Below are 72,089 nucleotides of genomic sequence, written 5' to 3' on the forward strand. Positions count from 1 at the left end.
CAGCAATACACAGAAAGATTCTTTCAAAAGATACAAAGGATTACACTTGCTACAGAACTAATTTGAAATCAGTACAAGATGAAAATCCTATCTCACACTCTTTGATCAATCAAATCTCTTTGAAATCAGTGGCGCCTGATTCAATCAAAGATATATTCATTTCCGTTTCAGAGAAAAGAATGAAAAATTTAAGCTCTTCTAAATTTGACAGACAATTTCTAGTGTTATCAAAGAGCCAGTTCAGACACTTCTTCCTCCCTTTTTCATCCCAGGCATGGTCCTAATTAAGAAATAACGTGTTCATGACAATACCAAAGAAAATTTCTAAAATTGTATTGACAGCATATCTGCCATATTATGTAATAGCAATACTAAGTTATCATAAGAAATATTTTTCTGATTAAGAGGCAAGTTTGAGTTCCACATTACCTCCTCCAAAGAAAAATGACCTACACAATCGTATCAAACTACTAATCACTTAGATTTTTTTTCATAATCAATTTCATAAACTACAGTGTTTCTTCCACAATTATAACCCTTAAAAACACTCAAATTACCGATACAATGAGAACAAGTAAAAGAAAAGGTGGAAGGAAAGGGATTGGGCAGTGTGAAAAATTCAGTAGTTATCCAATGGCATAAAAGGAATGACACACTTCAACTTTTATTTATGAAATGGACAAATGCCTTAACAGAGAAAAGGTTTATATTTTGAAGGAAAATAGAATTTACACCAAGAATTGAAATAAGAAACAGAATTTAGTCCACACCCATGAGGCGTATTCTCAACGCCATTAGACCCAATACTCTCTGGTAAGAAATATATTATAAAGGAACAATAAGCACAACCGCTGCCGTTTGAATCTTAGAATTCTTTCTTCATTTAGAAAACTAGTTTATGGTGAAAAAAAAAAAGGAAATTTGAAATGGCATGGCATTGTTTATACATCGGGTTTGTGTCCCACTTTCCATTTTCTTCCTTCCAAAAAAAATTTGTTTTAAAATATTATTTTTAGTTATAAGTGTTAAGAATGTGATTTAATTTAACCTATATTTTAAATAGATTGTAATTTTTTTATAGTCAACAAGTCAACTGATATAGAGTTAAAATAATTTTTTTAAATAAAATTAATTTTATTTTAAAATTTTTTTAATATAAATTATAATATTTTAAAAACATAAATTCATAACAATGTTTAAGTTGAGTTTTTAAAAAATATATAACTTATGATAAAACCATATTTTAAAACATAACTTAATAAAATCATATTTTAAAACATAAAAAAAAAATTTGATCAGCAATGAATAATTAAAATAAAAGGGATACTTCAGGGGTATCCCAACCCATATACAAAAACCAGAGGTGGACTTCCTATATCATCCACAAATCACAAAAGAAACCCTCCTTTATGGTTGGAGCATAGCAACCTTAAAGTAACAACATTCAACTATACCAATACACCGAGAACCGAGGCCACCTACATTCACCTCCATACACCTTGTCACGCGACGAGCTACCCATGCATGTTGCAAAACGTAGGCGACCACCGACTACGCACATAAGGAGAACGCCGCTACCTGGACCGCCGATCATGTTGACCCCTTGCTTAGCTTCACCGACCACCGACTATGCACGCATGGAGATCGTCGTTTCATCAACCGGCGATCATGATGACCTTTGCCTACGGCGACCACCGACTACACACATATAGAACGCCACTACCAATCATGTTAGCCCAAGGAGAATGCCGCTTCATCAACCGGCGCTCATGTTGACCCCTTGCCTAGCTTCACCGACAACCGACTATGCATGCTTGGAGATCGCCATTTCATCAACCGGCGATCATATAGACCTTTGCAAACTTCGACGACCACCGACTACGCACGCATGGAGATCGCCGTTTCATCGACCGGCGATCATGCTAACCTTGTATAACTTCGGCGACCACCGACTACACACATATGGAGAACGTCGCTTCGTCGACCGGCGATCATGTTGACCTTTGCATAACTTCGACGACCACCGACTACGCACGCATGGAGATCGTCGTTTCTTCGACCGGCGATCATGTTGACCTTTGCACGCACGCATGGAGATCGCCTTTTCATCGATCGGCGATCTTGTTGACCTTGTGTAACTTCGGCAACCACCGACTACTCATATGGAGAACGCCGCTTCATCAACCGGCGATCATGACATCCTTCCCCATTTATTTGTAACTTCTAATGCAAATAAGAGGGTTCAGCATCCAATACCATGTCCTTCTTCCTCCAATGGCAGAAACTAGTGTGCTAAGGACCCCTGCATGTGCTGCAAAACTGTGCCTACTTATAACCTCTAATGCATAACATTGGGTTAAGAACCCAGTCGACATATGAGTAGCTAAAGGACTGCACGTTATATTTTATCCAGAGCCAAGATTTAAGTTGTGCCTTCTGAAACACCTCTTCCGCATCAACTACCCCTTGCTTGAAGACAATGAGATTCCTTTGATCCCAAATACATCTAATGATAGTTGCCCATACGCCTTTCCATATCAGATTTTGTTTATTACTGATATGGCTCAGACAAAAGCTAGTGAAATGCAGATTTAAGACATTTTGTTGAACAAAAGATATACCTATCCACTTGAAGCACATCAACCACACCCTTTGAGCATGTTTACACTCCAGAAAAAGATGTTGGCATGACTCCTCCTTGGACTGGCACATTGCACAAAGCGTGGTATTCACCGTGACACCTCTCCTACTCAAATTCATCCTTGTTGGGATTCTCCCCAGCAGCACCCTCCAAGCAGTGGTCACCACATTTGGGAAAGCCTTAGCCTTCCAAAGGAGCTTAAAGACTTCTAAGCAAGGGCCTCTAGATTGCTTGTCTAAGCAATCATATGCAGAATTCACAGAAAATAGCCATTTTACTTCCTTCCCCCACACATGTACATCTTTAACATTCTCTTTCATATTAGCCCCATTTAGCAGCATAAGAAGATCCCATTCAAATCTGTTACGTCTCCATTCCAGGTTCCACCTCCATGTTGAATTAACCCAAACACCTACCTCGCCCACTGTTTGGCCTTTATTTAGGGATAGGGAGTACAATCTGGGAAACAATGATTTGAGATCATTACTTCCAACCCACACCTCTTCCCAAAAATTTACCTTGTCCCCACATCCTAATTCCCAACTTAATTCTTCCTGAAACCATCCCTTTCTTCCTCCCTCCTTACATAGTTTATTGAGGTCTCTCCACCACCACGATTGAAGTTTAATGGGAGTTTGAGTGCTTTCGGTCTCCAGCCCATATTTTGATATCAAAATGTCCTTCCACTTTCCTTCCTCCTGAGAGATAAAACGCCATTTCCACTTTGCTAGAAGAGCATAATTAAACTTTCGGATATCTCTTAAACCCAGGCCTCCCTCCTCCTTATTCCTACAAACATCTTTCCAACTTACCCAAAAAATTGGTTTATTTGCTTTACCCCACCCCCACAAGAATCTCCTTTGAATGCTAGTAATCTTTTTGCAAACTGTGTCCGGTGCTCTGAATAGGGAGAGATAATATAGGGGTATGGCAGTAATGACAGATTTGATAAGACATATTCTCCCTGCTAGAGACAAAAATCTACCTTTCCATACACTGAGTCTAGCTTTTATCTTGTTAATGACAGGTTCCCAGAACTGTTCCTTCCTTGGATTTCCTCCCACTTCAATTCCCAGATACTTAAACGGTATCCTCATTTGTGTACAGTTCAGAGTCTTTGTGTAGCAATCTAGAGAACAACTTTGAACATTGATGCCTACTAGTTTTGACTTGTGAAAGTTGATCTTCAATCCTGAGGCTAATTCAAAACCCCTTAGAATGGCCTTCAAGGTTCTCACATTATTAAGGGAGTCTTCACACAGAAAAAGAGTATCATCTGCAAACTGAAGGATGCATACTTCCATCTCTTTCCGCCCAATCTTGAGACCCGATAGCAGTTTGGTTTTCATGGCTTGTCTTACCAATCCGGCAAGGCCTTCAGCTACAATAAGAAAGAGAAAAGGCGCTAGTGGATCTCCCTGTCTCAACCCTCTTGTTGGCTTGAATTCCTCCGTAGGACTCCCATTGACTAGCACAGACACAGTTGCGAATTCCAGGCATCCTCTGACCCATGCTCTCCACAGGGGGTGAAACCCCATCTTGAGTAGCATATCATATAAGAACTCCCATCTTACCGAATCATATGCCTTTTCAAAGTCTACATTCAGACACAGACCTCTTCTCCCCTGCCTTCTAATTTCTTCTACCATTTCATTAGCCATAAGCACATTGTCTAGGATCCCTCTTCCTTTTACAAAAGCAGACTGACTTTCATCTATCAAAACTAGCAACACCTTCTTCATTCTACCTGCCAACACCTTAGATATGATTTTGTACAAGGCTCCGACAAGAGAGATAGGTCTATACTGCTCTAGCAATGTAGGGTCCCTAACTTTAGGTATTAGAGCTATGAAGGAAGCATTACAGCCCTTCGGGATACTCCCAGTCTCATGAAACAATGTTAGTGCTGCCAAGATCTCATCTTTTAAAAACTCCCAGTGTTTCCGAATAAAATTGAAATTGAATCCATCTGGTCCGGGGCTTTTGGATCCGTCGCATTGCCAAACTACGTCCCTAACTTCCTTCTCCAAGAACACAGCTGTAAGACCCTCATTATGATACGAGGATAAAGACTTGAATTCGACTTCGTCTAGTCTTACCCCTAGATCTTTCGTTGCTTTGAATCTGGATTTGAATAAACTCTTCGCCTCTAACCGAACCGTACCAGGTTCCTCACACCATTGCTCCCCCACCTGGACACCCTTCACTTCATTCCTCAACCTTCTCCACCTCAGAGATGAATGGAAGAATCTAGTACATGAGTCTCCACTCTTGAACCAGTTTGCTCTTGCCTTCTGACAACTAAGGGATTCAATTTTCTTTTCATTCTCTTTTAGGCTGCTTACCAGCTCCAGTCTTCTCAACCTCTCACTTTCTGTTAAACCACCTGAGCAATCATGACTATCAAGGGCCTCCATCTCCTGTAAGATCCTCCTCTTGGAAGTCTCCAAGTTTCCAAAAACGTCCATATTCCAAGACTTCAGATCGAGCTTGAGGAGTTTTAGTTTTTCTTTACATATTATAAACCCATTCCCCTGAATAGAATAAGACTGCCATTTGTCCTTCACCATCCTGCTGAACCCTCTCTCCAACAGCCATGCATCTATGGTTCTAAACGGTTTTGGACCCCAGTCCTTCTCTACTGACTTCACCACTAGTGCACAATGGTCTGACACTTCCCTTCGAAGGACATATTGTTTACTCTTGGGCCATAGAAGTAACCAGTCTTCAGTAACAAGTACTCTATCGATTCTACTCTTAGCCGTTCCATCAGATTTAAACCACGTAAACTTCTTGCCTACCAGAGGTAAATCTAATAAGAAGTTGGAATCAATAAAGCTATTAAACCCATTCACCTCGCTTTTTTGTTCACCCCTGTCTGTTATACCTTTCCTCTCATTGCTACTTCTCACTGCATTAAAGTCTCCACAGATGCACCATGCCAAAACATGTGATGACTGTCTTACTTTGGAGATGTCCTCCCAAAGAGTCTTCTTACCTCTCAAGGAGCAAGAAGAATAAACATTGACCACGACACACCTATAAGAAGTTTTAAGGTGTTGGCCGTATACAGCTATGTAACCAGTTCCCATCACATGACTTTCATACTCAAAAACGTCCTTATGCCACATTGACAACAAACTTCCACTGCCTTCATCTCCTTTATTATGAATCCAGCCCACATTGTTATCCCCCAAATCACAAAACACCTAGCATCCGAGAGCTCTTTGGATTTTGTTTCTTGTATACAAACAAAGTCAGCTTCCTCCCTTCCTATAACATGTCTCATATATCTAGCTTTGGTACCTCCCCCAGCCCTCTGATATTTAAATTAACTATGATCATAAAAACCGATTCTTCCTTCCCTCCTCCGCACTCTTCAGAATCTCCAAATCTCTTGCTTCCATGTTTACATATTCCTTGATTACCTCCTTTTCTTCCCCACGACACATGGTTCCTACACGTCTACTAATCTCCCACAGCTTGGCCGGTTCGTCCTCCGATTCAGTGACATTCAATCGTAGATTACAGTTGCCTATATCCCCATCCAAAAGCGAAACTGAGAATTAATAAAATGAATAGGGTTTAGGGTTTAGGGTTTAGTTTTCAGTGACATTCATAACTTAATAAAATGAACTCATATTTTAAAGAAAAGATCTAAAACCATAATTATTTTATTTAAATCTTTTAAGAATATAGTCATACATAATTTTTTAATTATTTAATTATTTAAAAAGGTTATATATGTTTATGGTTTTTTTTAACCTTATCTATAAAATGTAAAATAACAAACATAATTGTTAAAAATAAAATATAATAATAAAAATAATTAAGCAAACAAATTTTATTTTAACTTTTTTAAAATATGACAATATTTTCCATATTTATATTAACTAAAAAAATACACTTTACATTGTTATATATATTTAAATTATGTAAAAAAAAAAATATTCTTATGGAAAGAAGGTAGTGGCATGAAAAGTTTGAGAGGTGATCGGGCAGAAGCGACGCAAACTGTGTGAGTGGTTGTGTAGAAAGAGAGTGCCATGGTAGTGTGTTGGAATTGAATAGGGTTAGAAAATGGAAAGAGAAGCCATGGATATATAAATGCATTGAAAGGAATATGTATCTTCATGCGAATTGAAAAGTAGATTTCTCACCCTCTGTCTCTTTGTTTTCGCATGAACAGTATTTGAATATGTATGTTTGTACTTGATGATTGGAGAGAAATAGAGAATGAAGTTTAGTAAAGAAGTGAAAAAAAATTCTTAATTAATTTTACCAAATACATTAAGTTTGTTAAATAATATTTGAATTGAATTATATTAATATTAAATTCGATGATTAAAAGAATATTAATATTAAATTCAATTCAATTATACCAAAATTTGAAATAGTTAAAAAGTTGAACTGAGTTTTTATATTAATTTATATTTTAAAAACTGAACTATCAATAAATAAAAATGTTTGGATTAAACTCTATTATAATTCTTATGATTGAAAAAATATATACTCTAAATAATATTTGATTGATAACAATTTAAACGATTCAGATCATGTGTATAGGAAAATCTAATCCATCTAACTTGGTTTATATCCATAAATTTAGGATAAAAGAGTAATCAAATGTTTAAAAAGTATACAAAACGTGTTTATGCTTTTTAATTGATTTTCTTTTATATAGTATTTATGTCATAGAATATAAATACAACATACTGATTTTTTTTTAAAGTGTAAATATATTATATTTTATTTTAGTTATCATGTCATATAAAATAAAATAAAAAGTTGTTAATGTGTGTAAATTGTAATAACCTTTATTTTTAATATATTAATATATTTATATTTTAAGAGGTAATTATTTTTTACTTAAAAAATTCATTCTTTCATTAAAAAATAGGAGGTATAACCAATAAAGAGTACTTTTCAAGTTTAATAATTTATTTAAGAAATACTTTTTATCCAACCCAGGACATAGAACTAAAAATATGAAGAAATCAATATGTCCATATATTTTTTTTTATATATCTCTTTTTCTAGGAATAAAAGTTTTAATTGATAAAGAAAAAATATCGTAAGGATTAATTAACACGGTTTTGAATCGCTGATGATAAGAATATAAGATAAAAGTTTGTACAGACATATATTTTGTATTTTATTGCTCTATTTTACATATTTATTTGCTTATTTTTTAAAGAGAAATAACGAGCTATTTATTCACAAATGCTTTCTCTTATAGTATTATTATTTTACATGGTTGGAGGAATATATTAATCATAAGGTTAATCTCAAGAGTGAGAAGTATGTATAAAGTGACATTGATGGATCCATCTATAATAGATGGGGGCTCCATATCCAAAAACAAATGTAAGTTTTGTTTTCTCGGTAAGTAATTAAATTATCAACAATATTTGTATTTCAACTTGTTCTCGGAAAGACTAAAGATAATGAATTTGGATAATTTAATGCCTCAATCTATTTATGTGATATTAACAAAAGAAATCATGCACATGGAATAGAATAATGGGAAAGTAAGAACAAATATCAAGTAAATTAATGTTGCATAAAAATAATATATAAATTATCTTTTACAATTTCATTAATATAATTTAATTTGTTTCAAATTAGAAAAATTTGAATTAATTTTGTAGTGACAAGTAGGAATATGAGTTTTAACATTATTGATAAAATAACACAAAATGGTATCGTCTTAAATAATATTTACTCATTTAGATCTCTAAAGTTAAACATTCATTTACAATATCTTCAAATCATTATTTATTAATAACCTTATTATACTAGCGTAATTTTTCAAAAAATATTTCTATCGTATTTTATTTTAAAAATTGATTTTATAAAGTTGAAATATAACTTAAAATTCACTTCTTAATCTTATCTTACTTTCTTAAGATAAATGAGTAACAAAATCGTACATCACTACACAAATTAGCTCCTAGTATATTAAAACAACATTACATTCAAATCAAAAAATTCAAACACAAATTAGCACGAGTATATTGATTTGAAAAGTAAAACACAAATTAGCACTGAATATATTAAAATAAGAGTACATTCAAATCAAAAGATTCCAAAATAACAAGTTTCTTCACACTAACAAATGCTCATACTTGCTATATTTTCTCGGTATAATAAAGCTGGATCATCTTTGTTAATGACTGAAACATGTAAACATAATAATTCATTATCACACAAAGTGACATTGTGAGTATGTTAAAACAACAATACATCCAAATCAAAATAGCTCAAAGTAGCAAGTTTCACGCTAACATTCTTATTTAAGCAACATAAGTAACTATGAAGCAAATATATGATCAACATCAGGAATAAAATTGATATTTGAGGCTTCCTAAATTTATTAAAGCAATGACATAAAGTGTTCCCTTTTTTGTTTTACCGTTGTTGAGTTCAATGGATACTTGTTAACTCCAATGGATCTTAAAGCTATAAGATAGTTTACTCACATTGATCAATTCATTCCCTATAAACAAAAGTGTGTTTGAAAATTTTTTTATCACATTGAACAACACACTTTGAGAGAAGGATTGATGTTGAATGACAAATTAAAATTAGACTTGTTTTAGTGGAATACAATACCAATAAGAGACATGAAGTAACATGTTATACAATACCAATAAGAGACACGAAGTTGTTGGATGCGTATGGTTCAAGTTTGAATTTGTAGGTACAAACCTACGATCATGATCATATCATACTATAAAATAAACATGGATGACTAGAATTGAAAGGTAAAGTATTTCTTTCACAAAATTCATAATATCATGAGTAAACTTTAAATCTAACTCCATATTACAAAACTCTCTCATAAAATAAAATTTGCACTCAACTATATATTTTTTAAATATATTTTCTCTAGTGGAGGTGAGATTTCCAACACCATCAAAGAAATACAACTTAAATAAACATAATTTTGGATTAGCATTATAATGAAAGAAACAGATAAAAGAATAATTCACGAGAAAGTGAATGAATATCTATGTATCTATTAAATTTTAACCAATACTAAGAGGTGTGTTAAAAAGAGAAGGTTGTTGTTACTCTTCAAACATACAACATACTAAAGACTTGTCTCCATTGTTGTGTCCAGTTATGTACAAGTTTTTTAATTTTGAAAATTTGTAAAATTGACAAAACTAAAGTTAATCCCATCCTTGAGATTTGTTGTAGTGGAATTAAGTTGTGGATTAAAATCAATAAAATTATATAGAAGAATTAGATTGTCAAAAAAATTAAAAACATTTGGTACAGTAATAGAACAATTCAGTATCATATTACCTCATCTTTAGAACTAAACACATTCAGATTGGTGGAGATGAATTTTGTTGTAGTAATACTTGAATCTGCTAATGGTAACTTCACAACCACTTCCTTTGGCAGTGAAGTAGTGGACTTAGATTGGCTTTGCAATACATATCTTTCAATCAAATTATCATCATACAAATATACATTCCCTAATTTCCCAAGCAAAATGAAATAATTTTGTCTATGCTTGCTTGTTGTTGATGTGATATGTCTCTTAGATATGTTTTAAAGGAATATGATAGTTTAATAATTATTAGAGCTGTATATAATTCTTTCACGTGATGGATTTAAAAATAAAATATATATAAGAAAAAATAAATTTGTAATTTAATAATATAAAAAATAAAAAATATAATAATATTGAGAATTGTAATTTGTATGAAAAATTAGAGTAGTGATGAATGATCATTACTCATGTTTAAAAGTTTTTGAAAATTGTGTTTAGATTAAAGAAATTTGGTTTACTTTACCAAATTCAAAATGAAATTATTTAGGAAAGAAAGGACCAAGCATTAAGCTAAAGAGAAAAACTATGAATAAACAAAATTTTGAGCAGCACTGTTAAAACCAGCGGTGGCTGCAACACGGTGTTCGCGGTCGTGCCTTCTGCCTCCGCCGGTTTCCGTTTCGGGATTGTCACCTGACCGGACCGGCCGGTTATCTTCCCTGAGGCGCCGGTTTCACCAACCGCGTAGCTGCAGATGCCGTAGAGAGATAGAGAAAGGGGTTTTGGAGAATTGAAGAATTAAAAGAGTGTGGAAGGAAAGGAAAGAAAGTGTAGGAGTGGGATTTGAGGTGAGGGAGCTGATAAGTCTGTTAATGATAGGGGAATTGGAATGATCCGGCACACAGCGTTTGAGCCAGAAGTTGCAAACAAAGTATGTGGTGTGCTTGAACCATTTTTGCTGTCACTGGCAAAGTCTTCAAAACCCATAACGCTGAGACAATGCAGCCAAATCCACGCAAAGCTCATTCTCTCTCAATGCATTTCACAAACCCACTTAACCAATACTCTCTTGAATCTGTATTCCAAATTTGGTCACTTTGGACATGCCCACATCCTGTTCGACCATATGCCTCACAGGAATGTTGTCACCTGGACAACCTTAATTTCCTCGCATCTACGAACTGGGTCACTTCCAAAAGCCTTTGAGATGTTCAATCACATGCGTGAAACGAATGAGAGGCCCAATGAGTACACATTCTCTGTTCTGCTTCGAGCTTGTGCCACTCCTTCATTGTGGGAAGTGGGTTTGCAGATTCATGGTCTGCTAGTTCGGTCTGGGCTTGAGAGAGACAAGTTTGCTGGAAGCTCTATTGTGCATATGTACTTTAACAGTGGCAATAATCTCGGTGATGCATGTCGTGCTTTTCATGACTTGTTGATGAAAGACCTTGTTGCATGGAATGTTATGATTTCTGGGTTTGCTCATGTTGGTGATTTTATCATGGTTCATAGGTTGTTTTCTGAGATGTGGGAGGTCCAAGGATTGAAACCCGATGATAGTACTTTTGTTAGCTTACTCAAGTGCTGCTCTTATTTAGAACAGGTAAAGCAAATCCATGGGCTTGCATCTAAGTTTGGTGCTGAAGCTGATATTGTGGTGGGCAGTGCTCTGGTTAACTTGTATGCCAAATGTGGGGATGTAAGTTCTTGCAGGAAAGTCTTTTACTCCATGGAGGAGAAGGATAATTTTGTTTGGAGTTCTATCATTTCAGGCTATACCATGAATGATAGAGGGGAGGAAGCTGTGCATTTTTTCAAGGACATGTGTAGACAAAGGAATAGACCAGATCAGCATGTGTTATCGAGTACTTTGAAAGCTTGTGTTGAACTAGAGGACTTTAACGCTGGAGTTCAAGTGCATGGCCAAATGATAAAAACTGGGTATCAAAACGATTGTTTTGTAGCAAGTGTGTTGTTGACTCTCTATGCCAGTTTCGGTGAACTTGTGGATGTGGACAAGCTGTTTAGAAGAATTGTTGATAAAGATATTGTAGCATGGAACTCCATGATCATGGCTCATGCACAGCCAGGGCGAGGATCTGGTCCCTCTACGAAACTATTACAAGAACTTCGCAGAACGACCTCGTTGCAAATTCAAGCTGCCACCCTAGTTGTTGTTTTAAAGTCTTGTGAGAATAAATTAGATTTGCCGGTAGGTAGACAAATTCATTCACTTATAGTAAAATCAAGTGTGAGTCTTCATACTTTGGTTGGCAATGCATTAGTTCACATGTACTCTGAGTGTGAACAAATTGGTGACGCATTTAAAGCTTTTATTAACATTGTCAGAAAAGATGATGGTTCTTGGAGTTCTATTATTGGAACTTACAAACAAAATGGGATGGAATCAGAAGCTTTAGAGCTATGCAAAGATATGTTGGCTGATGGAATCACTTTTACCATTTATAGCCTTCCATTGTGTATTTCAGCCTGCTCACAACTTTCAATTATACAAGTGGGTAAACAACTCCATGTTTTCTCTATCAAGTCTGGTTACAACCGTGATGTGTACGTTGGAAGTTCCATTATAGATATGTACGCTAAATGTGGAACCATGGAGGAGTCGGAGAAAGTTTTTGGTGAACAAGTAGAGCCAAATGAAGTAATTTATAATGCTGTGATATGTGGATATGCTCATCATGGGAAAGCACAAGAAGCCATACAGATATTCAATAAGTTAGAGAAGAATGGTTTGACCCCCAATCACGTAACTTTCTTAGCTCTGCTATCAGCTTGTAGCCATTCAGGTTATGTAGAAGATACTTTGTATTTCTTTACATTGATGGTTAACAAATACAAGATTAAGCCTGAATCTGAGCATTATGCATGCTTAGTTGATGCCTTTGGCCGGGCAGGAAGACTAGAGGAAGCTTACCAAATAGTGCAGAAGGATGGAGGTGAATCAGCTTGGAGAACATTACTAAGTGCTTGTAGGAATCATAATAACACAGAAATTGGAGAAAAATCTGCAATGAGGATGATAGAATTGAATCCCAGTGATCATGCTTCGTACATTCTTCTTTCAAACATTTACACTGGAGAGGGAAAATGGGAAGAAGCTCTTAAATGTAGGGAGAAAATGGCTAAAATTAGTCTGAAGAAAGACCCAGGAAGTAGTTGGTTGATTTGAGGATCGCTTAGATGTGTTTTATACTAATGACAGTGCATTCTTAAAGAAAGTTAAAGAATAATCTCAATAACTATTTACTCATAAATTAATAAATTTTGTATATTGTTGTCGATAATTTCTGTTTTCATGCCAACCAAAATAGGTTTGAATTGTGTATTGTTTTCTATATTTTACTTTCGATTTCTAATAGTATTTTACATTTTATTTTTTTGGTCTTCAATAAAAAAAAGTTCTTGTATTAGTTTCTGATAAAAGATGAATTTATTAAATGAGCGTGACTAATTATGGTGTCATTTGTATTCTATTTAAATTATTTTGTTTAAAAAAAGTTAATTGAACCGATGAAATTTTTTCTTCGGTTAGGGTTTACGTCTTTTTTTTAATCTTCTTTGCTTGACGATAAAACTTACAATGGATGAAGATGGGTAAAAATTGATAGGTGGTGGAAGATGTTTTTTTTTGTCTAAATTCTCCATTTTCTATTGATCTCACCGTTAAATATAAAATATTTAAAATATTGAAATAAAGAAGATATCTAAACATTAACAAAAGCAAAATAATATGGTTTGTATTTTAACTTTTTCTCCGAACAAATATTTTACAATCATTCAAGTACTGATATGATTACTTAATAAATAATTCACCACTTAAAATTATTAAAAAACATCAAAGATCAAAACAAAAATAAAAATAAAATATTTAAGAGACCAAACTATAATTTGTTTTATTAAAGACCAAAAACAAAAACATGTGTTAATCTTACTCACTAAGATATCATGTCATCACTAAACTGATGTCTAATCAACTTAAGCCTAAAATAAAATAGAAGTTTCTGTATTGGAATGACAAACCCACCTACTGATGTCTAATTTATTTGTGTAACCTGAACACATGAATTTTTTTCGTGGGAAGTAATAGCATTACACTATTTGGTGGTCATCTTTTTCTGACAGTAGAACTGTTTGTGCCCAATATCTTGAGGCGACTGAATTTTATTGAGGAAGGACATTTGATTTGTTCTGTTCGTATGAAATCAATTGTTTTTGATAAATTAAGTGCAGTCTTACAAGCTACAATATGCATGTCGGTCACAGTTGCAACAAATTCAAAATACATCCTATTCTCATACAAATATTGTACATTCAAATTGTTTTAAAACACAAATTGCAGATGAAGATATAGGAACGACAGCGATGTAATTCAGTCAGCCCCGTGGAACTTCCCCTTTTCCGATTCAAAAACAAGTGGCAACTTGGTCCAACAAATGCTCATAAGTGGATATTTGGCAACAAATGAGTATGTGTATGCTTTACAAAAAAATTCAGAATCACTGACCACTACTTTTCCTAGACTTGGGGACTTGTTTTGATTTTGTTCATCTAAAAATTAAGATATGTAACCTTTTACCTCTATAATTACAAATTTTAATCCCCATCCTCGATTTTTTGGGCGTGTGTATCTTTCACGGCTTCCTTTCTCCTACCGTTCTGCATTAAATGATCAGCTGGTTTTGACCTTATTTAGCTATCCAGAGTCACCCCATTATCATCCTCATCTGTTGGATCTTCGGGTGATGTCGCCTTTGGAAAGAATTCTTCATTGGGGTACATCTGACCAAATAGCTGCGAGAATACCACCACCAAACTACTATACTCAGTTACAGGGCTAATAATAATTAATCAAGGTTTGTAAATTTTTTGTCTTTGCGCAATCACCTGCCAAAACAAATGCACGCGTGCACAAATATTTTCCAATTCGTTCCCTTAATTTTCATTGAAAAACAAAAATGACAGGCAACTCGTCCAAAAATAAGGTTTGTTAGCTAGCTACTTGAGTGACAACAACAAGAAGTCAGACAGAAATAATGAGAAGAAACATGTTTTCAAATAAAGGATAATCAGACAAACCTTCTCAGCCGCATCTAAAAGGTCATTGTAGTTCAGATTTCCATCCGGTGTAGAGGTGGAGCTGATCAATTCAAATTTACTCTGAAAAGGAGATCACAGTATATCCATAGTCAGAAAATGATGTCCATGTCAATGTTACTCAGGTTACAATTTTGAAACACATTAATATTAAAAAGCACTGCCTAGTTAGTTACCAGTGGTTGTGTTCTTTGAAAAATGAGATATCTAGTCCTTAGGGCCCTAATACTTTCTAGAGATAAAAAATAAAAATATTTTGAAAAAGTAGACAGGGTAATAAGGGTAGAGTCTCCATAATGATAAAAAGAAATTCAAATGAGTAATGAGCTTTGGAGTAAAGGAAACAAGTGCACATGGAATAATATGCAGGTAAAGTAAACACTGTTGAAGAAATAAATCTGTGAATAAGGATTAGAAGCAAACCATAATTAGTTTCTGAATATACAATGCACTCCAGAGCACAATCGGTTTAGTATCTTCACTGTCACTTTGGACACTAGAAATAGTGTTTCCGGATACAGGCAGTGTGAGAAGAGCATTCATGGCTGCTTTTAGTAGATTCTTTCCTTCATCGGCATTATTGCACAATGCGGAAAAATATAAAATAAAGCTGAGAAAGAAAAGGAAAACACGGATATGAATATGGTAACACGGAGCGGAACTTTAAACGTAAATTATGGGAGTAACAGTCACTATCCTGAAGCCAGAAAACAATGTAAAAGATACAATGACTATAAAAAAAAGCTTATCAGTAAATCCCAAACAAAAATGTTTCTAAATGTGAGCAATTAAATTATAAAAATATTTTTATATGCAATATCAACTTCTCACACCCAACCAAAAAAAATGGTTCACTTTTTCTTTATTTTTTAATGCTCTGCAGCTTCATCCATATGAAGAATAGGCTCAATTTGAAAAACCCCAACTAATAGAAATGTGCAGCAGGGTCCTTCATTTTTTTTAAGCAAAACGCATTTTCCTGTTTTAAGTGTTGGATGCATCCTTTTGATAAAATAAAATGCAAACTGCTTAAAAAGGAATTTTTAAAAATTACAATGAAGATTTTTATGTGGGGTTTGACAACAATATTGAGTTTACTCCTTTGTTTGGGCAGAGCTTTGGGGAGGTTAATCATGAATTGAAGTTAATTAAGGCTAAAAGGTTTTCAACGTGTAGAATCTGATTTGTTGGAAGTTAAGATAAGAAGAAATAAAAGAATAAATTTAAAATGAACATTTCAATTTCTATTTTGTGAAAAACTTACGTTCCCTCAGGACAGACAGCAAGATTTGATCCTATCTGAAGAGATTTGATTGACGTCATCTGTTCGGGATACAAAGCTATAGGCAATAGAGGAAAAGTTAATTTTTTTCTCATGTTTTAATATGTCTCTAGTTATAAATGCTTCGTTTAGATTTCTCTTACATCTAGGAGGATACACCACTGAGCAATTAGATACACCTGGCTTTATTGAACTTCTTGTGATGCATATTCCCCTAGCCACTATTCCTTTAATATCTCTCTGACTCAACAGTTGGAGCCTTTCAGAAGGAAAATCTCTTGGAGACAAAGACAACGGTGATGGAATCGTGAAGGATGGATCCAGAATTAGTTGGTGGCTATATAAATCTTGACCTGAAGCTAATCTAACACCTTTATAAAGCCCAGTAACCTGCAATGTTGGTTTAAAAATTACAGATGAAAATCCTTTTGCAATTGACTTCAACCTCATCTTTTCTCACAAAAAAAAGTACTAGAAAAAAGAGATCAAATAAATATATATATATATATATATATGAGCACCTTATCCATAAGCAGCGAAACAACTGGCATTCTTAGAACCTGAGTCACAGAAGTATAAAATGTGAATAAGCAGATATGGTCAACAAAACAATAAACAAAAATAATTTTGAAAACATGCAAGCAGAAACATAGTTAACAAGGTATTTAGTTTGCCAACAAAAATCATAAAATATCCAAATATCAACATCAAGAGAACAAAGATAAAGGAGTTTCATCCTAACCCTAAACAAGTAAATCGTTATGACAATAACACACAGAGATAGTACTTTCACTAAATTGAATAATATAATCAAGTATCCTTTTGTAGCAAAATTTGAATCCATCCCTTTTACCGCAACCACAATCCTGGCATTCAGAAAGAAAGATCCAGGAAAAGCCAAACATGCCAAATTCCTTGACAACATGATAGCTGAACCATGCTTCCTTCTACCATACATAATGTATGATGGCACTTATGTAACAGGACAAAAAACGGGAGAAAGAGAAACAGGCAATATGCACTTAGCATCTAGAATCAATGTATAAAACAATGTTTTTGTTTTCTGTTTACTAAATAAGTTTTCAAACAAAATGCAAGCTCTATAGAAGTTACAGCAACTAGAAAATTTCCGTAATAGTAATCCAATGTAAATCCATTGTAACTTACATAAATGCAACCTTTGACAGCAGCACGGCGACAAAAGGCTTGTGGTAGTTCTCCTTCACCATAAATAGGATAAAGCAAAGCCCCAGGAGCATTAGGAAACCTGAGTTAAATAAGATAAGTATCTCAAAAAGAAAATTAAACAGTATGGCAAATGTAATGCATGAAAGTATAAGAATATGAAAATACCTTCCAACAGATGAGCTGTATTGAGCTAAACAATTTATTCCATCTTTTGTTTTAAGCAAATCTTTACAAACCTCGTTACTGTCTTGATCATAATCTAGCATGGCTATAGCATACAGAAGAATCCTGTGGAAGACAGAAAGACTTTACCTTAGCGTACTTGAAGCAGGTCAACAGGTTATGCGTGCATTATTTGAGTTGACATACTTTACTAGAAAGTATCAATGAAATATGAAATAAATAGTTCTCTTCATCACAGAAGAAGATGATCAACTTCAGTTTTCCAAAAAGAAAATAACATGGCTAATGGCCACATCAGACGGTTTAATGCTTCAAGCAGCAACCAAACAAACTGAGCACCTAAGATTTCATCTGTTATTATTCAAAGGCCAGATTTCACTTACATGGAACATAAAAAGCAACAGCTTCATGGAGAGAGACAATAAATATAATCCAGACACTAAAAAAGCATCACTGCTCCAATTCCTAGGGAAAATATATCAAAAGTGTACAAAAGAATCTATCACACCACTCTTTAGTGTAAGCCACTTCGATTGTGATTCAATGTTGATTTTCATATAGCAAAACACCTAAAATTCCCAGTCCTATTTCCGCCTAAGCATGCCCATGAAACTTAAAGTACACGACAAAATAACAAACTAGAAACTAAAAATTTCACTAACAAGCAAGATACTCCAGGCGGAGCAATAGTTTCTCCTACTTTCTTCCTGAGTATGGTTAAAATGGTAAAGGACTGGTGTTGAGGGTAATCTAGAAGTGCAGAAACTTTCATATGCAGTACGGTGGTAATTACAGGCTAATGAAACACCTTTATCTACTAATCTGAAGACGTACATTTTATCAATAGCCTACAATGCAACTTGAAAGTGATCTGAAACAGACAGGGCACACACAATGAAAGGCTTAATAAACAAATCCCCTGAGCTGAAGAAAGATGATAATGATGTGCAGAAATGAATGAAAATCAAATCTCACTAGCAAACAGAAATGGTGAATACGATTTTATCTTAGGCGGCAACTTCATTTTCTCCAAGAAACTAACAAACGGAATCTCCATATCTTCCTTCGAAATTTTCTCCTCCTGAGTATCATCCAAGTGCTGCTGAACCAGCTTGAAGAACCTCATCAACTGGTTCTTCTCCTTCAGCGAAAGCTTCTTGTCTCTGAAAATTGCTCCGCGAGAATCTGGCACGTTCGCCAAACCCTCATTTGCTTCGTATACGAAGCATTCATCGATTCCTTTGAACTCCAAATACTGCGCCGCGCCCGATTTCAGCAGCAGATCGATCGTCTTGTCCGCGCTGAACAGCGCCCTCGGACCTCCCAAATCGATGTTGAATTTTCTCGAATTTTCGCAGAGGAATGAGTATTCATCGTAGGATGTGATTTCTGCATCGGAGCAGAGGGGTTGGTGGAGGAGATCGACAACGACGTCTTCGGAATCGGTGGTTGTGACGGCGGCGGGGAGCGGACTGGGGGAGGTGAGGTAGGCAGTAAGGTGGAGGAAGGAGAGAGAGGCGAAGTGGCTACCGTAGAAGGAGTTGGGGTCGAGGTGGAGGATAGTTTTTCCGGCGGCGGATGCGGCGGCGGCGATGACGGATTCAGATAGGCCGGTGCCGACGATGATGAGATCGAAGTTGACAGGGTCTATAGGAGGGTAGGAGAGGTCTTGGGATTCGCTCATAGCGACCACGATGGCGCGTGCAGGTTACTTGCGTCTGTGTCGTGCCAGAAGAAGTGGTTTACTGCGTATGGTTTGGCTTAGTATAACAATGGTCTTGGTTTGACTGTCGTTGAGATCACTTAGGTTTAAAGGAGGAGTTTTTTAAGGTTTAAGATTTATCGTTCTATACTTATTGTCTTTATTTATGTTCTTTAGTATGACGATAAAAACATGTATTAAATAATCAACTTTTCAAAAATTATTTCGGAAACTGTATCGAAAATAGAGAAGTTGAAAGAATAATTGTACTCTTCGTCAACAAATTTTCTCATTTACCTAACCGAGCTTCATCAAAAAATTTACAGTTTCAAGACTTAATAAGGGAGAAGTATAAGATTTTTACATTTCAGGGCTAGAGTAATGTTGGTTCACGTTGATATACAATTATTGTCGTGCCAACAGCTACCTGATTCTTCAAGTTCCTTCTCTTTCACGAGTGTGCTCGTCCGGTCGGCGGGGATACCTGTGATTGCACTCCGACGCTCTAGTCAGTGCTAGTAATTAGTCTAGTCTATCTGGGTATCATAAAAGCGTACATTTTCCTCTTTCAGAAGTTCCTTTTATAGGTTGACTTGGGCTTTGGTTCGTATGGGCCAGGTAATCAGTTGTTAAAGACATGCGTAGTGGTCCTTAGGTCATGTGTAGTGGTTTCCTGATAGTAAGGAAGCGCTTCTCGAAGTGTCTTTGACTCACTCAACGTTAGTTGCAACCGTTTTTCTGCCACATGTTTATTATATTATATTTTTAATGTATTATTTAATGTATGCGTTCGGTCGTCCGAGGCCCGACCGGTACACTTGCCCCCCAGGCTTGAGGGTATGATCGGCCGAAGACTCGTGTAAGATGGTTGAGAGTTTCAAGATAATGCGTGATAGCTGGCATCATTAAATGCACAGCAGAGATGTGACGCTTGGCAGAGCCGCCGTTTCTAGGTGTACTGTTCCATCTGATGGTTTCAACGGTGGGGATTTCTTGTTGTTTCAAATGTCGAGCGGTATTGACCATTGGATTGTGGTAGATCTAACGGTGTTGGATGGTTTACGAGAGTTTCTCTCTCTTACTGTGATGACTATAAATACTCCTTCGCTGGGAAGTTTAGGGGTGTACATTCTCTCTTCTCTCACAGGGATCACGCTGCTTGCTCCGAGTGTCGAGTCTGTTGCAGTTGTTGTTTCCCCGTTTTGTTTATTGTCAAGGTTAGTAATGTCATCTTCTGTAGGGTCTTCCCATAATGTAGATTCGTCTTTGACTCGTACTGCGTCCGGTAGTGCGAGTCAGTCATCAGACGACCCAACCTATGATTGGGTTGATCCGTCCATCCTTAATATTCTGACTAAGATTAGAACTTCAGATGACTTAGATAAGTTTTTCTCTGCCAACAAGGATTTTATAGAATCCGACTGCCTGATCGAAGAACTAGCTGTGGACGTTTGCGGCATAACCGACCGTGTATGTCACGGTCGGGAAAACACGCCACATGATTTCTTTTTTGTATATAGTACACTTTTTGCTAACCTACACGTTACCTTTCCTTTTGATAATTTCACCATGGGAGTCCTCCGGATTCTCAATGTCAGGCCCACGCAGTTGCACCCCAACTCGTGGGCAATTCTTCAAGCCTTTCGAATATTATATCGTATTTTTAAACTTACCCCTACTCCCGAGTCGTTTTTGTATTATTACAACACACATCCGAGTACTCCTGTGAGTTGGCTGTCGCTATCCAGCCGACCGGGGAATGTTCGTTTCGCTGCCTATACCACCTCTTATAAAAATTTCAAGGAAAACTATTTTAAAGTATTTGTGGAACCGGACGATCGAGATCTCTTTTACAACGCAGATGGGACGACTAAATTTCCTTTCCACTGAACGGAGAAACCTACCCAACTTGGTAGTTGGTGGTGGAAATCGTTGTCCCCTTTCGACAAAGAGATACCGTTGAACGTTAATCAATTGCCGTGTAGACTTCTCACCCGAGAATTGATAGCTCTGTATGGGTCGTCCACAAAATGGGCAGATTTAAATGGTATGTGAACTTTCTTGTCTTTGGCCATTCTGATGCTAAGTTGATGTAGTTTCATTTTACATGTATTTTGCATAAATCGTTTTGAAGATGGACCAAGTCTTAGCAAATTTATGAAGAGTTTGAAGAGACAGGCCGAGGGACGAAAAATTTATACCGTTGCTGGAATCGTGCCTCCGCCCACTGTTGTAGAGGTGGCGCTGCTCGAAACTGCCATCGTCGCTCCAGTTGTGAGCAAGAAAAAGGGGCGTCCGTCAAAGACGCAAAATCTAGCGGCGGGTACATCGTCTGGTAGGCCAGTCAGTATGTTGGGGTTATCGCTAAGAGTTGCCCCCACTATGCAGTTCGACCTACGCCCGGAGGATGAGGGTATATTGGCGGTCGTCCCTACTTTGGATCTAATTGAGGAGATGGTGGAACTCCAATGTCGGGCGACGGTAGTGAGCAGAGCCATCGACGACGAACTGAAGAGGGTGGAGTCTGTCGTGATTCCCAAATTGAAGAATAGGCTTGAAGACTCGGCCCTTTCTCTGAAGAACGCCCTAGCGGCCGCTGACAAATGCCAAGAGGAGAAGCAGAAGGAGAAATAGCTGGCCCAGGAAGAACAAGAGGCTCTAAAGGCCACGCTTGCTAAAGTGATGGCCGAACGGGACCATCTTATGCAGGAGAAAGCTAACCTGACGGCCGATAAAGAATCCCTCAACGTTGAAATTGAAAAATTTCAGGGGTTCATGTTGCGCATTAACGAGGAAAGCTTCAATCAAGGCGTACGTCAGGTGGCCTTCTTCCATGGCGTGCCGACTGATGACTCTCGTTATGACTTGGGTAAAGACGTAGTGAATGGTCAACTGGTGCCGCGTGGGAGGTGATGATGTTGAAGATGTTGATCAAGTCATGGAGAACCCAATAGCGGAGACCCCTCAACCGGACGAGACCATTGAAATATTGTGATGTGATGAATTTACCTGGACCCGGGGTGTGGCTTGAAACTCTTTTACCTTTATTTTCATTGCTTTTGAACAATTGCTTTTACATTCCTCTTTTTATATAACTATGCATTTCTACTAAGTATTAAGTATTGAGTATTGACCGAACAAATGGTGTGGATATGTTTACCAAATTATTAACTTCTAACCAAAGTTGGTAAATGACGCAAGTTATTAATTCCGACCGAATGTTTCGATACATAAAAGACTGGATTAATGAATAACCTTTAAGTTATTGTTTCTGATCAAAACGATTTTTTGTGAATAACTCTTGACCGAGCGTTCGGTTAACTAATAACGTAACATTATTAACTTCTTGTCATAGTTGGTGAATAACGCTTAAGTTATAATTTCTGACCAAATGATCGGTTAATTAATAATTAACATTATTAATTTTTGGTCATGATTGGTGAATAACGCTTAAGTTATAATTTCTAACCGAACGATCGGTTAATTAATAATTAACATTATTAATTTCTGTCCATGATTGGTGAATAACGCTTAAGTTATAATTTCTGACTGAACGATCGGTTAATTAATAATTAACATTATTAATTTCTGGCCATGATTGGTGAATAACGCTTAAGTTATAGTTCTGACCGAACGATCGGTTAATTAATAATTAACATTATTAATTTCTGACCATGATTGGTGAATAACGTTTAAGTTATAGTTTTGACCGAACGATCGGTTAATTAATAATTAACATTACTAATTTCTGGCCATGATTGGTGAATAACGCTGAAGTTATAGTTTTGACCGAACGATCGGTTAATTAATAATTAACATTATTAATTTCTTGCCGTAACTGGTGAATACTTTGTCAAGACGAATTTTTTTTAAAGTGCCTCATTAAAACCTTCTCGGCCGAAAACCCTCCTTAGAGATAAAACGACCGAGCGAGGAAAGAGTGCACTAATTTTATTTATCAGCGGTAATAGAATTTGAGATGCATGGCATTCCACGTTCTCGGTACAGATTTTCTTGACAAATATTCTAAGTGATACGCTCCTCCGGCTGTTGTGTCGGCATCACGGAATGGACCTTCCCAGTTACTTGAAAATTTTCCATCGTCCTTCTGAGCGTCACTGCACATGCGCCAGACCAAGTCTCCTTTCTGAAAGCTTTGTGGCTTTACCTTCGAGTTATACCTTCTTGTCGCCCGTATCTTGCATGCTTCTTCGCGTATCTTACACTTATCTCTTAGTTCGTTGATGAGGTCAAGGTCGACCATCAAACTTTCTTTATTTAGATCTAAGTCTAACGTTTGACGGCGTAGTGAAGGTTCACCTATTTCGATCGGAATCATGGCTTCAGTGTCGTACGTCAGGCTGTAGGGTGTTTCTTGAGTTGTCGATTGTGGGGTGCAACGGTAGGCCCATAGAACTTCCAGAAGTTCTTCAGTCCAATTTCCCTTGGTTGGACCGAGTCTCTTTTTAAGCTCGTTGAGGATGACTTTGTTGGCGACCTCCGCTTGACCGTTGGTTTGTGGATTTTCGACTGAGTTTGTAATATGTTTGATGTTGAGTTTTTCATAGAATTCTGCTAACCCTCGGTCAGTGAATTGTCGACCGTTATCGGTGATAATAACCTGAGGTAGACCGAACCTGCAGACGATATTCTTCCATACGAAACTCTGGACGTTTCAAGCAGTAATGGTTGTTAAGGGCTCGACCTCGATCCACTTAGTGAAGTAATCGATGTCGACTAACAGAAACTTGCATTGCCCCTTGCTAGGTGCGAAGGGTCCAACGATATCCATTCCCCATTTCACGAACGACCAGGGAAATAGGATGTAGTGTCAATTTTTTTGGTTGTTTGTGCGATAGGGTGCCATATTCTTGGCATTTTAAGCATTTCCGGACGAACTCTGTGCAATCTCCTTGCACGGTCGCCCAATAGTATTCGGCACGTAGTACTTTAGCAGCCATGGTTCGAGCTCCAGAATGGGTTCCGCATATTCCCTCGTGTAGCTCGGTCATCACGTAAGTCACTTGTTTGGGATCGAGACACTTTAGGAGTGGACGAGAGTATCGTCTCCTATATAGGTCTTGATCAATGAGTATGAACCGGGCGGCCTGTTGCTTCATCGTTTTTTCTAGATGTGGGTCACATACTCCTTCTATCAAGTATTGCTTGATGGGGGTCATCCAGTTATGTTGGGTGTCGGTCGCCATGCATTCTTCAGTGCCAACACTTGGTTTAATCTAAGTTACATGTATGACCGACCGATGAACTCCCTTTTGCTTGATGGTGGCCAACCTTGAGAGAGCGTCCGCTCAAGTATTATTTTCCCTCCGAACGTGTTGGAACGAGACCTCCTTAATTCTAGTTAAGAGATTTTTCACGAAATGGAAATATTGTTGAAGTAAAGTTTCCCTTACCTCATACTCTTCTGTAAGTTGTCTGATGACTAGACGAGAGTCACTTTTACAAATTAAATTGGCTATCTCAAACTCGATTTCCAGGTGGAGACCGGCGATTATAGCTTCATACTCAACTTGGCTGTTTGAGGTTTTGAATTCGAACTTCTTGGCCTGCTCAATGACAATATCGCCTAGTCCTTCTAGCACAACTCCCGCTCCGCACGAACGACTATTCGAGGAACCGTCTACATACAACGTCCATCTGGATTCCCCTTCTTCGGTCGGGTAAGGAGTGAGTTCCGCCGCGAAATCAGCAAGGGCTTGAGATTTAATGGCTCCCATGGGTTGGTATTCAACGTGGAACTCTGATAGTTCAATCGGTCAACCTATCATTCGTTCAGCTAAATCGAGTTTAGTGAGAATCTTCATAATGGGGTAGTTAGTTTTAACTATGACCCGATGATTCTGGAAATACATCCGCATCTGTCGTGCGGTGATGATTAACGCCAATGCGACTTTCTCGACCATTTGGTACCTGATTTTCGCGCCATGTAAGACTCGGCTAACGAAATATACTGGTCGTTCTTCTGCTTCTATTTCTTGCACAAGGACTGAACTTACTGCTTCGTTGGAGACAGTAAGATAAACTATGATGGGCTCGCGTGCGTTCGGTTTTTGGATCATTGGAGGAGATGCTAGAAATGCCTTTAGTTGAAGGAAATTTTGTTCGCATTCAGTCGTCCATTCAAACTTGGTTGTTTTCTTTAGAAACTTGATAATAGGTCTCGTTCGTTCGGTGAGCTTTGGCACGAATCGAGATAAAGAGGTGAGTCGACCGATTAACCGTTGAATTTCTTTGAGCCCACTAGGACTTCGCATTTCTGTAATAGCTTTACATTTTTCGGGATTTGCTTCTATACCTCGATGGGTAAGCATGAAACCTAAAAACTTTCCACCTTCTACGCCGAACACACACTTTTTTTGGGTTTAGACGCATACAATACTTACGCAAGGCTTGAAAGACTTATTTCAGATCTGTAATATGTTGCTCGCACGAGTCAGATTTGACAACAATATCGTCCACATATACCTCCACGTTCCACCCGATCATGTCATGGAAAATGTAATCCATCAAGTGTTGATAAGTAGCTCCAGCGTTTTTGAGGCCGAACGGCATGACCTCGTAGAAAAAATTGCCGGAGTCCGTTCTAAATGTTGTCTTTTCTCTGTCATGGTGATGCATTTGGATCTAATTATATCTTGAGTAAGCGTCCAAAAAACTTAGGATTTGATGATCGACCGCTCCATCGACAAGTCGGTAGATAGTGGGTAGGGGATATGAATCTTTTAGGCATGCTTTGTTAAGGTCTGTGTAATCTACACATATTCTCCATTTTCCATTTGATTTTTTGACCATTACCACATTGGCCAACCATGTTGTGTAGTGGGCTTTTTGAATGAATCCAGCTTGCACCAATTTATCAGTTTCTTCTCGAGCAACCTTGCGCTGCTCTTCACCTAGCTTTCTTTTCTTGGTGATCGACTTGGCTTCCTTATAGACGGATAAGCGATGAGTGATAACATCGGATTTTACCCCGGGCATATCTGCAGCAGTAAAAGCAAAAAGGTCAGCATTTTTTATTAACGTTTTACCGATCGCCTCTCAGTCGTCCTTCTTGAAGGATGTTCCCATATGTGTTTTGCGGTCCTTGTCGCGGAGGAATATAGGTTGAAGGTCTTCTCCGGCCTCCATGCGGGGATCGTCCAATCAGGGGTCTAAGTCAACAAGAGCAACTAAATGTCTCCTAGAGCCTTTTCCCTTTGAGCGCCTTTCTGGTGACCGACCTCTTCGGCCTGGAGATCGGTTGTTCATTGTGGTATATGTTAGAATGGATGGCTTTAAACTAGAGGGGGGGTGAATGGTTTAAAGAGGGATTTCGAAAACTTTTAAGTCAAGAATGAAATTATCTCAAGAAACAATTGATAAGGAATTCAGTTTGCCAAAACAATAAGCAAAAACAACAACACCAGAAAAACAATTGGTTGTTTTGCAGAAACAATCGGTTGTTTATACCAGTTTACAAAATCAAAACTGAATTTAAAGAGTTAAGGAAGAGAGAATGCACACATATGTTTATACTGGTTCACTCTAAACCCAGAGCTACATCCAATCTTCTCAGAAACCACTGAGGAATTCCACTAAGCAATCAAACCTAGATTACTTACAACACAACCAAGAAAGTGACATTGATCCCCTCAAGACACACACTTCTCTTGGCCAACACACCAACACTAAGAATGTTGATCTTGATCCCCTCAAGAACACACAACACTTCTCAGCAAACACACAGAAGAAACTTGTTCAACAAATACAAGGATTACACTTGTTACAGAAGTAAATATGAAATCAATACAAGCAGAAATCCTATCTCACACTCTTTGATCAATCTCAATCTCTAAGCAATCTCAACTCTTTGAAAATCAGAATCTTGTTGTTCTCAAAAGATTGTTATTTCTCAAATCTGTTTTTCTGAATTTATTCAAAGATGTTTGTTATCAAATCTTAACAAACTTATTCATTGCATTTAAATATTGGTCAAAGCATTAAAGACTGAAGCGTAAACAGTTAGAATCATTTAAAGCTTAGTCAAAACAAAAACCATTTTTTTGTTATGGTACCAAAACAAACAATCAGTTGTTTCCTCGAATCAATCGGTTGTTTTGGTTTTAACAGTTCAACCATTTGAAAAACAGTTTTCAATCTTTTCTAAAAACATCTAAGTATAAAACAATCGGTTGTTTCGACAAAACAATCAGTTGTTTTCACTTAGTTTGAAAAACACTTTTCTTTTAAAAGATTGAGAATGCCTATGGTTTGGATTCAATCTAGAGTGGATTACAAAACTCAAACTACCCCAAATCCTAACTAAGACAGCTCAACAACAACAAACACAACCAAGCCTTCAACATCCTTCAAAGGGTTTGGATTCCTCAAAGCTTGAACACCACTTGGTTCAACAGTATAGAGTCATCTGGTTGGCTCAACCTTTAGGCTGGCCACGTAACATTCTCTTGTCGTTTTCTGGTCTACATGCACCGTCGCAATATCTCCATTGACAGAAGGGAATTTCATGGCTAAGTGAGGGGTTGAAACGATAGCCTTCAATCTATTTAGGGACGGAGGACCGAGCAATATGTTGTAAGATGTGTTGGCATTGACCAATAAGTATCGGATGTTGATGGTTTTACTGAGATAGTCTTCACCGAAAGTGGTGAATACATCAATGTACCCTCGAGTATCTACTCGCTCCCTTGAAAATTCGACTATCTGTTCATTGTAAGGTTGTATCTCTGCCTCTGAAATCTGCATTTTCTTAAAGGTTTCCCAGTATAGGATGTTGACCGAACTACCTTGGTCTACAGGGACCATAACAATTGCAAACTTGTCTATTTCTATCGTGATGACCATGGGATCGTCCTGGGCAAGGTCAGTTGCGGTGAATTCATTGTTCGTGAACGTGATTGGTGGTATATGCGGTCGGCGATGTGTGGAGGTCGAATGAATGAATTGAATTGCTCTTAGATGCTTCTTCCTTGCTGAATTGGAGCATCATCCACCTGCGAAACCTCCTGCGATATAATTAACCTCTTGAGGAGGTGTGCCGAGCGACACTAGTCCGACAATTGTGTTGATAACCTCACGAACTTTTTGTTTGGTTTGACTTCTGCGTTAAGGGCTTTCACTTCGAGGTCTCGTCCGTCTGACTGGACTCTCACTTCGTTTTCTACGACTCGTGCGGCGGTGGTCGTCGCGGTTTCGGCGTCCCTTCGTCCAGAATGTTCTTTATCTCTGGAGTAATCAATGTCGCGTTGGGGCGACCGTGGTGCTGACATGGTTTTTACAAACTTACGGAGGTGGCCGGCTTGAACAAGTTCTTCTATCTTGTCCCTCAATGCTTGACAACCCTTAGTCATATGACTGTAGTTACGGTGATATTGGCAACGCTTGGTTGTGTCCGCATTAGGCAGTGTTTGTGTTTGTTTTAATGTCAAGATCAACTCAGCTTGTAAGGCTTGGTCCAGAATTTTTCCTCTAGGTACAGTCAAAGGGGTGTAATTATGGAAGCGAGGGCCTCTGTTAGAGTGATACCGGTCTTGGTCGGCCGTCACCATAGGAGGACAAGTCCCCTTGTTTCTCTCTGTATTTTCCAACATGTGTCTTCCTGTGGTAGGCAACATGTTCTTGAATTTGCATGAACTTAGTCGCCCTTGTAATTAATTCGTCCATGCTATATGGTGGTCGTTTGATAAGACTTTCTGTGAACCGTCCCGGCAGTATGGTCGAGACCAAGTGGTGCATCGTTATGTCAGGATTTAGATTCTTGATCCTCATACATACCTTGTTGAACCTGTCCATAAAAGCTCTCAATGATTCTCCCCTTTCTTGCTTGACATTAAGGAGAGACATGGAGGACGTACGATGGAGTCTACTCGTAGCATATTGAGTGGTGAATTTCAGTTCCAAAGTATTGAATTTGGTTATGAAGTTTGGTGGAAGGTCGGTAAACCATCCAAGGGGTCTCTCTCTTAATGACGTGGGAAAAACCTTGCACCACACCGTTTGATCAACAATATATAGGGTCATCTTTGTTCTGAAAATGTTTTAAGTGCTCGTCCGGATCGGTGGATCCATCGTAAAGATTCATGGTTAGGCCTCTCCACTTACTGGGGAGAGGAGTAGCGATGATGTCATATGTGAAGGGATGTCCCCTTGGGTTTGTTATTCTGTCTGGGACAACATGCTTAACGCTTTGGTGGGTATGATGGGTGAGTGATGTATTAGGCACCACCTAGGTTGGTACTTTCGTTCTAGATTGATGTGGAGGTGGTGTTGGTGCGCGAGAGTGTCCCTCTCGTTCGGATTAAATTTTAATTAAAAAAATGTCATCAAACAAGGAACAATGAATTAGAAGGAAGTAAAATTGTGAATCCTCTCTATCTAATTAACAATATAAAACAAATGAACGATGAATTGTATAATTCATGACAATGATATCATAAGCAAGAAAATTTTACCCATACTCAAACATGTATAGTCCAATTTGTTTAAAGCTAGGTTTCATTTTGTATCATTGAACTTAATTGAGAAATGTTTTCAAATTCATCCATTTATGAAAAAAAAAATCATCATGTAATAAATCTTAGAACGATTGACACAGCACTATATACAAATCACAAATCAAAATCATTTATATTTCAATGGTAGATTAATTCTAGTGGTGTTAATTTTAATTACTATATATGAATTTAAATTTCTATTAATCAATAATTAAAGAACAAGTCATCAATTCTTTCTATAAATCACAATTTTTTTTAAATAATTCCTCAATAAAAAAAATTATAAATAATTTGTCTAAGTATTACAAATAGTTCTAAAGCATTTTACAACACAAAAAAGGATTTTTATTTGGTGAATTATTTTTTATTTGTCAACCACTTTTGTTTTGGACTTCAAAGCAAAAATAGGAACTAGTAGAACCTTAAAGGAGGCTTACTTCTGAGTATTGAGATTTTAAAGTTTCAATTGAAAGATATTCTTTGAAGTATGAAATTAAAAGGTTGTGTTATATAGTTTGTTTTGAGAAAATGAAATCAATTAATTTATTTGTAATTGAGTCATTTCTTCATCAACTTTCTTTTTGCAAATGTAATCTTTCTATAACTATGTAGTGACCTTGTGCTTATGTGTCCATTGTTATTGTGTATAAGAAGTATTTACCTGAAAACACAAGCGCAAAGCCACTACACAACTACAGAAATATTACAGCTACAAAAACAGAGTTCATGAAAAAATTACTTCAATTCAAGATTTTCGTTTTCTAAAAAAAATAAATCTAAACAGTTATGGATACAAACTTTCAATTTCATGTTATCTATGTTAATTTCATACTTCTCATGCTTATCTGTTTCATGTTTCTTATCAAGCTTCTCATCATCATGGTTTCACGTTTTAAAAGGAAATTTGTGAATTTATTTAATAAAATGAAAAAGTGAGAAAGGATTTGAGAATTAAATCTTTAATAGCTAATTACATTAAGAAATTTCAAAATGATTTTTTTTAAATATTTAGTAAAAAAATGAGATTTCACATAACTTTTAAAAATGTTTTTATTGAACAGAAAACGAGATTTTGAAAGAATAATTTAAAACTAAACTATTTTACTTTAATTTTTTTTTTAAATGTTAAAAAATAGAGTTCAGGAGTGAACAAATAATTTTACTCTTGATCAACAAATATTCTAATTTACCCAAAAAAGAGCTGCATTAAAATCTTTACAGTTTCAAGACTTAATAAGGGAGAAGAATAACATTTTTGAAATTATGAATGAAGGGATGGAAGAAGAAAGGTCGGTGGAAAAGACTTTTTTTTACTTTCTAATAAACACCTCTCTATTAACAAAAAAAAAACATAGAAAGACACAAAAACAAAAAATATTAAAAGAATGTAATTTAAATTTTCTAGGCATTATATTTATCATTTAAAATATTTTTTTACATACTTACAATTGATTTTTTTTGTCTTTTTCTTCCAACACATAAACATAAATATGCAAAGAAATTTCTTCGTGAGAGAGGGAGCAACTGTTAATTATCATGAGAGATAGGAGTACGGAGCCCTTTCAAATTTCAATTAAAAAATCTCTCATGGGTAATTAATTAAGTGCACTTCCTTCTCTTTCTTCCCTCTCCGTGATCTTTGATCTTTTTCTCTATGCCTCTGTTCTGCAGGACAAGGTAGTCTCACTCGTCTCAAGGAAAATCTATAAATACCAAATAATCTTCACGGAGAATCCCTTTTGTACTCTCTAGGCTGAAGGGCAAAAGTTTGAAAAACCTAGATCGAGTAGCCCAAAGGTTGAAATATAAGACCGAAAATTAAATAAAAATGAATAAATAATTAAATAATGAAAAGTCTAATAAATAGGTCCAAACACGGACAATATGTTTAATAAATATCTATAGATAATACAAACAGAGAGAACTCTCAGAGTAAGTTTAAATACGTGTCCTTTCCAAAAAATTTGAAAAAAAAACCAAAAAGATTTAATACCAAAAGTAGTAAAATTTCAACCAATCAACACAATACATCTGGGCAAACCAAAACGTGACGCGTGTCACGTTTTAAAACTCACTTTCCCATTTGGTTTCCCCATTCTTCCTCATTTCGCTTTCTTTTTGTTCTCTTTCTTTAACACTCTTTTTCTCTTTCATCCTATTTTTCTCTAAAACCCTAAACTCCTCTTCATCTTTTGCCCCCTTCTCTCCTTTTTTTCCTTTACTCTTTTCACCATTTCGGCAAGTGCAGAGCTGCTCTATTGGAAAGTAGTTTTGCATAAAAACACCATTACCCATCTTCAGAAATGGCGCCATCTTTTGAAATTTGAAATGGTAATGGCGATTTTTTTTCACTATATATTGTGTTGTATCCAACGTTTTTTCATTTCTGTTTCATTTTCTTCTCTTCATTCTCCATGGACCAGGTAATGCTTTATATATTTTTGTTCGTCTCATTATCACGTAAAAGATATTTCCTTTTTACGGTTAATTCTTATTTTGCTGCAAATCCACCATATATTCATTCACCGATTGAAGATTTTTTTTCCTTTTTTGCATTTTAGGGTTTTCTATGGTTTAATCGTTAATGGTGTTGTTGTTTTTTCAGTATATGGTTTTATGGTTGAAAACCTCAAGATTAACAAAGCACGTAAAAGGTAATGTTTTTGACCTCCTCTTTTGGTTATTTTTGATAATTTTTTGTTGCGTCCTCTTCTGATTCCATGGTTCATCAAAGGATATCTCCTTTTTACGGTTATATATTTAGTCACCGATTGAAGATTTTTGTCCTTTTTTCGATTCTAGGGTTTTCAAGGGTTTAATGTAAAAGGTACTGAGTTTTTACCTTCTCTTTGGATGCATTTGATAATTTTTTGTTGCGCCCTCTTCTGATTCCATGGTTCATTAAAAGATATCTCCTTTTTACGGTTACATTCAGTCACCGATTGAAGATATTTGTTCTTTTTTGCATTCTAGGGTTTTCCAGGGTTTAATCTTAAAAGGTACTGAGTTTTTACCTTCTCTTTCGATGTTGTTTTCATTTTGATTTTTTCCTCTTTCATATTGATGTTCATAAACATTTTTTGGTAAAGTCTAATATTTATGCGAAGGCATTTTTTGTTTATTTGTTTCTAGGCTTCTCAGTTCAAAATTTCTAAGTTTGTTTCCTGCTATTCTGATTGCATTGTTAATTTAATTCATATTGATGTTCATTCTGATTTTGTTCTCTTTCACACTGCCTTCAAAATATAAATAATGTTGTTTTTTTTATATATATTTCTTACAGTAAGTAATCATTATGAGAACATTAAAGTAAAGAGATTCTGATAAATTTAAATTTTTTATATATTATTTTATACTGACACCGTTTTGTATTCTTTATTCTTTGTCAAGTAATCATTATCATTATCATATAGTATTATTATTATTAATTATATTCTGGATGCTTCTCTTTTCTTTATACACTGCCTTCAACATATTAAAGTATAAGGATTATGAGTAATTTTTAATATATACTGTGCCCATTTTGGTTTTCCCATATATTGTGAGTGTACTGTGCTTTATACACTACTTTCAAGATCATAATATCTTCTTTCTAGATTTACTACAGCAAGTAATAATTATATATTACATTATACTATATATTGTAGCCTTTTTCTATTCTTTAAACCCTGATTTAAACCCATTCATTTATTATTCAGAGTCCTACTTTCTTTCCCACTTCCTTACTTCTGTTGTTCTATTATTCACTGCCATGGCGCCCAATGCTGAAGAAATTGTTAAACTTGACACACGAGGTCTGTTTTGTTCAATGAACATTTGCGGTGAAATATGTATTTTTTGTGGGTATTTTCTTAACTTTTTACTTTTATACATTTTCTACAATTGCTTAATTTTTTTTATTTTTTTCAAAATTTCTAGCTTGGGTATGTTGATCGTGCATTTGCTATTGAGTTTCAAATAGAACTTGGTGAAGAGTGGACCCTTGCAGATAGCGCAGGGAATGTACATATAGTAGAATATAACCAAGATTTGTTGTCACCACAAATCATGACAGGGTGGTGGACTTTGGCTGATTTTTATGGGTTTGAAGGGGATCACACTATCTTATTCCGTTATGTAGGCCAAAACGCTTTCCATATAACCGTTTATATGGAAGATGTCCCTGAAATTTATTTCAATAGTTATTTGGAAGAAGTTGAAGGGAGGAAATCGTTGACCATTGGTCCCTTTCATCATTTTTCCATTAATTTGACTCCGGTAGACGTAAAGGCAAGTTCTCTAGTGAGTTTATCATTGATTTGACTGCTATATTGTATTCTTTTTGTTTACTTACTATTTTGATTTTATTGAAGGGTATACCTCCTGCATTTTCTAAATATCTTCGCCAAGGTAGATTCAAAATGGTTACGCTGCATGGACTATTGAAGGATGTTGAATGCAAGGTTTTAAAAGGAATGTTTCCTTATAGAACCATCAAAATTGGTAGCGGCTGGAAGAATTTTTGTCGTCGTCATTCTTTTCGTCCAGGCCAGAAAATTATCTTTGAATGCGATAGCAGGAACCCATCTTCTCATATCAGGGTTTTGCTGTTGATGACAAGTTTTGAGGACAATTTTTTATGTTAACAAGTCTTTTAAGTTTTTTGTTATGCTTTTAGGCTAAACCTTTCTAGTCGTTGTTTTTAAACGAAGACAAATATTTAATTTTGTTTGTTATTTGTTAAGTATTTATTAAGTATTACTTAATTTTTGTTAATTTACTTTATTTTTTGTTGTATTCGTTCCCTACAGTATGCATAGATAACGTCTTAGATTGTTCATTCATTATCCCAAATTTTTTCATCAAAACGCGTAAGAGTCAAATATTGTAAATTATATGTTTAACAAATCAAATAATTCAGAGCTAGTGTAAGGACCGAGAAAAATAGTCTTAGAGTATAAATGGTACAATTAAAATGGCACCTGAATATTTTATTATTAAAGTGAAAAGGCTATATAAATAGAAATTTAGTTATTCAGGTTTCATTTTAAAAGAACCATCATCTCTCTAAAAACTCATTTTCCTTTCCTCTGCCTTCTCTCTAAGATTCTGATCTCCTCGCTTATCAGTTTGGCGATCGGAGTCTGCCGTTGGACTCCTGGCAGCAAAGACTACAAGATTGCCCGATCAGAATCTCTTATAGAGTAAGTTCGGTTTTGTTCCTCTTTTTCCTTTTCTCTCCCTTCTTTCTAAGATTCTGATCTCCTTACTTATCAGTCGTGCGATCGAAGTTTGCCATTGGACTCCTGGCAGTGAATCCTATAAGGTTGCCCGATCAGAATCTCTGATAGAGTAAGTTCAATTTTTACCCTTCTCTGAGTCAAATTTTGAACTTGTAGGTCTATCTCAATCTAAGTGTATGCATGTGCCTCTTTTAGTTTTAGGATTAGTCTTTAGTAGATCAGAGTCTTAGAGATATAGTTAGATTTTTTATCAGGACTCTGTGGTGCAGGTTAAGCTACTTTTGAAGATTTTGGTAGGTTTGGAGCTTTTCGTGAGCATATGCTCAAGTAAAGGTAAGGGAAGCTAGTTTAAAATCTTCAATAGAACCCTAGGTTAGAAGATTTGAATGTGAGTGTCACGGGGTCACCAATTCCAGATTTTGTTGTAAGATTTCTTGTTCTGAGTATATGGTAGTTTGTTTGAAATTGAAAGTGTTGTGATTGAGAATTGGTTGTTTGATTTAAATGGTTTTGGAATTAGAAATCATATATATGTATAAATGGACATAATAACTCAATGATTCAATGAGAGTGATTGTATCATGTTGAACAGGAACTGTCAATGTAATGTTTTATAAATTATGATATGAATGAGATATTGATTTATAATCTAATAGGTATATTAAGTTATGCATAATTTTTCTGCATATTTCGCTCAAGCTAGCAAGTGCTAGCTCAAGCTAAAATTTTGGGTGCTCTCTGGAGGATTTTAGCCCAAGCTAGCGAATTTTAGCTCAAGCTAAAATTATGGGTGCTCTTTGGAAGATTTTAGCCCAAGCTAGCGAATTTTAGCTTAAGCTAAAATTATGGGTGCTCTCTGGAGGATTTTAGCTCAAGCTAGCGAATTTTAGCTCAAGCTAAAATTCTGGGTGCTCTCTGGTGGATTTTAGCTCAAGCTAACGAATTCTAGCTCAAGCTAAAGTAAAATAAAAAATAAAATAAAAATATTAAACTAATTTTTATTTGCTTTTAAAAGATTGATTTATTTATTTCTATATAGTTTTTCTTATAAAGTATGTAAACTTTTATTTCATGTATAGTTAATTGAAAATCTCTTTAATTAGACATTTATATAATTAGTCAATGAATTGTTGTGTATTTTGGAAATTCTAAACATTGGTATGATTTGATTGTTTGATGTTGGATATTATGAGGTTCAAAATATGAATTCTAATCAAGACATAGTATTTTCAGGAAAGAAAATACCGTGTTGAGATTGTTATTAGGGTGTATTGATTTGTGAGTGTCCTGTGAATGAGACGATCCTGACTCTACTGATATAATGGAATCACATAGATGAAGTTATTCAGTTGGTGGGAGTTGAAGGAGGTCCATTTGGCTGAGTCTGAGGTTTGAAAGAACTGATCAGAGCAGATCAAATGGATTTACCCTGTCATATGAAAATGATGAGATATTGAGATAATTTTGCGCATGGCTGTGTGGGTTTCACAACAGTAGTATGACAGGTGCAGGTCTCTGGATGCTAATTTCAATACACGAGTCTTCAGGAAGTAGAGTCAAGTGTCTATGTGTTATGAGTCAGTAGAAGTCTGACATGAGAAAGATGAATATTTAAATTGTTGACAGACACTTGATGGTTATGTGAAATGCATGAGAAAGGATGGATTTATGTGGATGTTTAAAGTTATATTTGTGTTATAAGTTTTAAAATACCTAGCTTACCCTTTGTTTTGTTTTGTGGTTGTTTTTCTTTAATCTGTGATGATCGTGTATTTTACACGGGAGCAGATGATGTTACAGGTGATAAAGTTTCTCGGTGAGAAGATGAAGGATGGAAAATGTTTTTTTTTTCTTTTGAAATTTTGTTTTAAATTTTATGTAAATGTTTCAAGTCTTATGAAGAGAGAGATAATTTGAAACATTAAAATAATAAAATTTTAGATATATTTGTATTATGTTTATATATTTATTTTAATATTTTATACATATTATGATTATTAGATATTGGAAAATATAGGATGTTACAGCTAGGATTTATATTTTTTATTCTAAAACATTGTAAATTACATGTTTATCATTTCTTTACTTAAAAATAATAGAATTTGAAAATATTATTATTGAAAATTAATTCAAATACAAAAGATTTTTTTGTACTTTATTTAAAAAAATACAAATTGAAAAATGTTAAAAAGCATGAAATAATTATTTATCAACTTTGCAAATCGCAATATTCCATTTTTTTAATATTTAAAATAATGAAAAATTAAGTATAATAATATTAATATCAAATAATATCAACATAATGAATATTAAACTTGAAAATAAATTCAAATAGAAAAGATTGTAAAATAAGACAAATTGAAAATTGTTTAATAGTATTAAATAATTATTTAACAAAGTTGAAAATAACAATATTCCATTTTTTAAATTAATGAAAATATTAAACTTGAAAATGAATTCAAATAAAAAAAATAATGTAATTGTAATGCTATTTAAACAAATGAATGATTAAGTCTATAAAGTTAATGTCAAATCAATTTTGTCTAAAAGTCCATCAACAATCAAGTTTGTCCATCAACAATCAAGTTTGAGGAGGGAGGGATTCTTTTTGCTGTTTCTTTCCATGGTTTTGAGAGTGGGGGAGTGGATGAGGGGAGAGGGTATATGGTTTTTTTCATTCTTCACAAAGGGCCTATTTTTTTCATTTTTAAATTATTTTATAATAAATTCTTTAATAATATTTAAAAAATATTAATGAAATTTAAAGAATTTATTTTTATTGCAGCTGATACAAGGATTTTCTTAAAAGATGCAATTACCTAAACTCCCCGCCTCTCTTCCATTTTGTGTTATTTGTTCATCAAATTTGCTTTGCCCCATCACATTTGGTTTGTCTCAGCCACCGCTACTTTGATAGGTTTTCCTTTTTTTTCATGTTTGTGAATCTGAATCCACGGTATATGAACCCCAAGGTAAGATTTTTTCGTTCTTTTGTATGCATGGGAAAGCAATACTGTATCATGAAATGAAATTGGTAAGAACTTCATCATTTCCTAAACCCCACATTACCTTTTGTTGGAATTTTTACTGTGAATGTTTTGCTTAGCATAGTGATTTTTTCCCAAACTGTGTTAAACCTTTTCATAGGGTTCCCTTTTTTTCCATGTTTGTGAAACTGATTGCACGGTATATGAAACTCCAGGTACGATTTTTTCGTTCTTTTGTACGATTATGTATAGATTTATGACATTTTACCTTCTTCATGAAACTTACATTCTCAATCTTCGTAGTATCAATTTTGTAAGCTTTCAATCTGTGTTTTATAGATAGGTTTTCAAAGCAAGGGTTCCTTTTTTTTTGTAAACCAGAAAAGGTCTTCTGCAAATCTGCAAAACAACGCATGTGAAGTTTCTATTTTTGGAACATCTTTCTGTAAATGGACCAATTTTTGAACTTTGGTTTTCATTTGTTTTACATATTGCATGTACGTCAGTTTGTATAACGTCATTTTTTATAGATAAATGTCTGTGAAAGTCTCTTCACAACATTTTTCTCTTTTTAAAGTCAAACAACATTTTCATTAATGTTAATGCTTAAAGTAGAATGATGTTCTTTTGAGTGGAAAAGCAATTTTGTTTCCAGGACCTAAAAGTTAAGAATTTTATCACAATGTTAACGTTACCGTATGTATTAGACCATTTTATGGTTTGATTCTTTCAAAAATCTTTTCCTTTTCGTGAAACATTGTATAAATCAATCATCATTCATTATTTTTCTTACTATTCGTACTCATTTTGAAATCTAGATTTTACTTATTTTTTACTTTTTCAAAATAATTAAGCACCAATCCTTCTATATAAATAGATGTGTGGTATGTTATTTGGAATCTCATTTAGCATCAGCCTTTGCAGTCTGCATTTTCCTCTACTCCTTGTCTGAACATAGAGATTTCAGACTTAGCTTTAATGTAGCGAGAGATTGGAAAAAATCTTTACAGAAATATTTCTTCTACATCCTCTCAGCTCGTGAGGCTCTGATTTGGTAATGATTTGAGTCAGTCTTTAGCCTTTCCTGCCAATGAGAAAGGAAACAAGCGCATATAAACATTCTCAACTTCACCTAATGAAAAGTCCATTGCTCCCACCAATTCATAAAATGTATCCAAATGTGAATATGGATCCTCATGTTCCATTGCTGTGAATTGATGGGCACTGATGAGAGTACGAAAATAGGGATCTATTTTCAATGTCTTGGTGGTAGTAGGTATGACCATACTAGAAAAAGGCCTTGGCCCGTGACATAATCTCCAAGTGTCCTCCTAGGATGTGTTGCTTGATTTTCTGTCATGTTGGAAAAAGATACAGAGTATTTATATTTTATATTTTATTTATATTATCTTTTTTTTAGATTTAAAAAATAAACATAAATTTAACTAGTTAACTAAAATAACTGCCTAAACTACAAATTAAAATTTAAAAATAAAATAAAACAAAAACAAAAATAGAATAAACCACTTAAAAGAAATTATAACAAAAATATTTAGAAAAAAAATAATAAAAATTTACGTAAAATAAAAACTAAAAACATAATAACATACTTAAAAATACAAATAAATACTAGGAATAAAATAAAAACAAAATAAAATAAAGCTAAAACAAAATAAAACTCAATCTATAATTGTAAACAACTAACTAAAATTCTTTAAAGATACTACGTAAAAATAAAAACTAAAACTAGTAATGTTAAATAATTAAAACAAATAAATAAAAACTACCTAAACCTAAATATAACTACGTAACTAAACATAAAACGAACTAAAATAAAATATAATAAAATAAAAACAAAATCAAAAGAATAATCAAAATAAATTGAAAAATAAATAGAAACAAATAAAATCAAAATAAGAATTAAAATAATAAAAGTAAATCAGCAAATTAAAATAAAATAAAATAAAAACAAATATGTTTAAAACAAAATAAAAACAATAACAAATATAAACACAAAATCAAAACAATTAAAATATTCACAATATTTAGGAAACTATACTCAACAAATCAAATATGTTCCCCAGCAACGGCACCAAAAACTTGATGACTTTCTATGGCAAGTGTACCGTTTTGTCATAAGTAATAATTGTCCCTAAGGACGGATATCGATCACACAAGGAACAATGAATTATCAAGTACAATAATCGCTAAATATAAAACAAAACAATTAAAAGTGTGTTGAAAGTGGTTGTGTCTGCGATGATCAATAAGAAAACAGACAAAAAATTGGTTGTTTCAAGCTGGAAAAATAGGGATTAGGTTTCATCTCTCTCACTCTCATGTATTTTTGATTAACATGTCAATATTAAGTTCTTTGATTGAAATTGATGCCCGTATAAAAATCATTTATATCGATTCCTCGCATATAAAATCCTTAAAAATGTCCCCTAACTATCGATACCTCACATAATTATAAGAACAACTTAGAACGAAGCTCAGACGTTTAATAGCAATTAACATTTCAAGTCTATTCCTAGCACTCAAATATGTTAAGTATTGTTATTTAGGTCAGAACCCTAAAAATACTTTCCAATCAGATTTAAGATTCTCAATTTGTCACGGAAAATTAAAAGTAAAACAACAATACCAATAATCAATCAAGAACTGACTATTTTAATATAAGATATCACCTCAATACATAAGAGTTCGAGCATATTACTCTCAATCCCAAAGGGTATAATTAGCCACACATACTTCTAGCACCCATCCTCCCAATTGGGTTACAATTCACTCTATGGTGTTTTCTTCTCAATCTAGCACACTAGGGTTGAGCCTCTAGCCCCCTATTTATCTTAGTTTTCTAGGGTTATGTCGCTTCTTGTGTCACGCTAATGAGCTAAGTGATAAAACATAAAAAATGTCCAATCTTTCTCTACATCTTTTTCCATTCTGGGACCTTCCAACTTTCTCTTTTTAGCTCAAATTATTCTCCTTTACTCCAAATCTTCAATCCTCCCTAAAAATCTGCAATTAACACCAAATTTGGGAATAAAATGCTCTTATTCAAATAAAGCTCATAAAAAATGTTAAAAGGTATAAATTTATAAATTAGGGATTATTTTATATGTAAATTAGCAATAAATCCTCATAAGTGTCTATTTTTTAATATGAAATATTACTGAAATTAGACACTTATCAGCAATGTCTAATGAAAACCCTAGTCTTCATAGTCTTAATAGTAGTCACACTATTACATGCAATTTCAGTGGTAAATACGGTCATACGGAGGTCGTTTGTATTCGCAAAGTGGGTTTTCCTTCTGGCAATGTTAAAACCTCAAAGTTTTCTTCTACTAGAAAAGTCTGCATTTTTTGTAATCGTTTTGGCCACACTATCGACACCTATTATAAAAAGCATGGGTTCCCTCCTGGCTACAAATTCACCAATTGGACATCCCAAGCCAATAATATGCTTTGAACTTTATTTTGGAAGAGCTTGATAGGATTAAATCAGTGGGGTTTGATAAAAGTAGGTGTGGATGTAGTCTTACATGTACTCATGGTCTTCCTTGTGCGTGTCAATTGGCTTCATTTGGTGTTGGTAGCATACCACTTAAATCAGTACATGTGATGTGGACTCGTTTAAGCTTTGAAGACATTGCAACTGAACAATCTTCATATGAGTTGTCAATTGATAAAGAGTTTGAGGTCATCGCGAAGCGGTTTAAAGAGTTGGATGTTGTAAGTAAGGTTAACATCAAAGGTAAATTGCAGGATATTGCCTTTCCAAAGAAGACATCTATTTACGCACCAGATCATAAGGTGAAAACAAAAGGTGCTGTAAAGATGTCTCGTCCTACCAAATTCATGAGATCAACTAAGCGAATCCCTTCTTATTTTGAACATGTGGATTTCTTACACTCACAACATGATAGTTGTGTGAGCAAAAAATCTAATGAAGAAAGCTTACCAGAAATTGTACCAGCAAAATGTATTCCTTTCCTTGATCAGTTCCCTGTAGGGTATCATCCATATATTGTTGATGTTGTTGACGTTAAGGTTGATGGCCATTGTGGCTACCGTGCTGTTGCTGCCCAATTGGGAATGGGAGAGGAGTCATGGGTTGTTGTTCGAATGAATTTGTTAAAAGAACTAAGTGAATGGAGACAAGAATATGTTCAACTCTTTGGTGGTGATGATAGATATGAATACTTGAAGAAGTCACTTCTAGTGGAACACATGTCTATGGTACCAACCACTAACACCATTTCATTTTTACATTGCATTTCTTTATTTAACTTTGTTTCTCAATTGTACTTGCAGGCAGGAACAAATAAGTGGATGACAATTCCAGACATGGGATATGTTATTGCAAATCAGTATAATGTCATTCTTGTTTCTTTGTCCATGTTACAATCATTGAGTATTTTTCCTTTAAGAACCCAAGCACCAAGTAACTTCCGTCATCACCGAATCATTGCAATTAGACATGTCCACGGAAATCATTTTGTGCAGGTATAAATTAAACCAATCAAGATTTATGTGGTAAATCAAGATTTGTGTACCTTATATTTATTACCTTTATAGGTCAAGCTCAAAGATGGTTGTCCAATTCCACCTACGGATATATTGTGGGCATCACATCGTTATCCGGCGGCCCAAACTTGGTCAACATACTACACTAGCCGGATACAAGTTTATACCCAACTAATGTCCATTAGACGATATTTGTAATCATAACATTTGTAATAGCATAATTTAGGTTTATGGATGTTTAGTACATTTGAAGCTGTCCTACACACAATGTTGAATTCAGTGAAGTGCCTGCGGATATTAATATCCAGAACTGAATATGTTGTCTGCGGATAAAAATATCCAGAAGTTTGTGCCTACGGATAAAAATATCCGGAAGCCACATTTGTGCCTACGGATAAAAATATCCGAAAGTGTGTGAAATGTCTACGGATAAAAATATGTGTAAGCCACTGAGGTGTGTACTAAAATAGAAGTAACGTGAAGCAAGAACTGATAAGGTTCATATTGAAACATATAGATAAGGTTCAAATACATTGTCATGGATAAAAATATTACATAAAAAGAAATCGTAATACATCTGACATAAAAAGAAATCCTAATCAATCATTCCTACGTGCATGTCTCCTGACATAAACAACTCTTTCATCAGTCGCTCCTCGTGCTAACATAATGGCTGCTTGTATGCCTTCCCAAACAGGGTTGCCCTCCACGACATCGCCATGATCAAGTAATGGTTGCAATGTCTCTGTAATTCTACGACAAATACCCTACAAGCATGAATGACATACTATTAGAAAAAAATAATACAAATTAATACGTTAACAAGGTTAGAAGCATACCAGAGCAGGATGTGACTCCTCAGGATGACTTGGCACTGCTTCGTGATCACTTGCATCTAAGGGTACCGGTACAGGACGGTCATCCTCATCCGTATTAATCACATATGGATGTGATACAACCCTAAACCAAGCCATGTACTCTTGAATGCAAGCGTCAGGATGAGGTGCTATGGCATAGTCATTTATGACATAATCATTGAAATGTAACCATCGACGGTCAATTTCATTTGTATCCGGATGACCATGTCCAAGTATAGATGGGTTGCGAGGGATGATCTGTGTATTGCCATATTGACGCAGAACACGTTCTGGCATGTGCTACTGTGTCCAATTTCCAAGCCTCAAATAACCACAGAATAAGGAAATCCACTCGAATGGACGTTCTTCCCTATGCTCATTGTATGGACAAAACCGAATGGAAGCTGGTGTCAATGTATCCAACTGTGATCGAACAACAACAATTGAAGTACCTTTTCCAGCATCATACAACCTACACCGAGGTTGGTCTTCAGAATACAATGCTTGCATACGTCTCATCCCTATAGACGGGAAGTGCTCATAAATCCACCCCTGCAGCAATGTCGCATAACCAGCTAGTTGCTTAGTGTTTGCATAACTACAATCTCCTAGCTGCTCATACATGTGAGTTAGGGCAGCTGCTGCCCAAGAATATCCCCCGGTAAGCCTCAAATCAACAAAAAATCCAAGATAAAAGACACTGACTGATGTAGCACTCTTGTCCGCAAAAATAGTGCAACCGACAAGGTGAAGTAAATATGCTCTGGCAGCCACAGTCCACTGCCTCCTTGAGCATGCGTCTCCATACACATCTCTTAGCCAACTCAAGCGCACATGAGCTCCCCGGCAGTGTCTTGTTTCTTCAGATGCAAGTGCACGATCAACACGGAGGGATTCTACCAATAAATCATTCGTCGAGTCTGAATCTAAGGTTTCCTGCGTGTAAAATTGACCGAAAATGGGTAAATGCAACAAATTTGACACATCATCAAAAGTGATGGTCATCTCCCCAACCGGTAAGTGAAAACTGTTTGTCTCTGCATGCCACCTCTCTACAAAAGCACACAACAGTCCTCGGTCTAAACTCTCATAACTAGCATGAAGCAAACCACCTAAGCCAGACAATTCTACAGCAGCTTTTATGCGTTCATGAGGTTCTCCTAACTTATTTATCTTCCTCCCATGTGAAACCACCTTCAACTCACCACGATCCTACAATAATCAACATATATCATCAATAAATAGATACATACTAAATTCAAAAAATTATCTTTCGTTACTTACCAAACCATTCCACAACTGTCTGGCTACATGATGTTCATAATTAACGAGTAAGGACTTATTCAATGGCCCTCCTGGATAGCCTTCATCATCCACTTCAACTTCTTTTTGTTCAATATAATCTTCAAACTGTTCATTTAGAATTGACGTACTTGGGCCACCCCGTTTTCTTCTCACCGATGCAGTTGGTCGCACACGGTCAAAATTAGAACATCCTCCACCTCTAGTCCTCACCATCTAACATTCAATCCAACATATATAAAAATTTATAACACATATAGCATAAAAGAACATATAAATTAATCCATACAAGCAAAACAACAACACTAATACGGATATTAATATCCGCAAGACAACAACAAATTTCGGATAAAAATATTCGCAACACATAACCCTATTACGGATAAAAATATCCATAACCCTAAACTATATTCTGGATAAAAATATCCGTAAGTCAAAACACACTTACGGATAAAAATATCCAGACGCAAAACTCATTTACGGATAAAAAAAAACAGAACTCAATTCTCCCTTACGGATAAAAATATCCGCAACTCTCAAAACTCACTTACGGATGAAAATATCCGCAACTCTCAAAACTCACTTACGGATAAAAATATCCGGAAGCATGACACACCAACTTAAATGCACTTTAAATTTCACTTCAACCCACTGCATTATACAGGACAATCTCACCCAAGAGAGGATTGATACAGTTAAAGTCACCGCTGGCTTGTACCTTGTCACTACCTTGTGTGCTTCTAGCCGTTTTAAATCACATTGTTTTGCTCATTTTATTAATTGTAATAGCACAAACAAAACACTGTGGCATTATAGACTAGGACACCCTTCACTTGAAAGATTACATGTCTTAAGCAAACAATACTCTTTTATTACTTTTGATACTCATCATGTATGTGACACTTATAGTCGTGCAAAACAGAGAAAACTTCCTTTCACTTTAAGTAATATTGTTACCTCTGCTACTTTTGATCTTGTACACTTTGATATTTGGGGACCATGTTCCATAATTTCTATGCAAGGTTTTCGTTATTTCTTGACTATTGTTGATGATTACTCGCGTTATACTTGGGTTATTCTGCTGCATAACAAATCTGAAGTGCGTCAGCACATCATTAACTTCATTGTTTTCGTTCAAAATTATTTCAAAACTAATATCAAAACGATTCGTACTGACAATGATGTTGAGTTTAATATGTCAAATTTTTATGCTTCAAAGGGAATTATACATAAAAAATCTTGTGTTGAAACACCACAACAAAATGACATTGTAGAACGTAAACATCAACACATACTAAATGTAACCCGAGCTTTACTTTTTCAAGCAAATCTTCCTCCTATTTTTTGGGAATTTGCTGTAAATCATGTTATTTTCTTAATAAATGTTATTTCTACTCCATTACTTAATAACATCACTCCTCATGAAAAGTTGTTTGGAAAACCGTATGACATTTCCTTTTTAAAAGTGTTTGGTTGTCTCTGTTATGTTAGTACCATTACTGCACATAGGAAAAAATTAGATGATAGATCTATCAAAGGTATTTTTCTTGGCTTCCCGCAAAATACAAAAGGTTATATTATCTTAAATTTAAATTTAAAGACATGTAATCTTTCATGAAAACCACTTTCCATATAAATTGGACAGTGGCTTGCCTAAGGACTCTAACACTTTATCTCTCCCTATTTCTAATGCATATAATTCTGCTTTTGATTTTTTTTTTTCTGATACTACACCTCCTGCCCAGCGATGTGCCTCTACTCCTGCACCCAATATTGTCTCTCCACTAGGCTCATTACCCTCTTATCTTCCAGCAAATAGTGTCTCTGCTCCTGCATCCAACATTGCACCTCCACCAAAATTATCACCGCCTGCATCTCCAGGAAGCACCTCACCCCAATTTCCAAGAAGATCAGCTCGTCCTCACTGACAACCTGCCTATCTTGCGGATTTCCACACTGCAACTAACACTGTAAGTAGTAGATATCCTATTCATAATTACTTGTCTTATAATTCCTTATCTTCCAATTTTAGAAATATTATTTCCTCTATCAATTCTCATCCTGAACCTCGGACATATAATGAAGCCTCCAAACATGCTTCTTGGCAATCTGCCATGCAAGATGAGCTTCAAGCTCTTGCTGCTAACAATACTTGACAACTTACCCCTCTTCCTCCAGGAAAGAAAACTATTGGTTGTAAATGGGTATATAAAATCAAATACCATTCTGATGGCACTGTTGAACGCCACAAAGCTAGAGTTGTTGTCAAAGGGTTCACCCAACTTGAAGGACTTGATTTCTTAGACACTTTTGCACCTGTTGCTAAACTCACTACCCTCCGCCTTCTCCTTGTTGTTGCCACTACCAAAAATTGGATTTTAAAACAACTTGATGTCAATAATGCCTTTCTTCATGGTGATCTCCATGAAGAGGTATACATGACCCCCCACCTGGCCTCTCTATTCCTTCTCTCCAGCATGTCTGCAAGCTTCAACAATCTTTGTATGGCCTTCGTCAAGCTGGTCGCCAATGGTACGCCAAGCTTTCTACTTTTCTTTTATCAAATAATTACTCTATTTTTGCTGTTGATCACTCTCTTTTTCTTAAATATAATAACGATAAACTCACTGTTATTCTTGTTTATGTTGATGATTTGGTCTTAACTGGTGATGACACGGAGGAAATCAATACAATTATTGCATCCCTTCACCATCACTTCAAGATAAAAAATTTAGGTCATCTCACTTACTTTTTGGGACTGGAAATTGCTCGCAACAGTTCTGGTCTTCATTTAAGTCAACACAAGTATACTCTTGATCTTCTTCACGAGTGGCCACTCCTATGACTCATACCTCTCATCTCTCTCCCTATCAAGGCTCCCCTCTTGACGCTGATGCAACTTCCCAATACAGAAGACTCCTTGGACGTCTAATCTACTTAACCAACACACGACCTGACATCGCCCTCGCTGTCCACAATTTAAGCCAATTCATATATGCACCCAAAAACTCATCATCAACAAGCTGTCTCACATCTTTTGTGTTACCTCAAGGGCACCCTTGGTGAAGGACTATATTTTTCTCATACTAGCTCACTTCACCTTTGTGGTTTTAGTGACTCTAACTGGGCAACTTGTCCTACCACACGCAAATCTCTCACTGGATATTCCATCTACTTAGGAGACTCCCTAATATCATGGAAATCAAAGAAGCAACCAACTATCTCCCGCAACTCCTCTGAAGCCGAGTATAGAGCCCTTACCACCACCACATGTGAGTTACAATGGTTGTCTTACCTCCTTTAGGATTTACATCTTCCTCTCTCCCAACATGCAACCCTGTACTGTGACAAAAAATATGCCCTTCAAATAACGTCCAATTAAGTCTTTCATGAACGCACCAAACACATCGAAATTGATTGTCACCTAGGTCGTGAAAAACTTAACTCTAGTCTCCTCAAACTGCTGCCCCATTACTTCTGTCATGCAAGTTGCTGACATATTCACCAAGCCACTTGCTTCCACACAGTTCTCTACTCTCAAATCCAAGCTGGGCCTGACAAATATTACTCCCCAACTTGAGGGGAGGAAGGGAGAGGAGGTGTTAACATATTTAGTTTTTTTATATTTGCCATTCGATAACATTCATCAACTGTTTCTACAGCAAAATTGTATATTTTATTTTTATCATAGTTACTAATAATTATTTTCAGCCTAAAGACATCTTCAAAAAAAAAAGATAAATTAAAAATAAAATGATATATTTTATAATTATTGACAAAAATAGATATGAAATGATAAATATTTTCTTAAGAAATATTTCACATTCGGCAACAGCGATTTTTTAGTACACCCGAATATAACTCATTTTTTATAATTTAAAAATATGTAAATTTAAACCAATTTTATATAAATTGTGATATTTACCAAAAATATAAGTTCTAAACTAATTAAAACCTCATTTTAATTTTGTATAATAATATAATTTTAATTAATTAATTAATATGTCTACTGAACTAATTAATAATTAAAACTTAATTTATATATACTAATTTATATGTACTAATGATTTAACTTACAATATCATTATATATTTTATCTTTTAAGTAATACAATATAAAACAGATTTTTTTTTTAAAATGTTATTAAATTTTTTTTATAATTCATCACAATAAATAATCTACAAATTATGGACACAACCTCTTTCAATTTCATGTTATGAATTTGTTATGAATTTTAGTTTCATGCTTATTAATTTCAATTTCATGCTTTTTCATGCTTATCAATTTCATGCTCATGCTCTCATGTTTTAAATTTTTTTTTAGGAAATTTGTGAAGTTATTCAAAATGAAAAAAATAAGAAGGACTTGAAAATTAAATCTTTAATAATTGATTATATTAGGAAATTTCTAAATGAATTATTTTAAATATTTAGTGAAAAAAAAATTGAAATTTCACATAATTTTTTAACATAAAAAAAGACCTCGTCAAAAATTATTTTATTAAAAAAAAGAGAGATTTTGAAAGAATAATTTAAAACTAAACTATTTCACTTTAATGTTTTTGTCTGAAATGTTAAGTTTTTATATGTAAATGTTTTATTCCTACTAGAAAGGATAATTTAGAAAAAAATTGTCAAAAATTTGATAAAATAACATATTCAAAATATGCACCATTTAGTAAAACATATATAGAATTTTTAATAAAAAAAATTAAGTATATTTATTTTTACAAATATTCACACCTTAGGTTATATTTCAATTTCATATTTTAATTTTCTAATTTTTTATTTACCTTAATGTTTTTATTTATAAAATTAATATTTAAACTTGTTGTTTAAAATATATATTTAAAAAAATAATATTTAAATTTATTGTTTAAAAATATAATTTAAAATATTAAAATAGTAAAAGATAAAATAATTTTTTATTTTAACATTGAATTTTAAAATTTCAATGTGAATTTCTGTAAGAATTTGTGTTTTGTATGTTAAAATTTATTTAATTAAAGATATTCATTTAGGATGTATATAAAAGGGTGGATAAAATTTTAATAAGTTTTTTGGGATTTTTTCCCCTAAGGTTGGGTTAGTAAGGAAGGACGGGTGAATATATTAGTAGAGAGGTGTTATTAGAAGGTAAAAAAACCTCCTCCATCTCTCTTATTATTATGGAAGAGAAACACTAGACCTTTTTTAACACAAACATCTTCAAACTCTTTCTTCTGGCACTCCATGTATAATGTGAAAATATTTTTTAACCTTTTTGTGTCACCCCATAGAGTAATTTCTGGATTATGTAATCCGGACACGCATTTAAAAAAAAGACTTTCAGATTACATAATCCGAAAACTAATCATATATCCGAAAGAAGTCTTTCAAATTATGTAATCCGGAAGCTAATTACAAATTTTTAAAAAAAACTTATAAATTATATAATTCAGAATATTACATAGAGATATTTTTAGAAATATGAAAATTTATGGAGGTGAAAGAAAAATATATGAAATTGTAGGAAGAAACAACCACATCTTCTTTCTACTTCAAAACTAGTCCTGATATTTTTTATTTTTTTTTACTTTTAATTGAAAACACTATAAAAATGATCCAAAAAAATGTTATTTATTTGCTATAAGCTCTACGGACAAATCTGCAAACTCTTGCGCATATTACTAACCAAGATATTATCCCAATCTGCAATGATAAAAAGAGTCAATTAGAAACAACTCTAAATTCCAAAAAAAATAACGAAAATCTTATAATCTTATAAATATAAAAACAAATAAAAATAGTTCCCAACTCTCCTCATATTTTACTACTAGTAGAAAAAAAATGATTCGAATGATATACGAATTTTGCCAAAAGTTTAGTCATTTTTCTGCTAGCAAGAGTTTATTTCATTAGTCGATTTTATTTTATATTAATAGTAACTAAAAATATTTTAAAAAATAACTAGTTTCTTTTACTATTTGATAAATAACTTCATTAAATAATTATTGAACAAGTTCTTATTTGGTAATCACTTATATATAACTATTTTTTATAATTTAAAAAGAAGTAAATTTAAACTAATTTTATATAAATTGTAATATTTACCAAAAATATAAGTTCAAACTAATTGTTTTACAAGTTATTTTGGAAATTTGATTAAAATAAGAGGAAAACAAGCTATGAACATATTAAGAAATTTTCATGCATTATCCTAAACTTTTAAACACGTATTTAAATTGTAAGATAAAGCTAAAAAAGTTTTTCAAAATGTAATTTTGGGTAATCAAGACAAAAAAAGCACCATTTTAATCTTAAAAAACAAGTTTCTTTGAATTAAATCCTATGACTGATAGTAGTAGTAACCGAACTCTGCACTCAAAAAATGATGGCATCATGGCAACCATGCACATTAAGAATTAGTCTTTGACTCCCAATCCAAAAATGTATTAACAAGAAAGGGAAAAAGGTATTAACAATAGTTACCGGGGCACTGTTACTTTGAACTCCTCCGGACTTCCATGATAACAAGCTCCCTACAAAGAGTGTAAAATATGTTCAGAAGTCAAAGCAAAAGCCCCTTATTTCTTCTCTCTCAGAAATTCACAAGTTACAATTAAAAGCTGATTTTTATATCGCATACTACAAAGTTGCAGATCTTGTCCAGATGAATGAAAGGGTTAAATAAGCAACTTAGTAAATCAAAGTACTATTCAGTCATTATTGCATTACCAAATGGTTGCACAAGTTGCCGATGTACGCTAGCCACAGGAACACGCCAAAACCACATAAGCAGCATTGCATATGTTAAATACTACATGGCAAAGTCAAAAAGTAGTGTCTTATAAACCTTTACCAAGAAATTTTGTTAACATACACACACTTCTGAAGATACCTTAAATATCAGCACCACTTTTGAATATACAGCATAATCTTTGTGACTTGAATGTCGATCTGCATAATATTTTGAACTATAACTTAACGAACTCAAGAAAATGAATTTAAATTAAGTGTTTTATTCAAACTTTCTTTATAGGTACATAATATACACTCATATAATACATTTAATCACATTTGTTTTTCAATCACCACTAAATATACACATATTGTTGTAGTTTTAAGGAGATTCTTACTCATGTAGCATAGAGTATATTTACTATTTACTGCAAAAATTGAGATAACCTTGCATTGTTCATCCGTTCATCAACTTTGGTTTTATATGCATGGTGCTTGTAAAGTCCACATAAACTGATACACATATCATTTTTGTCAATTTAAAGTTGAACTTTGCAATGTCTTAATCTACACTGTAGGAAGTACAACAGTCACACACTCATCAGAAAGTAGAAAGAAAACTTTACAATTAATTTTAATTCAGTTGATACACACCAAGCAATGTGTTTTTATAAGCAAAATCTCCTAATTAAACTATTAGATAAATATAGAAAACTCATTAGAGTAAGTAAACTAAGAGAGGCACGATTGGAAATATGGAGCAATGATGGGTCAAAAGTTGCAACTTAATTGCAGCCATATTAAACAGCTATCCAGAGCTTCTGAGAATTTTTTATTGATAAGAGAGATAACAACAATTGGTTTTTCTCAATATACACTTCATTGCTGTTGCACGGAATAAAATAGGAAAAGTAGAAAACTTGCAACAAGAAATAAACTCACACTTTGAAAGTTCCCTCTCCTTAGCAGTTGCCAGCCTTTTGAGTTTTGCTGCTCGTGCAAATGTTGATGGCCTGAGAGGATAAAAAGAGACACACCACACCATAAATTTTGCAATCATATCTTACAGTCATCTCCCTTTTCACTGATTTCTACTTATGCTATTTAATTTTTCTTCCTCCTATCCGCCTAATTTCTCTATTTGAATTTCAATAGTTTCATAGTTGGCCTTGCCTTTACTCCTTTGTTCTACTAGTCTAAATAATGCTAAATATTTCTTATTAACTTGATTTTTTCAAAATTGAAATGAACTTCAATATTGTAGTGAATATCAATACGTCTCTGTCGAAGATCACTTCAATTTTTCTCATTCCTTGTTCTCTTTTATTGAGCATGTAATTTTACTGTCAGACTTTCCACAAATTTGTTGATTTATCCTTTAATTTCAAATTATCAACCCCAAAACATAAGTGTTGCAAAATATTAACGAATGCAAACGATAACACCAACTCAAAACAAGAAAGGGTTCCAAAAGAGGACCACCCCCTTTATTTTCAGCAGAGGAAACATTGGTTATAAAGCCTTACTTACTGCGACATTGAACTTGCCTCCTTCAAAAGTTGTTTTATTTCTGCACGCAACCGATCTTCTTTTTCTCTATCGGATCCACTCTGCTGGAAAATCATACGCATAGATGTTAATGCCATAAGGTTTTGTTAAAGGAACGAAACTTCACCATCAATCGATCCTCTAATTAGTTTATGAGAATGGACGGTATATGACATTTGAATTTATAAGGTTCATCGTGAGAATGGGTATAACATTGTTTTCGTTTCAAATTTCAATTAAATAACAATTGTTAGAATGATACCTTCGCAACGTGATCGAGGCAATAGTATGCAAATTGAAAAGCAGCAACAATCAAAAATATGAGAGGTGCTGCTAATGACCTTTCACGTACAGGGCTTCCTTCGTCTTCCATAATTCACTCGCTTCCCTGCTTCGATTCCAATGCCTGTGTTCTCTTGTTAGTTTTTTTTTTGTCTGTTTTTAACTTTCTCTAAATTAATTATTATTTAATAATTTATTATAATGTAAAAATATAACTAACAATTATATGCTCTATTTCTTATATATGGTTCTTCTGAATTAGTTTATGCCCTATAACTCTTAATCATGTAAATGTTTATCGTAAGAGTCTATATTAGAAAAACATCCATTGTCGATTTAATAATAAATAAAAGCTGTGTGATTATTTTACGATAAAACTTATTTTTAAATTCATATAAATAATTTTTAATATTTACAAATTGGTATTCGGGTGTGTGTACATGTATAGTACTGTTCTTTTTCTACTTTTTTTAATGTGGATTTTCGAGAGGAGATGTAAGAAAATTTTGACCTTATTTATAAAATTTAATAAATTTAAAAATCAAGGTATTATTTTTAATTCAAGACTTTAAGATAATATATTTTTGAATTTTATTTATTTATACTAGTGGGAACACAAGCACGTGATGTATCCACATTTTTCATTTTTATTATTTATATATTCATGAAATTTTAATAAATATTAAATTATATGAGAAGACATGTAAATTATCTAAGTGCACCACTTATAATAGTTTTATTAAAATTTTACATTAATTTTTTATATTTTCATTTTATTGTTTTTGAATATTAAATTTTGATTTGACTTGGGTGTAATGTTGAACTTTGTAAGGTTATCAAGATTAAGATTAAGGCTTAAAAAAATTGGAGCAGCAAACAATGTCAAAACATAATGCAGATGATAATGTTCTTCAAGATCTTCCCATTTCAAGTTTAGAGTAACTTTCATGTTCATAAAACGCCTTATGCAAGGGTTGTATATTGGAAGTTGTAGAATCTATCACCATATCAATTGAATTCGCGTCTTCCATGGCAAAGAAGTTGAAAAAAAATAAAATAATAAACTAAATACAAATTACCAAACTTCCAACTTATGTAATATCTAGTAGATCAAAGCAACAATAGGCATAAAAGCTTTGCCCGCAAACTGGGCTTAGGATTCACTAAATTTAACATCTTATTTAAAAAGTATTATTCACCAAATTATCCATTATTAATTTTTTTACAATATCTTTGGCGGCTTGATAAAGGGGATTCTCCACTTTAACTCCTCTCAAATTTTTTCCTATTTTATCCTTAGATTAATATTTGATTTTATTTCATTATTTTGGGCATTGCGTCATTTCTTATTTTTTTAAAAAATATTTGAAATAAATGGAGCAACCGTTTTGAATTGAAAGAGATAATTTATTTTGAAAATTAATTGTATAATGAGAGGGAGTGTCTATTACATCCACTTCCTTTTCTCTTTTATATTTCGACTCCAAAGAAAAAAATGTTCATAAATTTTGACACATCTTGAACTCTCTTCCTTCACGCTCCATGTTCTTCTCCTACTCTCACCCGTCTCAATCCTTCTTCAATCACCACTGTACAACAACAACCATCATTGTTTCCTCCTCCTCACACTTCCCAAAGCGTTCAAAGCAGAGACACGTCTCATTTTATAAGGCAACTAAGAGGAGAGGAAGCCATGAGAGATCCAGAACGCAAGGAGGCACCGCGAGTTCGACATGGAAGCAATCAAATTGAAACCACAAATACTCACCAAAGAGTTCGATAGTGTCCCTTAGAGTCAAAAAACACCTAAAGTTAAAGAGAATCAGCAATACCCAAAGAGAGAGGAACTACCGGAACAAATGGTTACAAGTGCGAGAGAAAAAAAAAAGGATATGAGCAAGTTATGCCCGTTTTTTTGTTCATATTTGGTTACTTTTTAATTTTTATTATTTAAAAGTAATACTATTTAATAGAAGGTTGTTTCAAATATTGTGTCGTTTTGAAGTTCTGGAAGGTTCTTCACTGGCAATAGATGCCGAAGCCACATCGCTTAGGTGGAGATTACGATGCGGAAACCAACCGTTTGGGGATAAAATCGGTGAAATGTTTCAATGGCTCTCGGTGTCGTTTTGAAGTTTTGGAAGGTTCTTCGCTGGCAGTAGTCGTCGAAGCCACATCGCTTAGGTGGAGATTATGATGCGGAAGCCAACCGTTTGGGAATAAAATCGGTGAAATGTTTAATGGCTCTTGAGGTTTGAGATGTAAATGAACGGGATAATTAATACAGATTCAGAATTTTATAAAAGAAGTTTCAAAGCTTCATTTCATTCACTGTTATAGGATTTGAACATTTTTGTTTCTATTGCTTTCTTAATTTTTTTTTATATTTTTGTATGAAAATGTTTATTCAAGGCAGATTTGAGTTTTTATTTACCATTCAATTCTCTCTCAATTCTCGTTTAATTTGAGTGATTTCCATTGCTCTGTTAGGTGTGTACTTTTGGAGTGCAATGTTAATGTATTTTTTAAGTTTAAAATGTATTCTACATTTTAGAATTCAAAATTTAGTTTTAAACCCAAAAAATAATTTCGAAACTTATATTACAAATTTTAAAGTGCAAAATGTATTTTGTCTCGAAAATATTGTTTAGACATTTTGGATAATTTTAATTATGATGATGATTTGGAGTGACAAAAACATGTGTGTCGGCAGAAACAGAAAGAAACCATGGATGGTCCTAGAAAATGCTTCCCCGACATGAGAAAACCTAACTCCACCCTTTTTCCCTCTCCTCATTTTCTATTCATAGAGTTTGATTTCGTCGATTGATCTAATTAGGGTGTGGGAAAAACCATTCTTATTATGAGAATGTTGGAGTCCCTCAAGCTATGTTTGCTTCTGGGGTGGTGGAGGTTAAGGGTGGGGTGAATGGGTGTCACCCCCCGTTTGCTTCTGTGAGAGGGGAGGTTGAAGGTGAGGGTGGATGGAAAGATGGAAGTAGTTAGGGTGCTCTCATAATTGAAGAGAAAGGGTAGTGGAATAAGATGAAAGTCACCTAAGATGTATGCAAAGACCATGATGCCTTTACTTTCTCACGTTTTGGACCATCATTATTAATAATAATTTTAAATTGTTAAATGTTACTTTACAAATTTATCCTAGCCTATTAAAATTTTTTAATAATGAAATGAATTATTTTTGTTTAAAAATAAACAACTTTCACATATTTCGTAGATTTAAAAATTAAAATTGGAAAATAAATATATATTAAATATAAATAGATATAATTTAAAAATTACAACTAGAAAAAAAATGTATTCAACAAATTAAATAAAAACAAAACTTCAAATAATTTCTTAAAATATTAAACATGCATTATAAAATTAGAAAATAAATCAGATCTTATATAAATAAAATATTTTATTATTAAAAACCCTATAGTAATGAAAAATAATAATAAAATACTAAAAAATAATATAACGTAATTAACAATAGAAAATAATTTCATAAAAAACTATTATCAAATAAATTACTAACTCATAAACATAATAATTATAAAAAAAATATTAATATAAACGTAGCAACAAATTAAATAAAAAGAGAACTTCAAGTAATTTTTTAAAATATTAAATATATACTATAAAATTAGAAAATAAATCACATCTTATATAAATAAAAAAATACTATTTTTTAATATTAAAAACCCTTGCAGATGAATGATGGTAAATTCGGAAATAACACATGCTGATGTGGTTTTCCCTCTACATCTCTTCATTTTGAGGGGAGAGGATATTTACTGTTCACATGTATATCCTCTCATCCTCTTCCCCGCAAAACCTTGGATCCAAACAATTGATATCCTCTCACTTCTTTCCTTATGAACAGTACATCTATAGAAGCAAACAGAGCCTAACATACCCCAATCCAAACAACCTCAATTTTCTTCTCAAATCTTCACACTTCCGCTCTCCCACACCCTCAACTTTCCACTCCCCACACTCTCTAATCCTAACATAGCATCAGTGTCAATTCCTCCATAAAGCTTTAGGGCTTCTATACACGTACGTAAGCATATGATATGATACGATATCTGTTGAATAAACTTTAAATGTAATGTGTGGGTTTTAAAATTAGAAGTTACTAGAAAATAGTAGAATGAGAGTTAGGATAGGTGAAAGGTCAAAAGTTGTGAGTGGGATTTTAATTATGTTGTTAGTGAGGTTTTAAGGCCATAATGAAGATTTTTCTAGAAGAGCTTCCTAAAGCCTATAAATAGGATGCTCTATCAGTTGTAAGATGCACCACATAAAGAAATACAATAAAGAGAAATACAAAGAAGAGTATTTCTTTAGAGAAAATTCAAGTGTGAGTGGTTGTTTGTTTTACAATTTGGTATCAAGAGCCAATGGCGAATGTGATGGGTGAAATACCGCTACCACGGTTAATAAAGGCGACCACATATGATAATTGGAGCATTCAAATGAAAGCTCTTCTCGGTTCTCAAGATGCATGGGAGGTGGTCGAAGAAGGTTTCGAAGAACCAACAAATACCACGGGTTATACGACGGCTCAAACCAAGGTGTTGAAAGAGATGCGATCAAAGGATACGGCAACACTATACATGTTGTTCCGAGCGGTTGATGAGTCGGGCTTTGAGAAGATTGTCAGTGCAACTACTTCAAAAGAAGCATGGGACATCTTAAAAAAGGTGTTCAAAGGAGCCGACCAAGTTAAGCAAGTGCGTCTACAAACTCTTCATGGCGAGTTGGAGAGCATGAAGATGATGGAGCCAGAGAGTGTATTTGACTACATTACGCGTGTACAGACTGTGGTGAATCAACTCGACTGAAACGGTGAAACGTTGACTGATGCACGAGGTTTGGAGAAGATTTTGAGAACATTAACCGACAATTTTGAGAGTATTGTGTGCAATAGAATAGTCAAAGGACCTAAGACGCTCACAGTCGACGAGCTTGTCGGTTCTCTCGAGGCACACGAGCAACAGAAGAAGAAGAAGAAGGAGGAAACACTTGAGCAAGCATTTCAAACCAAGGCGTCAATAAAATATGAAAAGGTACTCTATCATCAAAATTCTCAAAATAGAGGCGTGGTCGTGGAAGTCGTGGTGGAAAAGGCAGTAGTCAAGAAGGGTACTATAAGGAGAAGGAACAGTCTAGCCAACCAAATTGGCGTGGAAGAGGACGTGGTAGAGGAAGAGGCGGCCGATCGAATTATTCCAACATCGAGTGCTACAAATGTCACAAATATGGTCACTATGCGAAGGATTGCAACTCTCACAAATGTTACAATTGTGGTAAAGTGGGGCATTTTGCAAAAGATTGTCGAGCTTATATAAAGATAGAAGAAACAACCAACCTAGCCTTGGAAGTCGAAACGAATGAAGGTGTTCTCTTGATGGCTCAAGATGAAGTCAACATTAATAGTGACACTCTGTGGTACCTCGACTCATGAGCAAGCAACCATATGTGCGGTCACGAGTACCTATTCAAAGATATGCAAAAGATTGAAGATAGTCATGTGTCATTTGGAGATGCATCAAAGGTGGAGGTCAAAGGGTGAGGTACGTTTTTTTACTTACAAAAAGATGGCTTAATTGGGTCACTCCAAGATGTTTATTACGTACCAGACCTCAAGACCAACATTTTTAGTATGGGCAACTCATGGAGAAAGGTTACTCGATATTTTTGAAAGATCGACTACTACACTTGAAGAACAAGCAAGGGCGTTTGGTTTCTCGAATCGAGATGACAAGAAATTGGATGTACAAGCTGAATTTGAGAGGCATACGAGAAATTTTTTTGCAAGTCAACATAGAAGATAAGGCATCACTGTGGCATCTCTATTTTGATCACCTACATCATTGTGGTCTAAAAGAGTTAGCGAAGAAGAATATGGTGCACGGGCTACCCAACATAGACTACAAGAGAAAATTTTGTGAAGAATGTGTGCTCAGCAAGCATGTGAGAACCTCGTTTCCAAAGAAGGCTCAATATTGGGCTAAGCAACCTCCGAAATGATTCATACCGACATATGTGGACCAATTACTCCAGAATTCTTCGGCGGTAAAAGGTATTTCATTACTTTTATCGATGATTTCTCACGAAAAATTTGGGTTTATTTTCTAAAGGAAAAATTTGAGGCATTCGAGGTGTTCAAAAAGTTCAAGGTGATGGTGGAGAAGGCAACTGATAGATAGATAGATCAAAATTGTACGATCTGATAGAAGTGGCGAGGAGCAAGGCATAAGGCGATTTCTAACTGCAACAAAATGGTGTGGCCGAGAGGAAGAACCGGACAATTCTCGACATGGTTCGATCAATGCTTAAGAGCAAAAAGATGCCAAAGGAATTTTGGGCGGAAGTTGTGCAATGCGCCATCTATGTGCAAAATCAATGTCCACATGTGAAGTTAGATGATCAAACACCACAAGAGGCATGGAGCGGACAAAAGCCAACGGTTTCTCATCTCAAAGTGTTTGGTAGTGTGGCTTATGCACAAGTACCAGATCAACAAAGAACGAAGCTCGAAGACAAAAGCAAAAGGTATATTTTTATTAGGTATAATTAGAAGACAAAATGATATGAGTTGATTTTATGATTGTTCATTTGATTAGTGACACTTTACTTAGATTTAGATTTTTGAACAATTATAGGTGAGAAGCCTAAGGAAAATTCCCACCAGACATTATTTTAACAAGTGTTAAGTAGAGGTGAAGGTTCATTTCCATAAGGCCAAAGGAAAAACACAATTCAATGGTGAGAATGAATGACAATTAGGTGCAGAATTTAAGCAAACACAAAGTGAGCAATGTTATGGACCGAATTGAAAAACAAGGAAACAACAATAAGAACAAGACATATTTTGGAATTGAAATTGGAATGGAAAAAGATGAGTGAAAGGAAACTTAGGAATGGTGGAATTGTGAATGAGCACGCCACTTGGATGGTGAATTGAATTCAAGATAAATGTAGATGTCGCCACTTAAGAGCTCACAACACTCACAAGATAAGACCAATGGTTTAGACAGACAATGCTCACAAACTCTAACACAATTTGTGTATAGTAACTTTACTCTTCATTCAACGTGTCAATAGATGAGGTAAACCTCTCTATTTATAGATTTAGGAGCCTTGGAAAAGAAGAAAAGAGGGTAGAAAGGGGAAATGAAATGTGGTGCAGTTTTGCTATTGATCACTCCATGTGTTTCTAGAAGGTAGGGTTCCTATCTTCACCTCCTAATATTGCTATATAGACCTACTCTTGTTTATTCTTTACTATTTGGACACTTTAGTCTTCATTCTTCACGTATTCCCCAAGGAAGGTTCAATGGAACTTCCCCCTTTTAGAGGAATAGAACATCAAATAGATTTAGTTCCAGGAGCTAGTGTACCTAATAGACCATCTTATAGAACTAACCCTGAAGAAACTAAGGAGATAGAATCACAAGTACAAAATTTGTTGGAGAAGGGTTGGGTTCAAATGAGCCTAAGTCCTTGTGTTGTACCTGTCTTGTTGGTACCAAAAAAAGATGGCAAGTGGAGAATGCGTTGTGACTGTAGGGCCATCAATAATATCACCATCAAGTATAGGCATCCAATCCCAAGACTAGATTATTGCTTGATGAATTACATGGGTCCATTATATTTTCCAAGATTGATCTTAAAAGTGGCTATCACCAAATTCGAATTAAAGAAGGTGATGAGTGGAAAATCGCTTTTAAAACCAAATTTGGATTATATGAATGGTTAGTAATGCCTTTTGGCCTTACTAATGCACCCAACACTTTTATGAGTCTTATGAATCATGTCTTGCAAGTTTGTATAGGTAAATATGTAGTAGTTTATTTTGATGATATATTAGTGTATAGTCAAGGCCTAGACGACCACCTAAGTCACCTTACGAAAGTTCTCTTAGTGCTTAGAGACAATTGTTTGTTTGCTAATATTGATAAGTGTACTTTTTGTGTTGATAGTGTAGTATTTTTAGGTTTTGTAGTTAACAAAAATGGGGTACATGTTGACCCCGAGAAAATCAAAGCCATCCAAGAATGGCCAACTCCACAAAATGTAGGAGATGTTAGGAGTTTTCGTGGGTTAGCAAGTTTCTATAGAGAATTTGTGCCTAACTTCTCGAGTCTAGCTTCACCACTCAATGAGTTAGTGAAGAAGGACACTCCATTTTGTTGGACTGAGAAGCGAGACCAAGCTTTCAAGAGGCTTAAAGCTCAACTCACTAATGCACCTATTTTAGCTCTACCAAACTTTTCAAAAAAAAATTGAGCTAGAATGTGATGCATCAGGAGTAGGCATAGGTGCAGTGTTGTTGCAAAGTGGACACCCAATTACTTATTTTAGTGAAAAACTTCATGGTGCCACCCTCAACTACCCCACCTATGATAAGGAGCTCTATGCACTTGTGAGGGCCCTGAAGACTTAGGAGCACTATCTAGTTTCAAAAGAATTTGTAATTCATAGTGATCACGAGTCTTTAAAATATATGAAGGGTCAACATAAGTTAAATAAATGTCATGCAAAATGGATGGAATTTCTTGAACAATTCCCTTATGTTATCAAATACAAGAAGGGCAATGCTAATATTATGGTTGATGCTCTTTCTAGGAGACACGCCCTCTTTTCAAAACTTGGTATCCAGATTCTTGGATTTCAAAACATACCAGAACTGTACAAAGAAGATCGAGATTTTGCATCCACTTTTGTTAAATGTGAACATAGAGCACATGGAGGATTTTATGTGTCTGAAGGGTATCTTTTTAAAGAAGGAAAACTCTGTATACCCCAAGGAACACATAGGAAACTTCTTGTAAAAGAAACTCATGAAGGAGGTCTCATGGGCCATTTTAGAGTTGATAAAACTCTAGAGCTTTTAAAAGGAAAATTCTTTTGGCCACATATGAGAAAAGATGTTCATAGACATTGTTATAGATGCATTTCTTGTTTAAAACCCAAATCTAAAACAATGCCTCATGGATTCTATACTCCTCTACCTTTTGCAAGTGTTTCGTGGGAAGACATTAGCATAGATTTTATTCTAGGACTTCCTAGGACAACAAGAGGTTTTGATTATATTTTTGTGGTGGTGAATAGGTTTAGTAAGATGGCACATTTTATTCTATGCCACAAGATAGATGATGCAAACAATATCTCTAGGCTCTTCTTTAGAGAAGTGGTAAGACTTCATGTTCTACCCAAAAGTATAGTATCTGATAGAGATCCAAAATTTATAAGTCATTTATAGAGAACTCTCTAGGAAAGGCTTGGAACTAAATTGAAATTTTCAACTTCTTGCCATCCTCAAACGGATGGACAAACTGAAGTAGTAAATAGATCTCTTTCAACTATGCTTAGGGCAGTTATGAAAAGCAACCACAAATCTTGGGATGAGTACCTTCCCCATATTGAGTTTGCATATAATAGGGTAGTTCATAAAACTATCAATATTTCTCCATTTGAAGCTGTATATGGGTTTAATCCTCTTACACCTTTAGAATTGTTGCCTCTTCCTAATCCACAAGAATGTGTGCATAAGGAAAGAGTAACAAAAGCTGAATTTGTCAAGAAAATGCATGAGAGGATTAAAGAACAAATACAACAACAAACAAAGAAATATGTAAAACAAAACAATAAGGGGAAGCGAGAGATAATTTTTGAGGAAGGAGACTGGGTTTGGCTACACCTTAGAAAAGATAGATTTTCAACTAAGAGAAAATCTAAGCTTAGCCCCCGGGGAGATGGACCCTTCCAAGTTCTCAAAAGAATCAACAACAATGCCTACATTCTTGATTTACCTTACGAATATGGAGTTCATAATACTCTCAATCTTATGGACCTAATGCCTTTTGCATGAAGTAATAAAGAATAAGTATAAGTATTGGATTTGAGAACAAATCCTTTCCAAGTGGGAGGGGATGATGGAAGAGGCCCAAGCCCAAACCCAAGTTCAAGTCCAAGCCCAAGTTCAAGCCCAACAAATAGAAGATCTGGGCCAACTACAAGAGCTATGGAAAGAAGGACTCAAGATGATTGGGACACTGCTACTGATGGTAGAGAAACTTTCCTTTATATGTTTAAAAGTGCCATAAGTTTAGTGTTGGGTAGAATTTAATTTTTGTCAAAGTAGAATAGGAAATTTTACTTGTAATTTTTCTTAGAGTTAATTTTTGGCACCTAATTACCAACCTAGATTAAATTAGGGTTTCTAAAACACCTAATTTAATCTAAGTCGGTCATGAGAAGGCCCATGAAGGAGAGAATATGAAACGCTAATCACACCTCCCATGTGTTCTCCTTTAGGCACCAAATTCCATTTGAATTTAGCTTTCATTTCACTTGTATTTGGCTCTTCAAATTCCAGCCCTCCATTGCTATAAAAGGAGGTGTTTGGTTCATCATTTGCTCAATATTAATGAAGAGTGATTTGCTGCCCAAATTGTGCCAATTTCACTCATTGTCTCCTACCTCCCTAGGATAGACACTTTAGTCTTCATTCTTCACCTATTCCAAGTGAGATGGCCTCACCACTCACTCTCCACACCTAGCATGCACCTTCAAGGAGTCCAACTTTCTACGTGAGATCCTTGTTCATTCTCCTCCATTGAAGCTTCCGCCAATTCCTCCAAAGAAAAGCTAATCGGATGAACGAACAACTACATCAAATCCAACTGAGGCCAAAGAAATTCAACAACAAGTAGAGGACTTAATAGCTAAGGGGTGGGTGCAAGATACCATGAGTCCATGAGCTATGCCTGTAATTCTTGTCCCTAAAAAAGATTGGAGTTGGAGGATGTGTACAGATTGTCGCGCAATAAACAACATAACCATCAAGTATAGGCATCCCATTCCTAGATTAGATGACTTGTTGGATGAATTACATGGGTCTAAAGTATTTACCAAAATTGATTTTAAGAGTGGTTATAACCAAATACGGATTAAACCGGGGGATGAATGGAAAACCACCTTTAAGACCAAGTTTGGTTTATAAGAATGGTTAGTCATGCCTTTTGGCTTGACTAATGCTCCAAGTACCTTCATGCGACTCATGCACCATGTTTTAAGGCCTTTCATTGGCAAGTTTGTAGTGGTCTATTTTAATGACATTCTTATCTATAACTTGTCTTTAGAGGATCATGAGAAGCATATTAGGGAAGTGTTAGAAACCCTTAGGAAGGAGAGTTTGTATGCTAATTATGCTAAATGTATGTTTGCATTAGACCATATAGACTTCCTAGGGTTTGTTGTGAGTTCCAACGGGGTGCATGTAGATAAAGAAAAGGTTGCAGCAATTCAACATTGGCCAACACCCACTAATGTTAGTGAGGTACGTAGTTTTCATGGACTTGCTAGTTTTTATAGGCAATTTGTGAAAGACTTTAGTACCATTGTCGCACCTCTAAATGCCATAGTAAAGTAGAATGTGGTGTTTAAATAGGGACAAGACCAAATTGAAGCTTTTGGAAGTTTGAAAGAAAAATTGACTAAGGCCCCCATTTTAGCCCTTCCTAACTTTGCTAAGACATTTGAAATAGAATGTGATGCCTCAAACATAGGCATTGGGTTGTCCTCCTTCAAGAGGGTCACCCCATAACTTATTTTAGTGAGAAACTCAAGGGGATTCATCTCAACTACTCCACATATGATAAAGAACTTTATGCTCTTGTTAGAGCCTTGCAAAATTGGCAACATTACTTTTTTTCAAAGGAGTTTGTGATACATAGTGATCATGAATCCCTTAAATATTTGAAAGGCCAAAGCAAGCTTAATAAGAGACATGCTAAGTGGGTGGAGTTCATTGAGCAATTTCCTTATGTGATCAAACATAAGCAAGGTAAAATAAATGTGGTTGCGGATGCTCTTTCAAGAAGGTATACCTTGCTCAATGTTTTGGATGTTCAATACTTAGGTTTTGATCACATAAAGGAAATATATAAAGATGACCTTGATTTCTCTCTCATCTATTAAGAGTGCTTAAAAGGAGGACACAAAGACTGTTTCATCCATAATGATTTTCTTTTCAAAGGAAAAAGACTTTGTGTTCCCCAAGGGTCTTTACGACAATCTCTTGTTAGAGAGACACATGAGGGTGGTCTTATGGGACACTTTGGGGTAGCTAAGACTTTAGATACATTGCATGAGCATTTCTTTTGGCCACACATGCGCAAATTCGTACATAGCTTCTGTGACAAATGCATATCATGTAGGAAGGCTAAATCTAAAGTGCAACTCCATGGTTTATATACTCCTCTTCCCATCCCCACTATGCCTTGGGTAGACATCTCCATGGATTTCATCTTAGGTCTTCCCAAGACATCAAAGGGTATGGATTCTATCTTTGTGGTAGTGAACCGCTTTTCTAAAATGGCTCACTTTATTCCATGCCATAAAGTAGATGATGCTTGTTTTGTTGCAAATCTATTCTTTAAGGAAGTAGTTCATTTGCATGGGTTTCCTAGAAGTATTGTATCCGACAGAGATTCAAAGTTCTTAAGTCACTTTTGGAGGACTTTGTGGGGAAAACTTGGAACTAAACTCTTGTTTTCTACTACTTGTCACCCCCAAACTGATGGTCAAACAGAAGTAGTTAATAGAACTTTGGGTCAAATGTTAAGGTGCCTTATTTTTGGGAAGCCAAGGGTGTGGGAGAATTTACTACCTCATATTGAGTTTGCTTATAATAAAGTAGTAAATTCTACTACTTCCCACACCCCTTTTGAGGTTGTCTATGGGTTCAATCCCCTCACACCTATTGACCTCCTTCCTATTCCTGTACTTGATGAGGTGTTGTGCAAAGATGGTTTTGAAAAAACTTCTTTTATTAAAAGACTTGCTCCACCACATCAAGCAACAAATGGAAAGGAAGGTAGGTAAGTATGTTGAGCATGCCAACAAAGGGTGCAAGGCATTGATCTTTGAACCCGGGGATTGGGTTTGGCTACACTTGAGGAAGGATATATTCCCTACTCATAGGAAGTTCAAACTTATGCCACACGGTGATGGTCCTTTTCAAATCATCAAGAGGATTAATGACAATGCCTATGAGTTGGATTTGCCTAATACTTAGGTAGTCATTCTTTTAATATCAGTGATCTGACTTCCTTCTCTGCAGGTCTTTCAAATTCGTGGACAAATTCCCTCCTACCCGGGGAGCATGATGAGGACTAAGGAGAGAGGGCACCCACCCATGATGATGACCAAGCTCAACCCATGACCTCAACACCCACCATACCTTAGAGGATTACTAGGAGTAGAGCACAAACTCAGGGGTGTTGAGCATCAGTTGGTCTCCCTTTTTGTAATTTATGTAGAGTAGGTCTATATAGCATAATTAGGAGGAGAAGACATAAGAATGGGCCTATAAGATGTCCATTAGGGTAGGAAGGAAACCTTACCTTCTAGAATATGTTGAATGATGCGGCATTGATCAATGTCAACACCCTAGCCGCACCATATTTTGCTTCTTCCTCTTCTACCCTCTTTTCTTGTTTTCCAAGGCTCCTAAATCTATAAATAGGAGGTCTCCCCCTTTGTAAACACAAATTGAAATTATAGTAAAGAAATTTTGCACAATTTTTGTGTGAGTTGTGAGTTAGTGAGTCCCCTCCAAAATTGGTCTTATCTTATGAGATATGATGCTCTCAAGTGGCGGCCTCCTTTCACTCATCTTGGTGATTCCACCCCCATCAAGTGGCATGATACATCCTTGCTTCACCATCTATAAGTTCTTCTTTCATCATCTCTTCCACTAATCCATTTTCATTCCATTCTTTCATAAACATGTTCTTAGTTATGCTTCTTTGAATCAATTCGGTCTTATCTTTTGTTCCTTTGTTGCTTGTTCATTTCCACACCATAATTGTCATCATATTCACCATATAATTGTGTTTTCCTTTTTCCTTTTTGAAATGAACCTTCACATCTACTTAATCACTTGGTTAAGTTAATGTCCAGTGGAGATTTTCCTTAAGTTTTCACTCTTTATTTGTCCTAAAATATCAATCATAAATATAAAAGTGTCATCTAATGATCAATCTTAAAATCAACTCACATCATGAACTCACCGTGTAGATTTTCTGTTTTAAACCAACCATGATGGGTTAACATTATTAAATGTAGGAAAAAAAGTGCAATTCTTAGTTGAGTCTTAAATAAGTTTGTGAGTTAGTTGAGCCTCAACCAAGGCATGGAGGACCGTGTAGTGGTTTGAAATTTCCTACATTTTTAGTAATGAATCATCCGTATGTGACTATATTATGAATAAATTTAATTTGATGCATCACGGAGCATGATTTTTTGATATGAATCATCCGTATGTGACTATATTATGAATTAATATGATGCATCACGGATACGTAGATAGTTTTGCCACCCCTTGTTTGTATTGCGGACAATTTCTTTCGTGGGTAAAGGTTAAACTCAAAATCTAAATCCATCTAAGTATTCATATAAGTGCTGTTGTCACTGTAAAATGAAGCGTGAACTCAACATAATTGTGAGCAAAATGACGTATAAAAATTATTAAAACAGAGTATATGTACAATTAAATAAATAATGTATGACCTAAGTAGAATCGAATAACTAATAGATATTTCAACTTCGTCTATCATGCTCAGCAGTTCGGAGCACTTGTTTTGCCAATGATGAAAATGATTTTGTTGTATCTTGCATCTCTCTGGCACGAAGGTTGGTACCCTGACACCAAGTTAAAAGATGAGGAAACAAATGAGTTCTGGATTCTCTTTCCCAAATTTTCTTGGGTGCATTGGCATATGACTACGAAATTCTAACTGTTTTATAGTTTTTTGTCAAGGTATATGTTTTATTTATTTTAGCCTGACAAAAATAGATTATGTAATCTTAGTTTATTTTTAGTTTTTAGATTTTGTTTACTAGATAAGAGAAGTAATTTACTATTTCTTTTACACCAAATTAGGTATAAAAGAAGATTACATGTACTCATTTTTGTAACTTTGTTATAAAGAGTGTGAATTTTTCTCTTCTCCTTCCTCGTATTCATCTAAGAGTTCGTTTTGAAACTTTTAGTGAAAAGATCCACCAACCCTCCAACTTTTGTTTTCTTGTGTGTTCAATAAAGAGTTTTCATAATCTTTAAAAATGGCCAAATAATATTATGGAATATTTGAGAAAGCAGGTTCATTGTTAGAACTGGAGGATGAATGTCACACACACAATATACTGAAACAAAGAAAGTGTCTGGTTGTAGGGTACAACAAGGAGAGCTCTTCATTTGAGCATCTCTTCTATAATCAAAGGAAGTAGTTTAGAAATATAGTAGTCAAAACACTCCCATGGAATGGTACAAACCATCCAAAAACAATTTAAACTTGAACATAGAAAGAGGTTTCCATATATGCAGGGGAATTTTTTAGCACTACTAGAAGTAGAAAAAGTTATACACATATACTTTGAGGATAGATAACACTTTTTTTACTCAGAAAATAATCTAACTTGCTTTTATATATTGAATTGCTGTTGGTTTAGCACAAATTTTAAGGAGAAAAGAGTTTGATTTTACATCTTTGCTTAAAAAATCCACAAACTAGCTTGAAACTATTTTTATTGACATAATATTTTGCATTATCTATCATTTACATTAATATTAGACAAATAATATTTTCGATATAATAAATGCTTGGTATTTTATAATGTCCAGTTCTGGCATTCATTGAGAATATATTTTAATCCCTCACTCTAAGAGTAGATACAAGGCATTAGTTTTCACTTAGTTGGAAAAATATTTGATTTCGAAAAGGTTTTAAATCACATCAGTTTTAGATTCAACAAAAGAGTGGATTACATTCAATTCTACCCTGATCTCACCCAAGCACTGCATCAACACCAGTTTGTCATCAAACACTTTGGATTTGGATTCTTCAAAGCATTTGATCATTCTTGATCAACAATCTCCCCCTATTTCATGAAGACAAATCCCTAGTTGCTTGTGTTGATCTTGATTGAATCTGAAACCACGAAACAACCTATTGTTTGGCTTGACAATTAAGTCAACCAAACTAAAACAGCTTTCAACCTTTTCAAAACCCCTAAGAGTAAAACACAGGTTGATTCGACAAAACAATAGGTTGTTTTTCACTTAGTTGGAAAAACACTTGATTTCAAAAAGGTTTTAAATCAAATCAGTTTTAGATTCAACAAAATAGTGAATTACATTTAATTCTACTCAGATCCCACCCAAGCACTATGGCAACACCAGTTTTTCATCAAACACTTTGGATTTAGATTCTTCAAAGCACGTGATCACTCTTGATCAACACAATGATCTCTTTAAATAAAGATTATAAAAGGGACACAATGATTAAACTCACTCACTAAACATGGTGTCTAGTCAGTCCAACCCAATTGGTCTTGGTTTTATACACCCAACAATGCTTCCATCTAGTCTATTCTTAGAATTATTTATGAATAGGTATAGTCTACCTATGTATCGTTTTTGTTAACATGTGGGTTTTGGTCTAGCCTCCCCATATTTTTGTATTTTCTTTCTTTTTTTTTTCCTTTTTTTAATAATACTTTTTTATGTAATGGCAGATGATTGTTGTTACTTGAGATGTCAGCCTAGCTGAAATGTTAAGTTGCATAGTGATGCCTACCATAAAAGTTTTTATAAAAAAAAAAACTCAAAATATATGCATGTAAAAAACATAAAAATGGTTCATATATCGAAAGATATAATACAAAAATTAATGATTAAAGATAATTAAGAGATAGTGTTTGGAGTGTGCAAGATATTAAAGATAATTAAGAGATAGTGTTTGGAGTGTGCAAGATATTAATAGGAAATTATAGTTGAAGTAGAACCTTAAGAATGAAAGTAGTTTAGGAGCGTAGAATATGATCTTCTAATTTGGATAAATTGAAGATAAAGTGGTGGTGACATAAAGAAGAGAAACATGTGAAAGTATTAAATAGTATATTTTAATCTTAACTCAATTCTTAAAAAACTAATTTATAAAATGAGTTTTGCATCTATTTATTTATATATTACTAAATATCTTTATTTATAGTTGATGTAGAATATTCAACACACTCTTTCACTTCGAGACTGCACCTCCATAAATTTTTTAATTAGAAAATTATCCTTAAATTCATTCAAATTGTATATTTTGTAGAATTTATGAAATTTAAAATTCAGAATATAAAATTGCATTTCAAATTTTAGAGTTCAAAATAATATTTTTTAAGTAAAAAAAGTATTTTATGAATTTGAAAATGCATTTCAAAAGGTATTTTTTGAATTTGAAAATGCATTTCAAAATTTATAATTCAAAAACATAATTTTGAATTTTATATTTTAGAATTCAGAATTTACTTTTAAATCCAAAAATACTTTCCAAACTAGTATTCCAAATTTTAAAGTGCAAAATGTATTTTGTCTCGAAAATATTATTTAAACTTTACTAAGAATTTGAACATAGACTTTTTGATAATTTTAATTATGATGATATGGAGTGACAAAAACATGTGTGTCCCATCTCAGATAGGCAGAAACAGAAAGAAACCATGGCTGGTCCTGGAAAATGCTTCCTCGTCACGGGTCCTCCGGTGAGAAAACCCAACTCCACCCTTTTTCCCTCTCTTCATTTTCTGTTCATAGAGTTTGATTTCGTCGATTGATCTGATCAGGGTGTGGGAAAAACCACTCTTATTATGAGAGTGTTGGAGTCCCTCAGTGCCAATTCCTCCATCAAGCTTCAGGGCTTTTACACACGTACGTAAGCATATGGTATGATATGATATATTCCTCTTCTTTCACTGTAACATATAACATGATATGATGCTTTTGTAGGGGAAGTTAGGCGCGCAGGTCAAAGGGTTGGTTTCGAAGTGGTTACTCTCGATGCTCGCACTGCCCCACTTGCTTCCCTCCACTTTTCAACGTACACTTTTTATTCTTCCTTTTTTTAGCTGCACAACATCAACATCCCAATTTGTTTGTTAGGACCCATTTATTTCGAAATTTGTGTTTCTTGGTCACGCTTCTTCTGGGTCTTTCTTCATTTTTTAAGGAAAGGTTTTCCTGTAAAATTACATCCTTAATACACTCGTTCCTCTAGCAAACTCTCTTGATGTTTAAAATTTGTTGAAAACTAACAGAGATAAATCAAAGGAGTGCTTCGAGGTAGTTGCAACATTTACAAAGATCAAAGAGAAAGAAATCAGCGAGGTATGAAGAAACAGAGGAGAGGTGAAGCACGGTGTGAGAGAAAGAGAGGAAGAGGATTTCATTAATTTGAAGTTCTTAATACAGAAAACCCTAAAAAGGGTTTATATACAAGCGGTGCAAAAAGAAAAGGGGGTGCACTATATGAAACAGAAAAACAGAAAAAGGAAAGCCCAGAAAGCCCAACCCAACTGGCCTAAAGTTTTAACAGCCCCCCTCAAGCTAGGAGTAAATGTTCTGCATTCCTAGCTTGGAAAAATGTATATTGAATTGGGCTGCAGGTAGAGGCTTGGTGAAGAAGTCAGCCGCTTGCAGAGATGAAGAGATTGGAAGTAGTTTGAGTAGGCCTGCATTGAGCTTTTCTCTGACAACATGACAGTCGATCTCTATGTGCTTGGTGCGCTCATGGAAGACTTGATTATTTGCAATCTGGATGGCAGCTTGATTGTCACAGTAGAGAAGGGCTGGTTGCAGGTGTTGGATGCGTAAATC

The 72,089-nt window shown here is 34.8% G+C and overlaps 4 protein-coding genes across 12 annotated transcripts in view; 2 read left to right on the forward strand and 2 right to left on the reverse strand.

Moving 5' to 3' along the window:
• The first annotated feature begins 10,464 nt into the window (after positions 1 to 10,464).
• Positions 10,465 to 13,232, forward strand: LOC137811030 (pentatricopeptide repeat-containing protein At4g13650). Its single transcript, XM_068612580.2, has one exon. It carries the CDS (start codon positions 10,819 to 10,821, stop codon positions 13,117 to 13,119), a length of 2,301 nt encoding a protein of 766 aa, XP_068468681.2. The 5' UTR covers positions 10,465 to 10,818; the 3' UTR covers positions 13,120 to 13,232.
• A 981-nt stretch (positions 13,233 to 14,213) lies between these two features.
• On the reverse strand, positions 14,214 to 19,574 carry REP (Rab escort protein). Of its 5 annotated transcripts, XM_090298404.1 has the most exons (10): positions 18,673 to 19,477; positions 18,532 to 18,568; positions 17,680 to 17,802; positions 17,494 to 17,593; positions 16,848 to 16,886; positions 16,470 to 16,716; positions 16,309 to 16,384; positions 15,468 to 15,654; positions 15,027 to 15,107; positions 14,214 to 14,741 (listed from the first exon to the last, which is right to left on the reverse strand). In XM_090298404.1, coding segments are annotated over exons 2-10 (957 nt in total). In that variant the 5' UTR covers positions 18,534 to 18,568; positions 18,673 to 19,477; the 3' UTR covers positions 14,214 to 14,639. The 5 variants fall into 5 exon arrangements, 3 of the variants coding, with proteins under 3 accessions (XP_090154530.1, XP_068468683.2, XP_090154531.1); XR_011081017.2 differs by lacking the exon at positions 18,532 to 18,568 and having other exon boundaries at positions 14,835 to 15,107; positions 18,696 to 19,561; XR_016518545.1 differs by lacking the exon at positions 18,532 to 18,568 and having other exon boundaries at positions 14,835 to 15,107; positions 18,673 to 19,516.
• A 30,798-nt stretch (positions 19,575 to 50,372) lies between these two features.
• Positions 50,373 to 53,507, reverse strand: LOC137809668 (protein GET1). Of its 3 annotated transcripts, none has more exons than XM_068610768.2 (7): positions 53,346 to 53,507; positions 53,066 to 53,145; positions 52,478 to 52,548; positions 51,696 to 51,754; positions 51,533 to 51,614; positions 51,287 to 51,336; positions 50,373 to 50,506 (listed from the first exon to the last, which is right to left on the reverse strand). In XM_068610768.2, the coding sequence occupies exons 1-7, from the start codon at positions 53,454 to 53,456 to the stop codon at positions 50,435 to 50,437; spliced, it is 525 nt and encodes a 174-aa protein (XP_068466869.2). In that variant the 5' UTR covers positions 53,457 to 53,507; the 3' UTR covers positions 50,373 to 50,434. The 3 variants fall into 3 exon arrangements, with proteins under 3 accessions (XP_068466869.2, XP_068466868.2, XP_090155533.1); XM_068610767.2 differs by having other exon boundaries at positions 53,066 to 53,148; positions 53,346 to 53,506; XM_090299407.1 differs by lacking the exons at positions 51,533 to 51,614; positions 51,696 to 51,754 and having other exon boundaries at positions 53,066 to 53,148.
• Positions 53,508 to 70,851: 17,344 nt separating this feature from the next.
• LOC137811033 (uncharacterized) overlaps positions 70,852 to 72,089 on the forward strand; it is a 7,136-nt gene continuing 5,898 nt past the window's right edge. For 2 of the 3 annotated variants that reach the window (XR_016518546.1, XM_068612584.2), the window contains exons 1-3: positions 70,852 to 70,978; positions 71,060 to 71,144; positions 71,223 to 71,313. Coding sequence is in view for 2 of the 3 variants with exons in the window: in XM_068612584.2 (XP_068468685.1) it covers positions 70,937 to 70,978; positions 71,060 to 71,144; positions 71,223 to 71,313 (218 nt within the window). In the remaining variant the exon portion in view is untranslated. Of the gene's footprint in view, positions 70,979 to 71,059; positions 71,145 to 71,222; positions 71,314 to 71,530; positions 71,749 to 72,089 lie in introns of those variants that run through there. The other variant, XM_090298407.1, reaches the window with a different exon arrangement.

The sequence above is a fragment of the Phaseolus vulgaris genome, chromosome 2 (assembly GCF_051622355.1).
Source record: "Phaseolus vulgaris cultivar YP4 chromosome 2, ASM5162235v1, whole genome shotgun sequence".
Taxonomy (NCBI): Eukaryota; Viridiplantae; Streptophyta; class Magnoliopsida; order Fabales; family Fabaceae; genus Phaseolus; species Phaseolus vulgaris.

Excerpts from the sequence above, each read along its gene's own strand:
- LOC137809668 (XM_068610767.2), bottom strand. The coding sequence starts at position 53,456 with ATGGAAGACGAAGGAAGCCCTGTACGTGAAAGGTCATTAGCAGCACCT. Across the intron at positions 52,549-53,065 it reads GAGGCAAGTTCAATGTCGCA|GCCATCAACATTTGCACGAG; the intron begins GTAAGTAAGGCT and ends TTATCCTCTCAG. Across the intron at positions 50,507-51,286 it reads TTCAAAGTAACAGTGCCCCG|ATTGGGATAATATCTTGGTT; the intron begins GTAACTATTGTT and ends TTATCATTGCAG.
- REP (XM_068612582.2), bottom strand. The coding sequence starts at position 19,381 with ATGAGCGAATCCCAAGACCTCTCCTACCCTCCTATAGACCCTGTCAAC. Across the intron at positions 17,803-18,695 it reads TTGCCGCCTAAGATAAAATC|GATTCTTCTGTATGCTATAG; the intron begins GTATTCACCATT and ends TGTCTTCCACAG. Across the intron at positions 16,887-17,493 it reads CTGTCAAAGGTTGCATTTAT|GTTCTAAGAATGCCAGTTGT; the intron begins GTAAGTTACAAT and ends TCTGTGACTCAG.
- LOC137811030 (XM_068612580.2), top strand. The coding sequence starts at position 10,819 with ATGATCCGGCACACAGCGTTTGAGCCAGAAGTTGCAAACAAAGTATGT.